The sequence below is a fragment of the Pinus tabuliformis genome, chromosome 2_1 (genome assembly GCF_031772625.1).
Source record: "Pinus tabuliformis cultivar Carrire ecotype Pingquan chromosome 2_1, CPIR1, whole genome shotgun sequence".
In the NCBI taxonomy this organism is placed as follows: Eukaryota; Viridiplantae; Streptophyta; class Pinopsida; order Pinales; family Pinaceae; genus Pinus; species Pinus tabuliformis.
In genome coordinates this window covers 150,209,253-150,281,341 of record NC_142299.1, presented here as the reverse complement: position 1 = coordinate 150,281,341, position 72,089 = coordinate 150,209,253, and positions in this window count along the sequence as shown.

Sequence of the window (72,089 nt, the reverse complement as noted above, 5' to 3'; positions counted from 1 at the left end):
CAAACAGGAATGAACCACTCCTTCTTAGGGTTCGAATCTAAACTAAGTTGGACTCATCCGAAGGATGAGCTTATAATCAAGAAAATGTTATCATCCGCAAGCTTGTCAAAAATAAAGAGGTACTTGCCAGAAATGGTGGGGGAAAAATGAGAAAAATGAGCCTGTTTGTCATACTTTGTAACCATTCTTGAACACGAAACTTTTATTCACCTGGGTTGGGAAATCCTTTGCCTAAATAGTTGATCAAACCACATTGAAAGTCTTCAGTCGGTTTCTGGGTATTAACTTGGGGTCAATTGTCACCAAACCATCTATTGTGTCGTTATGTGTTCAAGAGGTCACTACCAATAAAGCCATTCATCTGCAAAATATCTGTCATCCATCTTGACCATCCCTGAGCCAGTCCTTGCAACTAAATTTCTTCAACTTGATCTATGGTTTCGTGTTGTGGGCTTGCCTGCGACGGATCGCTTTCTATCGACTTCAGCTCATTATCTAGAAAGATGATATAGAGATCGTCAGTACCTTGGGATCTTCATGCCTCAATGGCAGGTTTCTCGCCTTCAACGATAGGTTGCATCATTGACCTTCGATCAAAGGATTCCATGATATGTTCAACATCAACACATCTATTCACATCTCATGGATTGTATTGGGTACTTTGAGAGCCATTGACATTAATGGTGGTTTCTCTCACACTTGTTAACAGTTTACATCATTGACTGGTAATCAAGTGGTTTCTACCATGTTCGACTTCAACACATTCATTCGCATGGATAGAATCATACTGTTTCGAGAAGTGGAAATGAAGACCCTGGATCTAGTTTCCGCCATCCAGGCTACGAGGAATTTTGTATTCATTATACTATGGACTATTCATAAACAGATGGTTGCATCCATACTGTGTCTACATGTGTCTATACTTGTGATGCATTACAAGATCATTCCTATATCAGAGCAGTAGATAGTTTTCTAGTTAGTTTTGATCTGAGTATGGGAATGCCTACCTTAGCGATGATATGATATCATATATATCTTGCATTGAATGTTTTTACAAGTTCCGACCGGGCTCTCCACAAGATGATCCTCGAAATGATAAAGCACTTCACTCTTCCTATATGATAAATGAAATCCTCATCTACTAAAGACTTCGCACTTTAGGGGGCAATCTGTTACACAAAATATCGTCACCATGATTATCTGTAGTCAGTATGGGTCTATCAACACTTATACTGTCCTCCTAAGCAAGTCTCAGACATCAGCTCTTCAAGCCAAGCTTTGAAAATGAGAGAAAGACATTAAAAATCAACAAAGATCTGGTTCCGCACTTTCTCTCACTGTTACCTGCGGTCCCGCACCCTTTGTTCGCGTTACCTGCGGACCTGCCCGCTCTGTCTCTAAAGGAGTGGGTGCGGACCCCTATGAAAGTCAGAAAGGCGCAAGTTTATTCTAAAAAACTCACTTTGGGTGAATTCTAGATGATTCTAGAAGGAATTTTTGACGTGGATTGAACGCTCCTAGGTGGTTCATGCATCCCAAAAGAGAAGGAGCTAATCCCTTGATGAGAGGAGCTATCCCTTTGAAGGAGGGCTTTATCCCTTTGAAGGAGGACCTAGTAACTTCCCCCCATTGCACTATAAATTAAGGGATTGGGCTGGTTGCTAGGGAGGTTAGAAGCTGAACATTTTTTAGGGTAAATGCTAGTGAAATTGAGACTTCCTAGTTAAGCTTGAGAGGAGAGATCACATACCTTTTTGGCTTCATTTGGAAGAGAGTGAAACTTGTCAAAGTAGAGGAGACTTCTTGTTGGACCCTGGGAGGAGCTTGTACAGCATCAAGGCACAGGTTGTAAAGTTCTTCTTCATTTGAATTAATACAATCAGATTCATTTTTCTCAACAATGTGTCTTATGTCATTTGTTTCATGAATTCCTTGATCTTCATGTTAAATATGCTTTATGATATTGGCTTTCCGGGTGCTATTTAATTTGTTTCCTTGTTTGTGTTTGCAGATTCACAACAAGGGAGCTCATTTGGATCAAAGGAGCGAGGCTTCCACAAACTTGCATTGGACCCAAGGTAGGCCTAAACACTTGATTGCCTTTGTTTATGAATGCATATTTAGAGAAAGATAGTTTTTGATTGGCTTGCTTGTCACTAGATATCATTAGATTCTAGGAGGGTCTATCTTGTCCACAAGATCGAATCATTCTGTGTGACATCTTCCACATTGAAAATGGAGTATCCTTCCCATGGAGACTCGAGACAATATGGTCTCGAACTCCCTCAAGGATGATCTGTCTCGCCTTTTCCACACACTTCTTCCACTCAGCCAACTCTTGTGCATTAGTTGAAGCTAGCTTTGGGATTTCTTGATCAATGAATTCCTTCAAGCCATTTTCTTCTAATACAGCCTCCATTCTATCTTTCCATGCTATGAAATTCGAGCTACCTTCCAAGGCATACACGAGTCTCAAGCCATAAAACGCCATTGCCTAACCTTGAAGTATGATATGAATTCGATTTGCACCTGCAACCCTAAACTTCAAACTTCGAATTCTCTTCTCACTATATTGTTCACAACTCTAATACCATGTAGAAAATATGTGATAGGTTAACCCGATAATGAAATATAAATCAAAGTAGAATACTATAACCTACTTCTACTATCAATTTGTTGAAGCTTAAAGATCGAGCTGAACAATATAACTAGAAGAAGAAGAACCAATGGCACAATACACATGAAAATACTTTAGGGAAAGCCTCAGATAAAAACCCCACACTATTGTATTATCATACATGATGGAAATACATAGGAATTATACAAAGCCTTAGCTCTCACAACTAGCCAGCTCTCAGTACAATCCTCACAAATGCTCACAGGCAATCTTGGCTTCTCTCCAGCCTTCCTCTATGCCCTCCAAGCTCCTATTTCCTTGCCTTGTTCCTTGTGGATGGTTAGCCTATTACCAAGTGAAGAAAAAAGCCTTCAAAACTGCGCAATCCTCAAGGATGAATCCTTGACTGCATGCATGAGTTTTCTCCATGAGAAAACACATGCAACTAATAGTACACTGTCTTTGAACATTAATATCAACTCGGTCTTTCTCATAATAGACATGCATGAGTTTCTGAAAGGGATTCTTCAGTTAACTAGAGTAGCACTAGTTGAGTTCATTAATGCATCAACTGACTGTTAACTCACTATTAGTTCCTCAAAAAGTTTGGAACTAATTTAACTGCAATTAACTCAGTAAACTGAGTTAACTAATTACAACTCAAATATAACTCAATCTTATCTCCTTAATTTAAGGGATAACTCTTGCATGACTTCAGAAAGACTTATAACCTGAATTTCTCCAACTAATTAATTTAAAATAAATTAATTAATTATTTCCAAGTAACTGTTAAGACTAAATTCGATTTTAATTCAAAATTTAATTCAAGGACAAATTAAATTGGAATATTCTTGTTTCCATATTTAAACATTTACCTTAAATGAGCGTAGCTTAATATTTCGATCATGTCATGCCTTTTCGCACTGCTTTTGGACCTATAGGTGAAATCCAGCTAAAAATCTCTCTTCCTCAAGTTCATCCAGTTGTTCGAGCATTTCCTCTAGGGCTCCGCGATCGTTATACCTATGAGCGCTGCTATGCATAGACTAGGCACGATGTATTTCATAGGCATTACTCCTTCAATGCCATAAACAAGGCGGAAGGTGTTTGCCCAGTAAACTTTTTGCATGTCGTTCGATAAACCCACAGTACTGCAGGTATGCATAGGTCCCAATCACTTCGTTGAGCATTGAAAACCTTGGTCAACACGTTTTCGAGCACTTTTTTGAATGATTCCACCGTCCCATTAGCCTACAGGTGATAAGGTGTGCTCTTTTAGTGGTATACCTAAAATTCCTTAGTCAGTGCACTGATCGTCTCATTCAGGAAGTGCATACCGAGATCACTCATCAAGATCTTTGTCAGCCAAAGTGTGTTAGGACATGCTGAAATAGGAACTTCACGACAGTCACGCCCAAGGAATCCTTCACAGGCTGTGCATCTGCCCAACGAGTCAAATACTCTGTCTCAGTGATAATGTACCTCGCTTCCGTCTTTCCTTGGGGCTGAATGGGGCCCACAAAGTCTATCGCCCATTTCTCAAAGGGTTGCAACGTCATCTGAGGATTCAAAGGCATCTCATCCCTCCACGATGGCTTGCTAATCCTTTGACAAACATCACACGCCTTGCAATACGCTTTTGAGTCCTGATGGAGGGTTGGCCACCACAACCCTACAAGTATAATCTTCTACGCGGTCACTGTCCTTGCAAAATGTCCTCCCGTGGTGCCCCCATGAGCATTCACGAGGATTCTGCTTCTTTCGAACCAAGGTACATACCATCGTAATATCTCATCAGTCCCCATCTTGTAGAAATGCCCAGCAATAACAGAGAAATCTGTCACATGCACCACTAATTCCTTTATCTACTGGACAATGTATCCTTTCAGTGCAGTACCTGTCATCAGGAAATGTATTATATCCTCAAAATGACCATCCGCGACGCGCACTACAAATAGTCGTGTGTCAGGAAATTCCTCCTCCAAATTAGTGGGCTCTTCCCCTGTTTCGATGCGCGACGGATGGTCTGGTCCTGCATTCAGTCATTTAGGCTTCACAATAACTTCAAAATCATACTCCTGGAGCAATAAGAGCCACCTGCAAATTCTCCCCCCCCAACACAGGCTTATTGACTAGGTACTTTAGCGCAGAGTGATCTGTATACATCTTAAAATGGCCTCTTGCCTAAACTTCTGGAGTGCATACACCATAGCTAACCCTTTGCGTTCGGTGGTGGAATGGTTCTTCTCCGTTTTGGATAATCTTCGCCTTGTGGGATGGTCCAAGCCTTCTCCGCTAGCCTGTCTCAGTACTACTCCGAGCATTATACATGACGCATTGACATGTACATGAAACTCCTTCTTCCAATCCGGGAAGACTAGAATCAACGCGGTGACCATATTTTCTTTTAATATATCCAAGCTCTTCTTACAGTCATTGTTCCAGCAGAATGTGACATCCTTCTTCAACAATTTCTCCATAGGCACAGTGATCTGGGCATAGCCTTTGATAAACTTTTTGTAATATCCCATATGTCCCAGGGTAGCGCACAACTGTTTCACACTCCTCGGCGCTTCCAAGTTCAGTATTACCACGATCTTCGCGGGTTCTACCATCAATCCTTATCTGCAAACCACATGCCCCAACAGGTTCCCAAAAGGAACACAAAATAGACACTTCTTGAGATTGAGAACAAACTGGTATCTTCGACAGGTATCCGGCATCAAGCGCAAGTGATGTAAGGTTACCCCTGCTTACACCCACAGTATGCATGTCGAATGCATAATCTTGTCTATCCCAGGAATTATAACTCTCTAAGGAGTCAAATCTTCAATCAAACGGTTAAGGCCCCTTTAATGGTCTTATGCGGGATGGTCTATAGACTAATCACAGTCTATACTAAACCCCTCTTTAACCCTTGGCTATTCTTGGATTTACCACATAACCTTTCTATCGGGACTTTATCACCCCTCTTAAACCTTCGATAACCTTTTATTAACCCAAATATATATATGCCCGCATATATAATTAAACCACCACACTTTCCTTTGGTAATGTTGGACTTACATACGAAATCCTCATATCCGCGCTATTTCTATTATAAACCTTTTATAATAGAAATCACATAAAACATACCTTTTCGTGTGTTTCCTCACCTCTGCACATTCTTCGAGATACACCTTTATCGCTAATCGCCATCGGTCCTCCGCAGTCTATTACACATGAACCCTTCCGTTTCCGACATGCGATCATATCCCAGATTTCAAATGCTACAAACTGTGCCATATAACTCTGTCGGGTCCGCCATACATCGCATGCCCCAATACTCCTCCGCCGATCAATACCGCTGCATGTTTGCGATGCGATCACTCTGATGATCGCATCGGCGATCGCTTGTCACCGAGGTTAGTTCGCATATCAATATAACATTGCGATGCGATATTTAAGAAAGCTCCTCCACCATTGATCTTATTTCTGAATCTGACGATCCACGCTACAATCGCATATCGCAATCGCTCAAGGCATGAGGTTGGGTTCACTCCTCTTGTTACTTCCTCCGATGCGATATTAGAACTCTACCCATTCTTTGCGATTTAACCCTGGTCGTTGATCTTCCAGATCCAACGGCTGTGGTGCAACAATACTTCACCTCTCCGCTCTCGTTATTCATTTGGATTTCACGCCATTGTTTTAGTTTTCTGTGGTTTTGGGTTTTTCCAAAGGTTTCACCTTACGCTCTTCTATTGCTCAATTCATTCCCGCTTGAGCTTAACTCTGTGATTTTTGTATCACAATCATTCCACATCATCACTTGGTTCTCCAATTGGGTTCTACGGCCCTTTACGATCCTCTGTATCGTTTCCTCCTCTGTGTATTCCCCTCAACCTTGCCTTCATATATTTATATTATGAAAATCTCTGATAACACATAATTCATCATCTAACACATGAAATACACATTTATGCAGATTCGAATCAATCTCTGTATATATAAACAGAAACAACAATTACATATTGAGACTTTGTCTCTCTGGCCTGATTCTTCTTTGCAATGGCCTATGTTTCCTAATATGCCCATAGGCTTATAGACACACTCCAAATGTCTAACTTTCTACTCTGTTTAACTTTCTAACCCCTGTCTTTTCCTTTTAGGCTTACATTTATACAAAGGGATTCTAAAACCAATTCCTGGTTTAAATCCATAGATTCCTCAACAAAATCCTAAAATATCTTCCTCATCCCTAAGGATCCTCTGTAATCCATAAAATCATGAACTAACTCCTAATCTAAGTTTTACAATTAATTCTCAAATCCTCTCATCTCTCAATTATCCTAAATCCATCATGTTCTCCTACATTCGAGAACATTTACAAATATGCCTCATCATATTCAATTAAATCCCTATTCTAGCTTCTCTCATTAAAACCATTCAAAACATTAATAATTACATTTAATTCACTCTTAGGAACCCAACTTCCTTGAAAACAAAATACCCCTATGTTTACTAAAATACAATGATTTTTCTTGGGTTGAATGCTCGTGCATCAGACTCCCAAATTAGAAAATTTTCATGATCTCCTGATCATGTGTCTTCATAAGTTGATAGAAAACCTCCAGGGTCCCAAACTTTAGTTTGTAGCTGCCCAAATGCCTTGCACCTTTGTTGCTGTTGTAATTCTATTGTCTTCTGTTTCATCTTCCTCTCCTTGTCAATCAGGTTCATACTCTGATTAATCATGATTCTTGTTGCTATCATTTTCCTCCATATGGACTGCTTCATCATTAACTGCCACATTTCTTCAATCTCTGTGTCCAGCATATTCTTGGTATGGTCCATACTCTTCCTCTTACTTCTTCCTCTTTCTTTTTCCTTCAGGTTGTTGCTGTTGTCCACCAACTCTTCGAACTGTTGTAGGTTACTTTCACTTTGTAGTTGCTAGTTTACTTTTTCTTCTACTTTTGCTCTTGCTCTAACTTTTGATTTGACTCCTACGCTTACTGCCTCCCTTTCATCCTTACCCTCTTTCATGATTATCTCTTTCTGCATTGAATCATGACTGTCCATCATTCTCTCCAGCAATTGAACATCTCTGTTCCATGGATTAAATTCTTCCATAGAATCCTCTTCTTTCATCTTTGTTTGGCTGCTTATCTGTGCCAAATTTCCTCCAGCATCTGCAACTCACAAAACACTTATTAAAATAAAAACCATAAGACTTTTGCGCCTTTTCCTCCTTTGGCAACATTTCAGTTTGCTGTTATGTTTTCTCCTCCTCTATCAGCACATCAGTATGTTGATTTGAATTCTCAAAAGAATTCATGAGACTGTTAACTAGTCTCTCGTCCATACCATATGTTCTAATGATGTCTTTCTATCCCTGTCCACTGTAGTGAACTTCTTCATTCTCGTTCAATTCTGATTTTACAACCTGAACACTTACTTTTTGGTCTTCTAGCCTTTTTTCCAAAAGACTTAACTCATGCCACAAATTTTCCATCTCGCTTGGAATTTCTCCCAAAAATTTTGTACAATCCTCACTATCTTCTTCTTTGTCACAAGCATAATTTATTGACACTATTTCTTCATTCTAGATTAGAATAAAATTCTAATCCTCCATATATTTGATATTTTTAGTTTTTTGTCCATCACTCTCCCTTTGATCATTTAAGAAAATCAATTCCTCATTATTCTCTTCAATAGAAAATTTCTTATCATAGGACATAACTGTCTCATCCCCACTGAATATATTTCCTCCATTAAGCATGGAATTTATGAACTCCTTTTGCTGTAATAACTCAACTTGATCTTCATTTGAAAGGTAGCCATCATCATACTTTACCTGGCAATTTTCAACTTCATTGAAGACATTTCCATAAAATGGTTTATCCTCTACAATACCTACATTCATGCACAACCTGTCAGTTTATGATTCAATCATCAATTCCTCCTGTTGTTCCAATTCCTTTACATGACTTAGAAATATTTCGATGGTCTTTTCCTCAATCTCATCAAGTCCTTTACTTTATTGCTTGATATCCTTCTCTACTTCCTCTTTTAAAATAGAATTTAGATTCTACCTGTCTTCTTCCCTCTTTATGACAAGATCAAAAAATTGTCCTTCTTTACATGTTTCACCTGTAAAGATACACAAATTATCAGATTTAAAATCGTCAAACCTTTTGGTCTCACTTGAAGTTTCAATCTTCACTCAGAACTTCACCCTGTTCTGCTTCACAAATGGACACTTCCATTTCCAACTCAACTTCTCTGAGTTTTTCCATCAACCACCTTACTTGCCTCTGTTGTAGCTTTCTCTGTAACTTATGCCACTTCATTGGCTTCTTCTTTAATACCCAACCTTTTCTTTGACTTTCCTCTAGCAACATTATCAATATAACGAGTTGTTCTTTCATCTCAGCAATCTCTCTGTCAATTTCCTCTTGACTCATCCTCTTGCCATTTTCCTTGGCATTTTCTTTCTTCATCTTTCTTCTGTTGTGGTCTTCCTCAAAACCTCTACTATGACTATCAGTAGCCATCTTCTTCTCCATCTTCATGAGTTCCTCACTCATTCACTATGAGCTGCACTAAAGCCTCTGCAACAGCAAGTCCTCCCTGCTACCACTTACCTCACCAAGCTTTCCTCTGTACTTGGTCTTTTGGCAAGCAATTGGTTCTCTATCTCTGGAACCTCCTTTGAGCACTCTTTTCTGCTCCTTCTAGGCTTCATCTCATTTGCACCTTCTCAAGAACACAACTGTCCTCTTGTATTTCAATCACCCTGAAATACTTGGTTCTGACCACTTCTTCCTTCACTTAGAAAGTCTTACCAGCTTCCTTCATTACTTACCAATTCTACCCACATCCTTTGCAGAATTGCTTTTGTGATCTGCAACAATACCTCTGTAGTAACAAGTCTCCTTCTTGCTACATATGCCTCACTAAGCTTCTATCCTCTAGGCTCAGTATTTTAGCATCACTCTGGTTCTTTCCTTTGGAACCAATTGAGCACTCCTTGCTCTAGGCTTGTGGCAATCTTCTCACCTCCTTATGTTGTCACCTGCATATCAATGTTACTCAAGCCAAAGATCATTCCCAAGCTTTCAAAAACTTGATTCTCAGTTTCTTTTTGAGAATACTCTTATCCTGTTTGTCCAACCTTCAATTGGATTCTTCAGCTTCACATTTGAGTGAATCTCTACTTCCCTCAAGGAACAACATCACAGTGTTTTCCATATGTTGCTACCTGTGCATCAATATAAAAGCCACATATTCTCTAATCTTCAAATCAAATAAAAAAAAACATGTCATCTCACCTTCAAGATCTGTGCATGATCTTGTTCCACCATTTACCTGTACTTTGAATGGATTTTCCTCTTTTTCTTGCATCTGTAAGTTCTGCTACACTTTATCTCTGTATGCCTACTATTTATCAGATTAAAATATGATCTCCCTTGCCTGCATACACATCTTAAAACACATCTTTGTTCTAATTCCTTTTCGACAGAATTCCCTTATTCTGTTCTAATATCAATTGTTCCAATAACAATTATGCTCTGATACCAAATGATGCAGGGTTACCCCTTCTTACACCCACAGTATGCATGTCGAATGCATAATCCTGTCTATCACAGGAATTATAACTCTCTAAGGAGTTAAATCTTCAATTAAACGGTTAAGGCCCCTTTAATGGTCTTATGCGGGATGATCTATAAACTAATCACAGTCTATACTAAACCCCTCTTTAACCCTTGGCTATTCTTGGATTTACCACATAACCTTTATATCGGGACTTTATCACCCCTCTTAAACCTTTGATAACCTTTTATTAACCCAAATATATATATGCTTGCGTATATAATTAAACCAACACACTTTCCTTTGGTAATGTTGGGCTTACATATGAAATCCTCATATTTGCGCTATTTCTATTATAAACCTTTTATAATAGAAATCACATAAAACATACATTTTCGCATATTTCCTCACCTCTGCACATTCTTTGAGATACACCTTTATCGCTAATCGCCATTGATCCTTCGCAGTCTATTACACATGAACCCTTTCATTTCCGATATGCAATCATATCCTGGATTTCAAATACTACAAACAACGCCATATAACTTTGTCAGGTTCACCATACATCGCATCCCCCAATACTCCTCCGCCGATCAATACCGCTGCATGTTTGCGATGTGATCACTCTGGTGATCACATCAACAATCGCTTGTCGTCGAGGTTAGTTCACATATCAATATAACATTACGATGCAATATTTAAGAAAGCTCCTCCACTATTGATCTTATTTCGGATCCGACGGTCCACGCTACAATCGCATATCGCAATTGCTCAAGGCATGAGGCTAGGTTCACTGTGCTTGTTACTTCCTCCGATGTGATATTAGAACTCTGCCCATTCTTTCCGATTTAATCCTAGGTGTTGATCTTCTAGATCCAACGGTTGCGGTGCAACAATACTTCACCTCTCTGCTCTCCTTCTTCACTTTGATTTCACGCCATTATTTTAGTTTTCTGTGGTTTTGGGTTTTTCCAAAGGTTTCACCTTACGCTCTTCTGTTGCTCAATTCATTCCCGCTTGAGCTTAACTCTGTGATTTTTGTATCACAATCATTCCACAGCATCACTTGGTTCTCCAATTGGGTTCTACATCCCTTTATGATCCTCTATATCGTTTCCTCCTCTGTGTATTCGCCTCAACCCTGCCTTCATATATTTATATTATGCAAATCTCTGATAACACATAATTCATCATCTAACACATGAAATACACATTTATACAGATTCGGATCAATCTCTGTATCTATAAAAAGAAACAGTGATTACATATTGAGACTCTGTCTCTCTGGCCTGATTCTTCTTTGTAGTGGCCTATGTTTCCTAATCTACCTATAGGCTTACAGACACACTCCAAATGTCTAACTTTCTACTCTGTCTAACTTTCTAACCCCTGTCTTTGCTTTTTAGGCTTACATTTATACAAAGGGATTCTAAAAGCAATTCCTGGTTTAGATCCATAGATTCCTCAACAAAATCCTAAAATCTCTTCCTAATCCCTAAGGATCCTCTCTAATCCATAAAATCATGAATTAACTCCTAATCTAAGTTTTCCAATTAATTCTCAAATCCTCTCATCTCTCAATTATCCTAAATCCCTCATGTTCTCCTACATTCGATAACATTTACAAATATGACTCACCATATTCAATTAAATCCCTATTCTAGCTTCTCTCATTAAAATCACTCAAAAATTTAATAATTACATTTAATTCACTCTTAGGAACCCAACTTCCTTGAAAACACAATACCCCTATGTTTACTAAAATACAATGATTTTTCTTGGGTTGAATGCTCCTGCATCAACAAGCTTTCTACATGGCATTTAACTAGCCCAAACATGGTCCAGTCATCAAAATATACTTCCAGGAACTTATGAATAAATTCCTTGAACGTAGCCACAACTATGCGCGAGAAGATCACAGGCGCATTCTTCAATCCAAACGGCATTACAATGTACTGAAAACAACCCCACTCAGTCGCGAAGTTTGTCTTACTCCTGTCCTCTTGTGCGATTTTGATCTAGTGGTACCCAGAGAACCCATCAATGAAGAATATGCTTCCTAGCCACCTATGTTGTCCAACACTTCATCAGTGAATGGAGTCGGGAAAGGATCATGTACACAAGCGTCATTCAGCTTTCTGAGATCCACGCATATCCTTATTTCATCCTTCTACTTCTTTTCCTATACCACCATTGGACTTACCCAGTCAGATTCTTCCATAGGCTCAATGATGCCTACTGCGAGCATCTTGTCTAGCTCTAAGCGGACCTTCTCCTTATATTTCAGATTGAGACAGTAAGGTCTTTGCTTAACTAGCTTCATGTCGGGCTTTAATGTGATCTTCATCATACCTAGGTCCCCGATTATCCCCTTCAAATCTGTGAACTTGGTAGGGAATAAATCCTGGTATTCACGGAGCAATTCAGCAACCTTATCCATCGTCGCGTCATCCCAGTAGTCTCCAATATTCGCAAATTTGGGTTCTGCCTCTGTACCAATGTTTACTTGTTTTGTTTTCAACGACGCGGTTATATCAAGGTTCTCAATCTACGGTCCTTCAACCTCGCGGTGACCCTCTGTTTCTGGAATGTTAATCTTCCGTGGATCCTTGTCCTCTTCTTTAGCAGTTACATTATAACATTCTAGTGCATGACTCAAATGAGTAGCCCATTCAGGCTCAATCAGGTCTAAAGGATCTTGCGGTATCCTAAAGATTGTTGCTTTCAACTCTTGTAGCGCTTCATCAATACTGTCAAACTCGTCCTCAAAACTGAATGTCATTATGAATCCATTGCATAGGATATCCCATTCGCTTGTCCCATGGCAAAGCTCAGTTTCTACATACCAGTTCATCAGGACAATATCCAGGGTGTGACAGAACAAGTGCTCTCTTTCAGGTTGGGGCTTTTCTCCATAAGTCTGGGTCCATTTGGCCAAATGCGCGTGTGGATCATCCAGCCCATCATAGTTGTCTTTCATTCGCATCTTAGGCTTCCTGAATTGTGTTCTCATCATCCTACTACATCTGCGACAATCATCAAAACTCCCCTTATGTGTACCCCAACATCTTGTGGGCATAGCGCGCACTGCCCAGTCCAATGCCTAGAAGCGCTGCTTTTCTGGTACCTCCCTTTCAAATGCATCCAAAAAGATATCTACCTCATTCAGACCATCATAAGTAGGCAGATTTCTTACCTCTGAGGACACATAGCGCAGCGATCGGGTCATCATGTTGTAGTTCAACATAGTCACTTCATGTAACCAGTTCTGCCAGCGCTCTAACTCTTCATCGGAGTCCGAAGTGCAGGAACTCTCATGATCCCATGTAATTCGTCCATCTGTGGTGGGATTAACCTAATCTTGGTCTCGCACTGTTATCTTATAGATACATTCCAAATCGTCATCACTATCATAAACGCAGACTGGTTCAGTATAGCGCAATCCCTCAGCAGGATCTAGAGGTAGATTGATTACCCCGTTCATATCAGTGGCCCAATCAATTCCTAGGAGTGTAGGATAAGTATTGTTGTCATCCACTATCTCTATTACTTCAAAATCAACTAGTGCACTCGCTCCCTCAATATCCATAGTCACCCCCTACAGTTTCCCCATTGGGATTATCTTTTGCTGATTGGCCATATTTCGCTGAATTGGAGACCATTGCAGTGCAGGTCTCCCTATCCGTTCCCAAGTCTTCTTCGGTAGGACATTCACATCTAACCCCAGGTCCAAAATAAATTGATCCATTTCACTCTCCTATCTACGCGGTCAGTCTCATCTCTCGTCCCATTCTTGTTTTATGCTTGCCAATTTTTCGTACTATGCGCGACTCACCCAGTGCAGTTCCAACGCATCTATTGATGAGCTCTTGTAACCCTTTCATAGCCTTACTATCACACAGTAACTTCATATAGGTCTCTAGGAAATTTGTGAGCATAGAGGGGTCCATCTCCTGCTTAGGCTTATCCTTGCTTCCTGATGTGGAGGCCTCAACAAAGCTCTTCTTAGCTTCCATGAAGGTTCACATGCGTGCTCCAAATTGAACTCAACCTCCTTTGTCAGAGCTTTGAGAACCCATGTACTATCTTTTGGTTGTTTTCCCTTGTCATCTCCTATTGCGATTCCACTTCTTAGCACTATATTTACATTTGGATCCTCTTTGCACAGCTCAGACCTCATCATCTGCAAGTTCTGAGTCAATGGAGGTGGTAGTGCCCCTTTATCACGTATCTTAGCTATCACCATATGACAGTCTTTCATTTCATGATCAAACAATGTTCAATACTTGCACAACGGACTTGTTGGGTTAGTTCAATCATGGGAATAGTGTCTTGGTCCTCCGCAATCGTATCAAATCAACTGTCCTCGACCTCTGCCAGGTCCTCCTCCACCTTGGCCTCGTCCACGTCCCTGAAATCCTATCCGTGCCATCCCTACACTCTGGTCAGGGGGGCACATTTCTGCATGAACCCTATAGGCGGGAGTTCTATCCATCATCAATTCATAACTCCTACAATTACGTTCATCATGCCCTACCGACCTACAAAATTTGCAGAACAGTTGTTGCGGTGTCTGTACAAACTTCTGTAGCAAATGATAGTTATCCATGGCATGTTTTCCTGCTACTTGACATATAGCGCACTATAATGCAGGCCCTGCACTAGGTCATGCTTGAGTTTTTGGCCTTAAAGGCATCGGTCCTTGTTGTGCAATATAGTTCTCAGTGATCGGGCAATGGTCCTTGTCATGCCCCTGGCTCTTGCATTTCAAGCACCATACCTCCTCACGCACCTCTGGTCGAACCGTCATGTCCTACTTCAAACATTGCATCTCAAGGCATAGATTCTTCAGCTACGCATGGATCTGCTAAACACCCGGGTTTGTATCTTGAATCAGAGTTTCATGTAGTCTCATGGCAATCTCCAAGGCCTCTGCCTGAGTGTTTATCTTCTGCTATGACAGTGCGACCCTTAAGTGTGGTAGTAGCAAAGCCAAAAACCACTCACGATTTTGTCTGTCTGTCAAATTCATGCTGGATTCGCGGATTGTACACTTGAACCTCTGATCTAGTTCCCAAGGTGTCTCGCCTGATTGCATCGCGATTTCATTGGATTCCATAATCGACTGCACCTTAGATTTAGGCCTACTGAATTCTCTATTCAGTGTTGTCTGGATGTCTACCACTCCAGCATTCAGGTTATCATTAGAGTACTTAATATACCAGGTTAGTGTGCGATCTTGCGGAGCACTAACTAGTGTCACCTTCTTTATATGATCATTTGTAACACCTTGAGCTTCCGATACAGCCCTCACAACGAACAAGAATTGGTCTGTCCTCATTTCCCAAGCCTTTGAACAAAGGCAGCTTCACTGTATTTTCCATACTGAATTATGGTGGAGGTGGAGGTGGTATAGGTGAAGTTGGAGGCGATGGTGGTGAGGTCGGAGGTGGTGTTGGTGGAGGTGGTATTCGCAGGAATCCTTGTCTTATTAACTAAATAGCACTTCGTGAAGAAACCTTCGTTATCTCTTCCTCGTCACCTCGCGGAGTTGAAACCAATGGACTATACTCCGAACCCTTTTTTCCTTCATTCCTGTAAGTTTTTCTGCTTCGCGTAGTTCCGAACATCAAGGTAGTTGCATAACTCGTTTTCCGCACAATAGCATTTTAATCTAGGTATTCAAATATTTTACGTACTTACCTCGTGGTCCTTTGAAAAAGTGTCGCTCCACCTCGTTGTAGCTGACTGAGGTGTTGACCGTGAATTTAGTCACAAATCCTCCTATGACGTGATTAAGCCAATGATCGATTGGCACAGGCGACCTTTTCCTCATATGCTTCCAATTTTTGTACTAGCTCCGAGGTCCAAAAAATAGGACCGTCAAGTTTCCACCTTCCTTTGCTGTCTGCTAGCTTCGCGATCCACTCATATAGCTCAATTGGGAAGGATTAGAAAAAGATCTCGTGGATCTTGGTATACAGGTATCTGTCCAACCACTGTTCGTTTGTTAGTCGCGGGTTTTTGTTCTCTTGTGCTGCGAATTTGTGGATCTTCCTATCCAACCATTCTTTGATCTCATTCTTAGTTGGATTCTAGCAATACGACATCACACATCTCTTATGCAAATTCTTGTCCCAGCAATGGAACCATTTGTTGGCTTAAGGGGGCCTGACCTAGGTTTAGTGTTAATTAGCCAAACAAATCCCTACACTACTGGCCCTTTCGGCATCGACCTGCGGAGTGCAGACTGAAGCCTCACCTGAATCAGTATGGGGGGATGCTGGAACCAAGTTTCCGCACCCTGAGATGGTTGTGGTGTTGTTTTATTTCCTCTATCCCTACCTTTGCGCAGGTCACTTCGCTCTAATGCTTGCAAGACGAGCCCTGTATTCTGTCCTTCAATAACTCCGTGAGAGGGTATGATTGACCTTCGTGTGGCCCTAGCCTGCTACTTAGATACTTTCACGCTGCTATGGCAGCATGCCATGCATATTCCCCAATTAATCTTAGTGACTTGCTTATCTTATCAAATAATTATAGTTAACACCACGTAAATAGCTAGTCGTAATTGCGTTCAATTATTCAACGTAATTGCATTCATTCACACATCACATAAGCATAATAAAGGAAGTTCATACATAACATATCAAGATGCATTAATAGAAAAAAGACACAGGAATTGTTGAATATTTCTCTTTATTGATATCTTCCAAGTGCTTACAAACTCTGTTCGCCCTGCGCACATAGCTGCAAGGGTTCGCACACTCAACTGTGGACTTCTACCTAGGCCTCTGCGCACTCAGCTGCAGAGCCTCTACTTACGCTACAACCCAAGACTTAGACTTCTTACTTTCAAGCTACGGCTCTCTTACATTGTAACTCCCCAAAACTACTTAAATATTATCTCTTTTTATACAATCCCATGGTCCGCGGACCATGGGTATATCTCTTACACCCGACTTTACTTTACAAATCTAAGGGTGGACTACCCTTTATGACACATGACACCTTCGTGCTCCGCGACCACAAAACGTGAAGATTTTACAATTTTATTACAAAATTTGACTCAAACATGGGCTTTTAGCCCCAAAATTTCCCTTGGGGGATCCCACTCCCAACAATATGTTTTTACTGTAGATCTCAAATTTTGTTCTTGGGGTAGAACTTCTACTGCTGGGGAGGTGAAGTTTTAAACTGAAGCTGCTATTGGGGAGTTGTCACTTGGAGTATTTTGTGAAGATAATTTGTTGTAGGGAAAGGATGACTTGGTGGTTGGAAGAGATCTTTGTATAGGTCTAAGAAATTTGGAAGTGTCTTATATTGAATTGAATCTATTGAACGAAGAGTTCTTAACTAGGTTTTCCCCTTATAGGGGTTTTCCTTGGTTGTGTGCCTACATCTTGTGTCTCTTGTTCTCTTGATATTCATATACATATAATCTGGTAATTTCTTGATGAAAGATAAACTAATTAAGAAATAAAAAATGCCAACATAATTGACAAGTGATGAGCCTCATCATTGGGTAATTATATGGGCCTTAATTCACCTCCTAGCTTAGTCAAACCAACTATTCTCACAACTTATTGCATACTTTTGATTATATTTTGTTTATGAGATGAGCTAGAGTTGGATATTTTTCTTTGTGGTCTAATGTGCATTTAATACAGGATTAAAGGATAAAAGAAAGGAATTTTGGCAAAGACCTTGGTCAAAAATCGAATGGGACAAAGGAGAGGAATTATAGGATGTAAATCCTCCTCATTTACTACCCCTCCATTCAAATATTCCTCCATCAGCTCGGAGTGAAAACAGCCAAATCATGAGGACTAGAAGGCAACTGAGCAAGTGAAAGACAAAGCACTAGTTTATCTCGAGTTTGGGAGCCGAGCCTCCCTAATTTTAAGGAAGTCATTGGAGACTTCAGATGTATGAGTAGAGAGGCCTAGGACCTCAGTAAGATTCAGATTTTTTATTGTAAAACTCTACTCTATTTTCGAGTTGCAAGACTTGTGACATTTTTTTATGTAATCCATTGTATTGATAATAAGAATGAGTTTTATTTTGAGCCAACATGGAGTTAGCTCAGAGGGCTGAAGCTCTTCGATTAGGGCCCAATCCTAGCAGCCAAGGATCCTCTTTATTGTACATGTATGTTAGCATAGATTCATAGTTTGATTGTTCATTTGCTTAAATAGATGCATTTCCATTACAACATTGTAGATTAGATTGGTTGTATGTTAGTTTTCTTCCATTTGTGCCTTCTTTCAGTTAACAAGTTAGCAAGAAGAAAAAGGATCAGCACAAGGTTGTCAGCAGGTGCCTCAGCCTCACTTCCTCCCTCTGGGACTATGAATTGAGGAAGAGACCCTTCAGCAGCCCAAAAAAACACAGATTTCTAGTTCTTGCATGAGCTTTGGAGTTTGCTGTCTTGATTCAACATTTGTTTCATTTCATTGTCATATTTTCCATTACTTTATTTTTACAATAAGATCTCACTCATGTTCTCATTTCCTTCAGAACTTTCTTCATGCATAATATGGGAAAATGATTCATGCTTTTCTAGTTTATGAAGATGTATCTCGTTGCCTAGTTCTTGGAAGACACACATGTTTTAAGCACTACAGGTACTTCAGGAGGATTTCTAGACTTCATCATCAGCATCCATCTTCCACCTCATCAGCCTTAACCATCTCTTGTTCCACCATCACCCTCACTAGTTTTTTTGTCCTTTTTATTGAAATTCCCCTAGACACATTGAGTGAATCTAGCCATCTCTTCTCTTAGATATTGACCCCTAAGTATTCCTAGACCTTCTAACACCCTATCCCACTCATCACACCTCTTTTCCCAACTTTCCAACACCTCACATTTAGCTCTCAGCTAGATCCTGTAGGTTTCCTGTAACTCCTACAGGATCATCTTGTAGGTTTCTAGTACATCCTGTAGGTTTTCCTGAAACGACTTGTTTTGAGGCCGAATTCATGGGGAACCTCTAGGAAGTCACAAAACGCCTCCTAGGACCCTTCCACCCCACCCAATCACTCCATAAGCCTTTTAACCATCCTAAAACACCTTCCATCCACCTGTCACATCCATAAGAACAATTAAATTACATGCTTGATTCTACCAAAAAAAACCCAAAAAAGTGAAAACAGATTTAGTTTATTTTTCTTGCTCACACATTAGTATGGTTTGATGCTCTTTACTTCTGTAACTTAGATAGCAGCATTAGGTTAGTTTTGATTTAGCAATTCTTCTTAGCACAGTTGTTTAAATGGTTAATTAGGATAGGGTGTGATTTAGCATTACATGTTGTTTTCCTCATCACTGCAGTAGAGTAGCTCTCTTAGAATATATTTACTCTTCTTCCATCAAAGAATCAATCTTCTTCTGACTCTATAGAAGTCTGGATTGGAACCCCTGGGATCTCTCGTCGGATGAACAGTGACAATAGGCGGGACCTTCACTTTTACTTGTGCATATAGCACTATCACCTCCAAGTTTGTACGAACCCCGAGTTGATAAGTAAAGTTGGTAGCCCAGGAGTTGCAGCATCCTTGCTGCAATACTAGTGCTCATCACTTTTTGGCGTCGTTGTCGGGGAGGTGTCTGAGTAGAATGTGATTACTGCTTTCTTTTCTTCTACTTCTTGTCTTCAATTTTCTGCCATTAGTTTATTTCTGCAAAAGTAATCTAGTAGCTTCCTTTCTTTCATCTTTCATTATCTGCTTTCCTTTCCATTCTGCAAGTAGAATTTCAATTCAGCAAGTAGCTTCTTCATTATGTCAGTGATTTTTCATTCAATCAGAAATTTCATTTCTGCAAAGTACTTTCCAACTTAAAAAATCTTACAAAAGCCAACCCAAAAACATTTCCTTTCATGCCTCGTAGGAATAGGGACAATTTAGGGAAATTCTTGCCAAATACCCCCACTGCATCCAACAGCCAACCTTCTCTCTTCTTCGGTGGTTGTGAACTGGAGGAACCTTTAGGTGAGCAACCTGACATATTTGAAGAACCTACAGGGGAAGAAGAAGAAGAAGAACCCATTCCTACTAAACCAATGGCTGAAAACCGAAATGACAGAGGGAATAGAGAGAGAGTTGAGGGTGCCTTCCCCATCAGGGAAACCAACGGGGACACTAAGATGAAGAATATAAGCCCCTCTGCCCTACCTCATTTCCATGGCCTGACCACAGAGGACCCCGACACTTTCCTATTTGAGTTTGTTGTTATATGTCGAACCTATGACTATACAGATGATGAGAAAAAATTAAAATTGTTTCCATCTACCCTCAAGGATGCAGCATTGCACTGGTTCATGGGTTTACTTGGAGATAGCATCACAACTTGGGCTCAGATGCAGCAGGATTTTAACAACAAATATCGGGACTACTGTAGGTCAAAGGATACTAAAGAAGAAATTTTCAGGATGACCATGGGCCAGGATGAATCCTTAGAAGACTACGAAGAAAGATTCCAGCTCAGTTACAAAAGGGCCAGCTGCACAATTGACCCTAAGTCACTAAAGTTGGTCCTTCTTAGAGGAGTAAGGGAAGATCTTCTAGATACCTTACATTTGTTAGAAGTGTTGGGTGTGGAGCCTGATTATCTTCTGTATTCAAAGGTATCGTTGCATTGGACCCCAATTCGAAATGGGGCGGCAACGCCGCCCACAAAATATTCGCTGAGGGGGGGTCCAGGGGGGGGAATCAGTATTATCAAATCAATAAATTTTTCATTTTGTGAAAGTGCATGTGTACGTTATACGCACCTTTTGTTCTGGTAACCCACGTGTATATGCTCCTTTGTCAAGGTGAACCTGCGTATACCTCTTTTTCTTCATTCTTTGTTGTCTAGTCATTAATTTTTTGCAATTGACCTGCTACACTGTGGACCGTCATCTAAGTGAGTTTCCATCAAGGACAACACCTGTATCATAATGCCAATAGATTTGTGTCGATTACAAGGAGTTTAATAAAGCCACAAAGAAGGATCATTTTCCCATACCCTTCATCGACCAAGTGCTAGACGACCCAGTAGGGAAAAAGTTTTTTTCTTTCCTAGATGGATTCAGTGGGTACAACCAAATCCAACTCTGCCCAGAATACCAGGTTAAGACCACATTCACCTGTCCTTCGGGTACGTTTTCCTATAGGGTCCTTCCTTTGGCCTATGCAATGCTCTTCCCACTTTCGAGAGAGCAAGCTTGAGTATTTTCACCGAATTAGTACATGATGCGGTGGAAATTTATATGGATGATTTTACAGCTTATGGCTGTGATTTTCAAGAAGCCTTGACTAACCTAGGCAAAGTATTGCTCAAATTCATTGAAATGAACCTGTCTCTTAGTCCGGAAAAATGCGAATTCTTAATGACTGAAGGGACTGTGCTAGGTCATTCAATATCTCAGCAATGACTGCAGGTTGACCCAAACAAAATAGCAATCATCCAAAGGGTCCCACCTCCATAAAAGTAGAGAGATGTTAGGAGTTTCTTGGGGTTAGCTGGATACTACCGAAGGTTCATAAAGGACTTCAGCAAGTTGGCCTCTCCTTTATTTGGGTTGTTGGCCAAAGATTCTGAGTTTATATGGTCAAAAAGTTGTCAAGAGGCCTTAGACATTCTAAAGGGTAAGTTAACCACTGCACCAATTCTCTGAGGCCCAAACTGGGCCCTCCCTTTTCATATTCATGTTGATGCCTCACACAAAGCCATAGGAGCAGCCTTAGGTCAGGTAGAGGAGAAACTGCCCTATGCCATCTATTTTATCAATAAGAACTTGTCAAAGGCTAAGCTAAATTATACAGTGACCGAAAAGGAACTCTTGGTTGTTGTGCATTCATTAAACAAATTTAGGCATTACATTACAGTCTATCAAACATTTGTGCATACTGACCATGCTGCAATCAAATATTTAATGAAAAAACCATATGTGAATGATCGAAATATAAGGTGGTTGCTTTTATTACAGCAATTTGATCTAACCATTATTGATAAGCCTGGTAAAGAAAATGTTGTTGCAGACTTTTTATCTAGGGTGAATCTGCCTGCAGGTGAAGAAGGAATGGTGGATGATTAGTTACCAAATGAGCACTTGTTTTCTATTTTAGTTCTCTCCCCATGGTTTGCTGATATAGCAAACTATTTGGTATCAACACAGTTCCCACCAAACTTGCCCTCCAAAGAAAAGAGAAAGATAGTCAAGAAAAGCGCCCCCTTCACCTGGATTGGGGGCAATCTTTTCAAACTTGGCCCAGATCAAATCTTGAGAAGGTGTGTAAGGGAAGAGGAAGTTTTTGACATCCTTCTGACCTGTCATGATGGGCCTTGTGGAGGTCACTTTGTAGCAAAGAGGACAAAATTCAAAGTGTTACAAGCAGGCTATTATTGGCCCACTCTTCATCAAGATGTGAAAAAGTACACTAGTCAGTGTGATCGGTGCCAGAGGATGGGAAAGCCTACTCCAAGAGATGAAATGCCCCTATAGCATCAAGTGACTTTCGAGCCATTTAACAAGTGAGGCCTGGACTTCATTGGGCCTATCAACCCTCCATCAAAGCAAAAACAGTACATTATTGTGTGCACTGATTATTTGACTAAGTGGGCTGAAACCAAAGAAATTAAGGCAGCAATAGAATTGAAGGTGGCTGAGTTCCTAAGGGAGCATGTATTCTCAAAATTTGGGTAACCTAGAGAGCTAGTCACAGACCAAGGCAGCCAATTTACCTCCAACATGATTGAAGAACTGCTCAGCCATCACAAAATCAAGCATAGGACCTCCAATCCCTATCATCCACATGCTAATGGGCAAGTGGAGGTGACCAATAGGGAACTGGAGGGCATCTTAACCAAGGTAGTGAGCAGCAGTAGGAAGTATTGGGCAGAGAGACTAGTTCAGGCCACCTGGGCCTATAATACCACATGGAAGACCACCACTGGATTACACCCTATGAGCTAGTCTATGGGAAAAAGGCTTTTTTGTCCATTGAGTTTGAATATAACACATTGAGGATGGTAGCCCAACTAGATTTGGATCATAGTCATGCACAGAAAGAAAGATTGTTCCAATTGAATGGCTTGGATGAATTCAGAATGCAGACCCTCCTACATACAGAGATAGTTCAGCTTCAGAGGAAGATCTGGCATGATAAACATATTAAGGAGAAGAAATTTCAAGAGGGCGATTGGGAATTTTTATATTTTTCTATATATAAAGACTTCAAGGGCAAGCTAAGGACAAGATGGCTCAGACCTTATGTGGTGGATAGATGCCATGATAATGGTTCAATGCAAATCAGAACTATAGGTGAAGAAGCCATTCCATTGCTTGTCAATGGACACCGATTGAAAATGTAGAAGAGGCCTTTATCAAAGCAAGAGTTCATTGACAATATCAATAAATAGTGATGATGGTAGAGCAAGTTCCAGCTCCTCCCTCATCAGGTCACTAAAAAAGAAAAAATAATAAGGACTCAGGTGAGAACCTCCATGAGGCGCCTGAGTCCCATTGTTGATTTGAAAACCTTGTGAGGTAGCCCAATGATGAAAATAAAAAAAGAATAAGAAGATCCCTGGTTGAAAACCTTCCTTGAGGCAGTCAGGGCAAACATCTAGGGTGAAAACCTCTCTGAGGCAGCCTAGGTGTTTTTCAAAAAAAAAAAAAAATAGAGAAAAAGATATAATTGTTATTTGTAGGTGGGTGAGAAAGACAGCCAATGAGAAAAAAGAGGATCCAAAGGGAACCCTACCTCACACAGATCCATCTCCTCCACTCCTTGCCATGCATCCCTCCATCATTTTTATCATTTTTCCACTCCATTTCTTCAATTTATGCGAACACTGTGTTTTCTACAAGATCCCTTGTATTCCTACAAAATCCCCTAAAAACCTACAGGATGATCTTGTTGGAATTACAGTGGCACGGAAAACCTACAAGAAGCAATCCGAGGGAACATGGTAGGTTTTTTAGGTCCCTAAAGTTCATCCTAGACATTATATAACACCTCACCTCATCCATTATCATCATCCCTGCACTCACCATTCAAAACAAAAAGAGATCAGTTTCTTCCAATTATGAAAAAAAAACAGAGGAGAGTAAGAGCATTACCTGATGTCCCTCGCTCCACACACACTCCTACTCCCTCTATCCATTCATTGCACCATCCTCACAGCCACATCCAGCGACATGATTAAGGAAATCTGAGGGAAAAGTAGCTACAGGACATCCTGTAGGAAATCCTGTAGCAGCCTATCCCACAGAATGTCAATCATCAACTATAGGTCTTCACTAGGATGATCCAGGAGCTCCACAGCAGCAGCAGCATTAGATCTTCAGTCACAGATACCTGAAAAAGCCAAGAAACCATCAGCAGACAACAAGAGGAGGAAGAAGAATAACCATGCAGCAAATAAACAATGCAACACCTCTGATCTTCGATAACTGCAGCATGGCATCAAAACCACAGGTAAGTATCCCGCTCACTCACTCATATGCATCATTTAATCAAAAGTTGTAAAGGTTATGAGATAGTTGGTTTATAAGTGAAAAGGTGGCCAGTTAACTTGGCCACCTTCGTTCAGTCATCACATGCAAAACTGGGTGTCCTCTCACATGTGGCTGCAGTCAACTCAAAGACATAGGAGTAGGACAAGAAGTGGTTAACTACGGATCTATGAGGTGGGAGCTGATTACGAGGAGTGGGAAATGATGAGGTGGTAGTGGGGACCAATGGTCCAAAAATGGCAATGTACCTCTGCTGCCAGCACACCACCTCACCCCAAAACACCATAAAGGGAAATAAAACATCGTTTGCATGCATTCATGCATTTCACCTCCTCGAAACTCCCTCACTCAAGTCGCTCTCATAACTCTGGCCACCCACTGGAACCAAGGATCCATTGTTCTGCAAGATAATTTCTACAAGAGCATGCACAGGAAAACCTACAGGAAGATTCTACAGGATATAGTCTACGGGATCAGTCTACAGGATACACAGAGGCAGTCTACAGGATAGGCAGAGAAGATTTCAAGAGGGGATGTCAAGGGAATTTTCCACTGCCACCATTCTAAAGAGGTAGGCTATAAAAATCCATCCCCATTTACAGGCAGATGAACTAAAAATGCTCTAAAATCTAGTGAATTTAGCAATTGTGGGAGGTGAATTACATACACAGTAAGCTCTTTTTTCCTCCTAAATTTAAAAATTTTGTGTCAACCCTCTCATTTTCTCCTCAAGCCTCACAAGAAATATGATAGGAGGGTTTAATAAGAGAGAACCCACAAACACTATGAGGATACAACAACACCCCCAAGTGCTTGAAATCTTTACAAGACACAACTGGATGGGGTTTTTCGAAAAATTCACAAGGTATGATGATGAGGTGGCTCAAGAATTTGCTCATTCCCTCACTCCACACAGTAGAATCCATGCCACTGTTTTAGTTAGAGGCCTCACTATAGATCTCACCCCAAAGCTCATCAGTAGGGTCACCACACTTCCCCTAGGAATTCCATGGAGAAAAGAAGACAAAGGAGACAGTCAGGTGGCAAAAAGGAAATTATTTTTAGAAGGTGAAGAACCCACAGAGGACAAAAATGGAGTAAGGAGGGACAGTCTGCCATACCCATGGAGTGAGGTAGGCTACCAACTCATCAAATATATCTCATGTGAGGGTAGATATAGTGTTGTTTATGGCTACCATTTTAGGATCCTTGAAGAATTAATATTTGGGGTAGAAACACCAGTTCACCAAAGACTCAACATACCCTATTTCTTGATGCAATCACTCATAGAATCCAGCAACAAAGTAAAGGAAGGGAATTCCCAACAATTGGCTCACCATGGGTTGATCAGGATCCTCATTGAGAATTCCCTCCAAAACCTCAGAATCCCTATAACATGGTCAGTCTTCAGAGACTTTCCAGTAGAGGATGACATCAAAACCCTCACTTATGATGTTAGTCCCTCTGTCAGTGAGGAGGAGGCAAAACAGGAAGAAGAAGATACATATCTAGATAAGGATGAGATGAATGAATAAGAATTTGATACAGAGGAACACAATGAAACAAAAGAAGAAGGAGAAGATAAGGAGGATGATGATGGAACAGAGGAGGAAACTAAGGAAGAAACTAATGGAGATGAGGAATAACAGCAAGAGGAAGAAGACAAGAAAAATAGAGAGGAAGAAGGCATTGAAACAGAAAGGAAAGAAAACAAATAGGAGTCACCTAGGGTGTCTCCAGAGGCTACTGAGAGGGAGGCAGCAGCTGCCCTCACTGCTCTCAGCACCCCAGTCAAGAAAAAAGGGAAAAGAAGGAGGCAAGCCCCACTATATTTCAGAACAAGAAAGAGCACAAGAATCAAATAAGGGAAGCCACAAATATCAACAAAATTTCCTATTGAGATTGAATATTCTCCTACACCAAGAGACAAAATTCCTTCCCCTAAGTCACCAATCACCTATGTAAGGAGGCCTAGTACCAGATCAACTTCCTTAAAGGGTAAGGCCATCCTACAAGATCCACAACAAAACCTACAGGAAGCAAAAACAGTCCTACATGATACTCTGCAAAAACTACAGGAAGCACAAAAATTGGAAGGCAAGGTAGGGGAGCAGCAAGAAACAAAAGAAGAAGACCCTGAAACAAAGGAACCAAGCCCCCAACCTAACCTAGACTCCTACTACTGGTTTATTGAAGGAGGCAGGGTGATACCTCAAAAATTTCCATCCCATTGTTTTTCGAACTTGAGAAGGAGAGGGCCAGAACCCACCGATGGATGCAAATTGCCAAGTCAAAAGGGGTGGAAGACATCAGGCATGTTGGATTGTTGGGGCCTAACCTAGGTTCGGAGTTAATTAGCCAAACAAATCCCTGTACTACTGGCCCTTTCGGCAACAGTCCATGGACTGTTGCAAGGTCGACAACGCACTGAGCGGCTACCTGCTGAATCTCCTGTACTCGTTGTTCTGAGACCGCGGTGTCAGAACTTCTCCCCTACATCTATTCCTGTGTCCCCTGCATGTGCTTATAGTCCTGCACCTTCTTCTAGCTACCTGGAGCACAAAGACTGTGCTTTTGTCGGCTAGTCAGATAGTCGGGCCACTCGTGTATGGCTTCAATCGACTTCCATTCACTTTGCCTGGGAAAGGTTCTCCATTTAGCTTTACCAGCTGCACCACGCCTCTGTCTGTGACCTCCTTAACAACATACGGTCCCAGCCAATGCATTCTGAACTTTCTCGGGAATTTATCAAACTTACTGTCATATAGTAACACCAGATCATTTACCTTGAAGGTGCGCAACTTAATATGTCGATCGTGCCAGGCCTTTTCACACTTCTTTTGTACCTGCTGATGGAATCCAGCCAAAAATCATTCCTCTTCGAGTTCCTCCAACTGTGTGAGCCTCTCCTCCAGGGCTCTGCAGTCCATCATACCCGTGAGTGCTACTATGCGTAGACTAGTCACAATATACTCCATTAGCATTACGGCTTCCACTCCATAGACCAACCGGAAAGGTGTCTGGCCCATTAGTTTCTTGCAGGTTGTCTTATAAGCCCATAATATTGTAGGTACGCGTAGGTCCCAATCACTTCGTTGTGCATTTCATAATTTAGTCAGCGCAGTCTCCAATGTTTTGTTAAATGCTTCTATTGTCCCATTGGCTTTTGGGTGATACGGTGTGCTCTTCTGATGATACACCTGAAACTCTTTCGTTAGCGCGCTGATTGTTTCGTTCAGGAAATGTGTACTGCGATCACTCATCAATATCTTCGGACATCCAAATTGTGTCAATACGTGTTCAAACAAAAACTGTGTGGCCGTGGCGGCTGTGCAATATTTTACCGGCTACGCTTTTGCCCAACGAGTCAGGTACTCTGTCATAGTGATGATGTATCTCGCGCCCGTCTTTCCCTAAGGTTTGATGTGTCCAACAAAGTCGATCGCCCACTTTTCAAAGGTTTGCAGCGTCATTTGCGGATTCAAAGGCATCTCGTCCCTCCGTGATGGTTTACCTTTTCTTTGACATACATCACAGGCCTTGAAATGTGATTTTGAATCCTGATGAAGGGTTGGCCACCACAACCCTACATGGAGAATCTTTTACGTAGTCGCTCACCCTGTATAGTGTCCTCCTGCAGCGCCCCCATGTGTGTCCGCGAGGATATGGCTTCATTCAAATTCAGGTACATACCTTCACAGTATCTCATCATTGCCCATCTTATATAGGTGCCCCGCGATGACAGAAAAATCTGTCGCGTGCACCACCAGTTCCTTCTTTTGCTGGACAGAGTACTCTTTTGGCATAGTTCCAGTTGTGAGAAAGTGGATTATGTCTTCAAAATTTCCATCCACTACACTCACAACAAAGAGTTATGCATCAGGTAATCCTTCCTCCAGACTAGTAGGTTCCTCTCCAGTCTCAATGCGTGACAGGTGATCTGGTCCCGCGTTCAGGCGTCCAGGCTTCACAACTACCTCAAAATCATATTCTTGGAACAATAAAAGCCACTTGCATATGCACAGCTCTCCCTAGCCCGTAGTTTTGCAGTAATCCCATCCTGCAGAACATAGAGCGTCTCTCGCGGGAGCGAAACTGTGTTGATCCGTACACCTTTCAATGTACTGACCGTAGGCCTGTCGACCTCATTTGTTGTAACTAGTGCCCCTTCTGGCAGCACTATTGTGTTGGTTGTACGAGCGCACAGCATTTCCTCGGTTGCAGTTGTCCCTACTGCGACGCTAGTCGAGAAAGTACCAGTCTGAGGAGTGCACACCTGCAACTCTTGAATCTATGCTTGGAGGGCCCCCAACACAATTTTATTCTCCTCCACAAAGTTCTGGAGGGCCTCTGTGGTGACGTCGCCCACCCTCTACCCTATATCATGCAAATCCCCCTCAGTAAGGGTGATCAGCTCGATAGGAAACTTCAACATTTTTACCTTCTTGCATGACCCCATGTGTTCGCTTGGGCGCTGGCGCTTTAATAGTTATTAGTGTCGACGTTGTCTATGGGTCTGCACCGCCCTATTCTACCTCTATTTCCATTTCCTCCTCCTGCTCATGTAAAGACGACTTCCGGCCCTCGTGCTCCTTCTCTGTTGCCTTCTGTGTTGCTGCTGCGGACTCTTTCTATTCTGCTGTTGTCTATACAGCGTCCTGTGCCTCCTGTGCTTTTGTTGTTGCTGCTTCTTTCTGTCTCTTTTCTGCCAACTGCGCCATGCGTAGTTTTGCCTCCTCCTTCTTTTTCTGTGCAGCAGACTTTTCCAGCGCAGAGATGTCTGGAGCGCACCACTCCAGTAGCCACGTCTCCAGTACGTCGAAGATCACATCATCTGTGGCCATATATGGTAGCTCGTTCCACTTCTTCGCAGGGTCCTTGCGCGCCCTGAGGTAGATGTGATGAAAGTACGCTTTAAACTCTGCGAAACTTTGTAGGCTATTGTAGACAGTGGGTGATAACCGCGGCTTGCAGTTAATCCCCATTCTGATGTTCATCTCCATGAACACCCAAAATATTTTACTGTCGTGGATCCAGTTCGCGTCCTTAGTGGCCCACAGTGAAGCGTACTTCACAGCCTTTGGGAGATCCCTTGCAATCGTGGGGAACTAGCTATCCTCCGGAAATTCCTTAGCCACCATCATTATGGACAGCAGAAGCCATGCATAGTGGAAAGTTTATCCTTGTTCCTATGCCTCATGGCAATTCTCAAGGAACTCCTTGCACAAGAATTTGGACCAGTTAAACTGGACCCCTTCTGTGCACTGTTCAGCAAGTGCCACCACTGGTGTGGGCACGTCATCCGCGCAACACTTCTGCATGAGCTTACTTTCCAGTATCTATGTCACAACTCTAACCTCTTTTTTGTTGATGCTAGAGATTGTGTAGTCCATATTTTTCTTCTCCAGCTTGTATTTCTTTTTCATGGCTTCCGCGATGGCCAAATCACTTCTCTTACCCTCTGAAATTTCTACGAGGTCCTATCCTTTACACGGGAGTCGGGTAACTCGATGGATTAGGTGGTCTGTGATGGGGATGGACTCCGCCAGCCACAAACACCCACCATTCACTAGGTAGAGAAGCTTCCTGATGACAAAGATAGTCATTGGGGCACGATGGTAATGCGGCACCCAGAGCACGTTCAACAACCCTACCTTTTTGACTCTGCGAAATCACTTGCACAGCGCCAATTCTATAACTCTCGCCACGGTGTTCTGCTTTAGCTTCATGAGTTACGTGGTCTCCAAAGGAGGGAATTTCTTGTGGTCGATGAGATCCCAATCTTCGAACTTAAAATTTGGCACCCGACCCAAGTGCGTGCCTTCAAAAATGATATCGTCCAGGAGGAGCAGAGTCTGCAGAGAGCTCTTGCTCTCATCAAGGTCCTTGGGCACCTTTGCCTTCCCTTTCCATGGGGGGACATACACGGGCAGCTTTGTTGGAGGGTGCGCAACCTTAGTTTCTTCCTCTATGCCCTCATCCTCATCTTCTTCAATTATGAGATCCTCAAGGTCTTCTTCCTCCTCATTGGTTTCCAGGTTAACCGCTTTCCCTTTTCCTCCATTGTTAATTTGGTTCGCAGTGCGTTTTGAGGGGACACATGCACCGGAATCATTGGCTGTTTATATTTCTTCGGTCTCAGCGTGTGTAGGGATTTAGGGATTTTTGCAACAATCCCGGCGCTCTCAAGGGCATCTTCTATGGTCATGGCCTGCGTGGCTTCTTCGGCGGTCATCTTTGCGATTTCCCTGGCTTCCTCAGACGTTGTCATCTTGTTCGTCCAGAAATCTCTTAACCGTTCACTCAGGTGCTCAACCATTGCTCTCCACAAGACAAACAGGTCTCGGTTCGGAATACGTGGGGTGCATGATAGCTCAATTCGCAAATGACCAAGTGTTGTTTGTCAGGTAGCCCTTTGTATTTTATAGTGCCTTTTGAATTTGAATTCGACCGTTCCTCCCAAATCTGGTCCATTAATGCTCCCTTGGTGGCATATTTTCCCAAACATTGCCCATAAATCTCATCTTAAATGCCTTCCACCCACTCCATTTGGTCTCAAGTAAAGCATCACATCATGAATAGTGACTAGAACGGTCACTTTAGAGCCAACTCGCGCGGCAGCACAACCCCCCCTTGCGCGGTCGCGGACCTTGTGACACTTTGCTTCTGCGTGCACCCCCAACATTGCCCAGTTCTCGGGCAGAGTACTTTATAGTCCCGCGCCTCCTTTCAACTACTGAGAGCACTAAGACTATACTTTCCATGGCTAGTCAAGTGGACACGCCACCTGTATAGGGTTACAACCGGTCATTCGTCACTTTTCCTGGAGATAATACGCCTTTTATTTTTACTGTCTGTGTTCCGTACTTTACCATCGACATCACGCCACCATGTAAGATCCCTTTAGTAATATGAGATCCAATCCAAGGCATCAGGCTGATCAACTCTTGATGGTAGTCCCCAAATTCATCAACGTAATCATGCGGACCCTGTTTTATCACTCGGTTTTCTTATCAAGAAAATCCTTCTTTATTTCTTCCTCAAGCTTCTTAACCTCTGCTTCCACCATAGTGCTTTTCTCCCTTAACCGCACCCTTTTCTTCATGAGTTCTTGGAGCCTAAGATCACCTTGTCGAATTTCATCCTCAGGTCCCAAGTGTTCGTCTTCATTCAGCTGCGTTATTCCTTCTTCCAAGGCTTCGCGAACCGTCATATCCACCAGCGCTGTTATGCACAGACTAGGCATAATGTACTCAATTGGAACTACAAAGTTTGATCCATAGACCAACCTAGAATGCATCTGCCCTGTCAGTTTCTTGCACGTTTCCCTATAAGCCCATAGAACTGCTGGTACGCGTAGGTCCCAATCACTTCGTTGCGCATTATATACCCTGTTCAGTGTTTCGCACACTTCGTTAAAGGCTTCTGTGTGGGTAGCCTTCTACGCACTCGTTTCTTCCACACTTTGTCGTCCCAATTGGAGGAACAATTCACGTAATTGCCTCACTAACACCTGCTTATTGACCATGTGCATCCGCACAGGTTGTTTAGCATATGCATGTACCCATCTGGATAGATGCACGCGCAAATCATTCCATATGTCATACTTGTCTTTTAGATGCATCTAAGGCTTCCCAAAATGCATGCGCATCATTCTCCTACATTCACGCCAGTCCCCAAAGCTTTCTTGGTGTGTTCCCCACCACCTCATGGCCGTAGCACAGTACCCATTTCAAAGCCTCGAAACATTGTTGTTACGACACCTCTCTTTCAAATATGTTCAAGAAAGTATCTACCTCACTTATCCCATCATAAGTAGGCAGATCCCTTACTTCCATTGATACGTGGTGTGGCGATCTTGTCATCATGTTGCAGTTTAGCATGGTTACCTCGTGTAACCAGTTCTGCCATCTCTCTATCTCTTCATTTGAATTCGACGTACAAGAGCTTTTGTGCTCCCATGAGATTTGTCCATCCGCGGTGGGATTTACCCAGTCTTGCTCTCACACTGTTATCTTGTAGATGCAGTCTAAGTCGTCGTCTCTTTCATAGTCGTGCGTCAACTCTGTGCAGCATGATCCTTCTGCAAGGTCCAAAGGTACAACTACGTGCAGAGACTTTTTATCAAAAATCATCTTGCGCTTCTTCATATTTATCACCCTGTTCATGTCAATGGCCCAATCTATTCCTAATAGCGCGGGGTATGGATTGTTGTCATCAACAATCTCTATCACTTCAAAGTCTGCTAGCGTGCTTTCTCCTTTAATATCCATGGTGATTCCCTGCAATCTCCCCATAGGTATGATCTTTTGTTGGTTCTCTATTCACAGCTAGATAGGAGACCATTTTAGCGTAGGCCTTCCCATGCGCTCCCATGTCTGCTTCGGTAGAATGTTCGCATCCAATCCTAAATCCAGAATCGATCAATCTCATTCCTCTTCCCGTCCTTATCACATGCTTTCCAATCTTCCAGACTATGCGGGGTTCTCTTGGCATGGTCCCAACGCATCTATTTATGATTTCCTAGAATCCCTTTACAGCCATGTTGTCACGCAGTAGCTTCATGCATGCTTCTAGGAATGTTGTGGGCATTAATGGGTCCATTTCTAGCTCTGTTCTATCTTTGCTTCCTAAAGTGGAGGCATCAGCGAAGCCCTTCCTAGCTTCCATGAAGGTTTCCTTAGCACACTCCAAATCAAACTCTGGTTCTTTCATTGGAGCCTTGCAAACCCAAGTACTATCTTCAGGCTGCTTGCCTTTATCATCCCCTATTGTAATTCCACTTCAGAGCACAATGTTCACGTTAGGGTCTTTCTCACACTGCTCGGACCTCATCATTTGTAGGTTTTGAGTCAGGGGAGGTTGGAGTGCTCCCTTGGCGTGCAACCTTGCTATCAGTGTGGGACAATCCTCCATCTCATGATTAAACAAGGTACAATACAGACATGATGGATGTGTTGGGTTCATGCAATCATGGGCATAATGTCTTGGCCCCTCGTAATTGTAACATATCAGTTTTCCATGACCTCTTCCAGGTCCTCCTCCACCTCGGCCTTGTCCGCGCCCCTGAAACCCGGTTCACGCCGCTCATGCGTTCTGGTCAAGGGGTCGTGTTTCAGCCTAAACTCTATAGGTAGGAGTCCTATCCATCATCAGCTCATAGCTTCTACAGGTGCACTCATCGTGTCCCACCGATCTACAGAAATTACAAAACAATTGTTGTGAATTCCGCATGTACTTCTGCAACAAATGGCAGTTGTATGTAGCATGCTTTCCTCCTATTTAACAAATCGCACACCATAATGCAGGCACCGCACTAGGTCCTGCTTGGGCCTCCAGTCTTAACGGCATCGGTCCTCCTCCCGTGAGATAATTCGTGAACACTAGGAAGAGGTCCTTTTCATGACCCTGACCCTTACACTTAACACACCATACCTCGTCGCGCACTTTCGGGCGAGTTGTCCTGTCCTGTTTTAGACTCTTCATCTCAAGGCACAAGTTTTTCAACTGCGCGTGGATCTGCTAAACTCCCTGGTTAGGATCCTATATCAGGGTCTCATGCAGCCTCATCGCGATCTCCAAGGCCTCTGCCTAAGTTGTTAACCTTTGTTGTGATAACATGTTCCTCAAATGCAGCGTTAGCGATGCTACAAACCATTTGCGGCACTATCCATCCGTCAAAGTCATGTTAGCTTCGTGAATCGTGCACTTCAGTCTCTAATATAATTCCCAGGGGGTATCGCCTATTAGCATCATGATCTCCTTGAACCCAATGATCGACTGCACCTCTGACTTTGACCTACTAAATTCTCTGTTCAGCACAGTTTGGATGCCTGCGACCCCCACATTCGGATTTTCATTAGAATGCTTAATATACCAGGTCAGCGTGCAATCATTGTTGAAAAATGTGCAACAAGAAATGTAAAAATAGAACTTGCTAAAAATAGCAGTTTGGCCAGTGAGTTCATTGGCCACCTTGGGTGAGAGGTGAAACTGCTAAAAATAGCATCTTCTAAAAATAGCATTTTTGGGTCCCTTCCTATTTTTAGCAGTCCCTGGTCTAACTATAGGAAGTAAAAACGAATTTGGTCTTACTAGAAGTTTAAAATATTAATTAATTAATCTCCATGAGTTAATTAGTTATGGAAAATTAAACTTGAAGTCTTTGTGAGATCATGCAATTATTTTCTCTCTTGATTTAGGAATTTATCGCTTGATTAAAGGAGATAAGGTTCAGTTCTATATTGAGAGGATCAGTTGACTTAGTTTAACTTAGTCAAGTCCAGTTATATTAATTTAACAAGTTGTTAAATTAATGAGATATAGTTTGTTGATGCTTGCATGCATGTGAAAACTATTATTTTCAGATAACTCGGTATTCTCTCATGAATAACTAATGCATGGCAGTTCAGACAAAGACCCAGTTGAGATTAGATGAGGGACAGTGTACTATCAAATGCTAGTATATTTCTAGTAAGTATTCCTTGCATGAGGAAGGAATCTATTTTCTTCTATGACTATGTAGTTGGACCTAAGGTGACAGCAAGTATGATTAGGCCAATTTACAACCTATATATTGAGGCCTAGATAGTCCATGATTTTCATCTTCTAATTACAGGGAGAGCAAGATAGCTATTGAGCTGATTCTTTTTGTATGTTGCTAAGGATCTCCACTTGATTGATAATACAATGATGGGGGTTTTATGCTGGTGCTTTCCCCAGTGATATATTCTATGTTATGTGTGATTGATTCCTTCTTATCAGTTATATGTGTTCATTATTGATGTTGCTCATGTTCAATTAAGCTTCTGCGAATTTTATGGTAGATGTAGATCTAGTATTATGCTTTAGTACATTGCATATATCAGTTTGATCTGCAGGTGAAATTTCTACATGATATCAGTGAGCTAGCTGATTTGTAGAGAAAATTCTACAATCCTGTAGAGCACTGACCAACGTCGCTTTCTTTATGTTGTCCTCCATAACTCCCTACACTTCCCATACAACTTGTATCACGAACCAAAATTGGTCCGGATCTTCATTTCCTACTCCCTTGAACATCGACAACTTTATCGCGCTTGCCATATTGACTCGTGGTGGTGGCGGAGGTGGTACGAGCGAAGATGGGGGCGAAGGCGATGAAACTGGTGGTGGTGTGGGTGGGGGTGGTATGTGTGGAATCCTCTCCCTTATCACATTGATCGCACTTGTTGGTGAGACCTTCGTGAGATCTTCCTCGTCCCCTCGTGGAGGTGAAATCAAAGGGCTAGTTTCTAGTTCTGCACTACCTTCGTTTCTGTAAATTCTCCCACTTTGCGTAGCCCCGAACATCAATCTATTCGCATAATCCGCTTTTCACATAGTGGAATTTTAATCCAAGTGTTCAGAGACTTAACGTACTTACCTCGCAGTCCTTTGAGGAAGCGTCATTCTACCTCGCTATAACTGACTGAAGTATGTACTGCGAACTCAATAATGAATCCTCCTATAATTTGATCGAGCCAGTGATCAACAAGGCACGTGACCTTATCCTCTAATGCTTCCAATCTGCACACCAATTTTGGAGTCCACGCGATAGGACTATCGAGCTTACACCTTCCCTGGCTATCTGCTAACTTCACGATCCACTTGTACAGCTCAGTAGGGAAAGACGTGAAGAAAATTTCGTGGATTTATGTGTACAAGTAGCAGTCTAACCACTCTTCTTTTTATAGTCACGGATTCTTGTTCTCCTGCACTGTGAACTCATGAATTCTCCGGTCCAAACAACCTTCAATTTCTTTCTTAGTTGGATTCCAATGATACAACATCATACATCTCTATGCAGATTTTTTTCACAGCAACGGAACCATTTGCTGGCTTATTAGGGCCTGACCCAGGTTCAGAGTTAATTAGCCAAACAAATCCTTGTACTACTGGCCCTTTCGGCAATAGTCCATGGAGCGCAGACTGAGGTCTCACCCGAAGCAGTATGGGGGGATGCTGGAACTAGGTTTCCGCACCCTTGAGATGTCTGGGGGTTGATTTAGTCCAACTATTAATTCCTTCGTGCAGGTTACTTCGCATACTTCCCTGACTTGCGAGGCCTTCACGCCCTATTATATTCACCTTCCCGCAGCCCTAATCCAAGGGCTATGGGGCTTTCACACTGCAGGAGCAGCAATCTGCGCTATTTCCCCAAGTCACGCCGCAGATCTTACTTATCTTCTTATAACAATTAGTTATCTTCGCGTAAACAGATACCTTATATTTTATTTAGTGATTCAGCAAATTCATATAAGTTCGCGCAGTAAATAAACAGTAGACTTGCAATTCATACCAAATATACTTCAATGCATAAAACAGGTAAAGATACACAGAAATATGGTAAAACTTCTCTTTATTAATGTTTCCAATGGTTACAGACTCGACCTGCCCTGCGCACTCAGCTGCAGGGGTCCATGCTCTCAGCTGCGAACTACTAGGCCTCTATGCACTCAACTGCATGGCCTTCTCCTACTCTACGACCCAAAGACAAAACTCTACACTTCGACTCACTGCTTCATCAATTTCTTACATGCCGTTTTTTTACGCTTAGAGCCTTGCTCTATTTATACAATCCCATGGACCGTGGACCATGGGTAAATCTCTCAAATCGAAATTAAATTACAAAAATGAGGGTGGACAACCCTCTAACTCATTGACCATCTTCGCGCTCCGCACCCATAAATCGCATAGTCTTTACAATAGACTTAGTCAAACTTGAGCTTTAAGCCCCAAAACTTTCCATGGGGGGATCCCATGCCCAACAGGGCACATGGAAGAGAAGCTCAAAGAAATGGGCAACGAGTTAAGTGGCTTAAGGGACAAAAAAGCAATAATGAGAGATCAACTTGAGAGGGAAAATGCATGGCTAAGGGGACAGTCGCAGGAAAGGGAGAATAAACTATGATGTATGGCCAGCCTCTCCTTGGAGGCCATCCAGTGTAGGATGCCAACTAAATCCTATGCTCTTTACCTCAAAGAATAGTGGTTTCAATTTCAGATTAAAACACTAGCATAAAGGGGCACCATGCCATTTCAGAACTACAAGAATTTTATTGATCTTTGTGATCAAAGTACACTAGAGGATAGGACCAACATGGCTAAGTTTTATTTGCACAACATGGCACTCACAGACATGAATGTTTGGGATCCTAATGCCAAGCTAGGAGATCTACAATTAATGGCTTTGGCATCATGGATGAACCATGAGGAGTCAAGGGCTGTAGAGATGAAAAGAATATTGGCCAGAGAGAAAAATGAACCTCTTTTCATCAAAGATGAACAATCAAATCACATGGCCCTAATCAGCACCCATAATCTGATTGCAAATGACCCTTAGCTAGCACCTAGATATCTTGCTTCCCAAGAGAAATAAATTTCACATTTTGAGGATATGTTTAGGCTGCTAGGAGATGATAGTATACATGCCTGCCTGAGAAGATGGAACACACTGTCACACAGCGTGAAGATCAGAGAATATCACTCCCCTCAAAGGTTGAGAGAGGCACTCAACAGGACACCTACGTATAAGCAATCAATGAAAAGGTTGATGGTCAATTGGATAGGCCTAAAACTCAGTCACCACTACTCCTAGGGATGATAGAAGGGAGAAAAGAAGAAGAAGAAAAGAAGTAGTGGGAAGAGGTAGAAAAGAAAGCAGGCTTCTATGAACAAGAAGAAGAAACCACAACAGAGGCATGGGATGTCAGAGAGGCTACTAGAGGCATGAAGGACATGGACATTGACTAAGTTGCTCAGAGGATGAGAAACACTTTCAGTAGGGGGGTGATGATGAGCCTCATCATTGGGTAATTATATGGGCCTTAATTCACCTCCTAGCTTAGTTAAACCAACTATTCTCACAACTTATTGCATACTTTTGATTATATTTTGTTTATGAGATGAGTTAGAGTTGGATATTTTGCTTTGTGGTCTAATGTGCATTTAATTCAGGATTAAAGGATAAAAGCAAGGAATTTTGGAAAATACCTTGGTCAAACTCGAATAGGACAAGGGAGAGGAATTATAGGAGGTAAATCCTCCTCAGTTTACCCCTCCATTCGAATATTCCTCCATCAGCTTGTAGTGCAAACAACCAAATCATGAGGACTAGAAGGCAGCCGAGCAAGTGAAATACAAAGCACCAGTTTATCTCAAGTTTGGGAGCCGAGCCTCCCTAATTTTAAGGAAGTCGTTGGATACTTCAGATGTATAAGTAGAGAGGCCTAGGACCTCAGTAGGATTCAAATTTTTTATTGTAAAACTCTACTCTATTTTCGAGCTGCAAGACTTGTGACAGTTTTTTATGTAATCCATTGTTTTGATAATAAGAATGAGTTTTGTTTTGAGCCAGCACTGAGTTAGCTCAGAGGGCTTAAGCTCTTCGTTTAGTGCCCAACCGTAGCAGCCAAGGCTCCTCTTTATTGTACATGTATGTTAGCATAGATTCATAGTTTGATTGTTCATTTGCTTAAGTAGCTGCATTTCCATTACAACAGTGTAGATTAGATTGGTTGTATGTTAGTTTGCTTCCATTTGTGCCTTCTTTCAATTATCAGGTTAGCAAGGAGAAAAAGGATCACCATAAGGTTGTCAACAGGTGCCTTGGCCTCACTTCCTCCCTCTGGAACCATGACCTAAGGAAGAGACCCTTCAACGGCCCCAAAAACATAGATTTCTAGTTCTTGCATGAGCTTTGGAGTTTGTTGTCTTGATTCAGCATTTGGTTCATTTCATTGTCATCTTTTTCCATTACTCTATTTTTGCAATAAGATCTCACTCATGTTCTCATTTCCTTCAGCACTTTCTTCATGCATAATATGGGCAATTGATTCATGCTTTTCTAGTTTATGAAGATGTATCTTGTTGCCTAGTTCTTGGAAGACACACATGTTTTAAGCACTGAAGGTACCTTAAGAGGATGTCTAGATTTCATCACTAGCATCCATCTTCCACCTCATCAACCTTAACCATCTCTTGTTCCACCATCACCCTCACTAGTTTTTTTGTCCTTTTTCATTGAAATTCCCCTAGATACATTGAGTGAATCTAGCCATCTCTTCTCTTGGATATTGACTCTTGAGTGTTCCTAGACCTTATAACACCCTATCCCACTCATCACACATCTTTTCCCAACGTTCCAACACCTCACAATTAGCTCTCAGTTGTATCCTGTAGGTTTCATGTAATTCCTATAAGATCATCTTGTAGGTTTCTAGTACATCCTGTAGGTTTTCCTGAAACGGCCTGTTTTGAGGCTGAATTGATGGGGAACCTCTAGGAAGTCACAAAACGCTTCCTAGGACCCTTCCACCCAATCCAATCACTCCATAACCCTTGTAGCCATCCTCAACCACCTTCCATCCACCTTTCACATCCACAAGAACAATTAAATTGCATGCTTGATTTTACCAAAAAAAACCCAAAAAAGTGAAAACAGATTTAGTTTAGTTTTATTGCTCACACATTAGTATGGTTTGATTCTCTTTACTTCTGTAACTTAGATAGAAGCATTAGGTTAGTGTTGATTTAGCAATTTTTCTTAGCATAGCTATTTAAATGGTTAATTAGGATAGGGTGTGATTTAGCATTACATGTTGTTTTCCTCCTTACTGCAATAGAGTAGCTCTCTTAGAATAGATTTACTCTTCTTTCATCAAAGGATCACGCTTCTTCTAACTCTATAGAAGTCTGGCTTGGAACCCCTGGGGTCTCTTGCCGAATGAACAGTGACAACAGGTAGGACCTTCACTTTTACTTTTACATATAGCACTGTCACCTCCAAGTTTGTTTGAACCCCGGGTTGATAAGTAAATTTGGTAGCCCAGGAGTTGCAGCATCCTTGTTGCAACACTGGTGCTCAGCAACAAGTAATTATCAATAAAGATGGATCAAACCCTAAACCCTACTAGTATTGATTTCTCAACAATGGGGGGAGTAACATGTGCCATTAGATTTAGTGTTGTCACAGATCAATCACTATCCAACATTCTGAATTTGTGTACCCAAAAATCCTCAAGTGTCATGTCTTTGTCCCTTATGGTCCTAGTTGTTGAGAAATCTAGGACATATCAATTAGGTGATTTCTCTTCTAATGATAACTTCTTGTGAATTATTTTTACTTCTTTTAGATTAAGATCTTCTCTTTACTTAAATTATTATAATGTTATTCTTCATCCAAAAACTACCAATGCATAAACAATAAAGAGACAAGAGACAAAATTTAGGCAATCATCTAGGGCCAAAACCTCTCCAACTTGAGAGGAAAACCCAAATGAATTCTTCTTCTTATAGAGACTTCAATTGATGAATACCAAGACCATTACCAAGACCCTTGACCTATTAACCTCTCCAAGACCAAGTCACAAGACCTCTTAGTTTAACCTCTTCTTCCTTGAGTCAACGATGGTTGAATTGTTGATTCTCTTCCTTATCGACTATCTTTCAGATCTTGGCTCCTTGGATCAAACCTGCAACCCTCAGTCTGTTCAAAAACCCTAGTTGCATCACATGTGATGGATGTTGACCAAATTTCACACCTTGTTTCCCTTCACTTGGATGGAGAGACTTCCTTCTGCAATTCGGCTTGAGAACTTGCTTATCTTTCTCCTTGATTCGGCTTCTAGGATAGCAGTGATACCTTTGACCCTTTTCTGTAGCAGATGATCCTCCTTTCCTTCGCATGAGTGGAGATATTTAGCCCTAAACATATCCAAAGATAACTCAACTTTCTTTCCTTCTTTCTTCATTTGATGAGATGGCTCTTCTTGTGATCTTCGCACCTATTTCTTGCTTCATATTTCTTGATCTAAATCTACTCTTCAATTGGAGGCCGAGTTGCCCTATATATAGTGATATCCCATCAATTAATCCAAATTCTCATAGTGATAAGGCCGATATGCCTTTCTAGAGATATCTTTAGGCATCCTTGAAGGAGGTGCTTGAGATTGGTCTTGGAGACTCTTTTAATGACTCATATACATATGAAACATGCCCAATAAGGGTCTTCTGTACTTGACATTGACTCAATTGAATTTTATGACATGATGACTAATCCTAAAGTCTCACAAAGGAAGCCTTAACTATAAAATGCATTTCTCATGAAACCCATGAGACAATCATTACAATATATATGTGTGTGTGTGTGTGTGTGTGTGTGTGTGTGTGTGTGTTTTCTACTATCAATTACATAAAATCATAATTACACATGTGATCATGAAGATCAAACCTAGTTTCATTGTTCAACACTCCCTCTTAACTAGGGATGTATTCATAATCCATATAAGGTACCTGGATATTCTCAATCTGAAGAATTCTCATAAGAAGAGTCAGATTGCTAACCCATTTGTATAGCATCATATCAACCAACATTGTCACATAGCAAGGCTTTGATTAACAACTCTATATCTCCACAATATTAGAGCACAATGCTAGCGAGACCTATTATGTATATACACCCTCATCATTGTTTCTCTCGGAACATACCCCATGGGTTCTCTCAAAGTATGTTCCACTAGGACTATTCTTATCTCAGATTCCCATTCCTCAAAGAATATCATTCCTCTATGACTACTCTTCTCTTGGATTCCCTAACTCATCCTCAAAGAGCATAGGATGCCATATGTTTATCCAATCCTCCATTCTATCTTCCCAAGTGAAGACAAGAATTTTGTGTCTATCTCTCCCTCTCAACTTATGGAGGACATACACATTCCATTGAAGGAATGTACCCAAGCTCCCTCTTAAATCATGACCTAACCAATCTCCCTCTTGACCAGGGACTTGCTTCCAACAACTCTCTAGGTGGATGTCATGGGACAACCAGCTGCTTGTTGAACTCCTTCCTTTGATGTCACGAATTTATCTTCTTTATCAAGGAGTCTACATTTTATGGGACTTCTTCATAGGGCACAAACCATCCATCACTTCCATCCATGAGTCATGTCATCATTCCTTTCATTGGAAAGTGATCCATTAGTCCATATGTGGTCCATATATGGTCCGCTTTCATGCTTTGCTACCTTTTTCATGCCATGTTTACTTAAATATCTTATATCCATATACATCGTCATTAGTGGTGGAAGACATCCATAGTTCTTCCCTTAGAAGCCCTGCATAAGCCCATCATGATATTATTTAAAAATAAGAAACGAGCATTAAATCAAAGTTACCTTTGTGATGGTCTTTCACCATGACATCTTCTAATTTGCATTAGCATACTACATACACATTGACACATCTCCAAAATATATATGATGCCAAGGATTTCTTTCCTTTTCAAACTTCATCAAAGTCTTCGTATATTTCATGGAGATATCCTAGTCAAATCTTCTAGTTCTAGGATGTTGATTTCCTTCTTCATGGTTACATATTCCACGATCTCTTTCCTTATTTCTTCATACATTTCTATTCCCATGAACTTTTAATTAGATTTCCTCCAATCACTGCCAACCATCTCATATTTCATATGAGGACATATTATGTTGATTTCATCTAGTTAATTTGTGACCCATGCCTTGTTGCATCCTTTAAAGAGGAGATTCCTTCCTTTGATAATGCTCTTGAGATAGAGCATTTATCTATGTTACCTCCAACCATATGACATGACTCTAAAATATAGAATACAAGCATACATACCTCAATTTTCATTTAGGTCATATATACTTCCTTCAACAACTTCCTTGATTGAAAGAACTTCAATTCCTTGATCTGCTTCACCTCTCTTGTCATCATATCCCACAAGATGGAATTATTGATGAAACCCTTTCTTCCTTTTCATTGGTGAAACTTTTGATGAAGATTCCAATAGAGGATATTGAATATTCTCATCTAGCAAATGTTCCCTTTTGATTGACGTATGATGATATTTTTGCTAGATGACCTTTTCTTCTTTCATAAGTGCCACTTATGCTTCTAATGAGGTTACCAAGAGATATATCCTTCTATAGGTGACTGACATAGACTTCTATTTAAGCTATTTTTCTCTATGATCATGAACTCTTGCTTTCAATTCATTTATGATGCCATGATGCATCCTATCATTTTCCTTAGTGATTCATGATAGCCATATCTTACAATAGAAAACTTGAAAACGGGAACTTGAAAAGAACTAGGTGAGGAAGATTATCTCAATCATAGTATATATAGTTTACTTCCTCTTTCTTGGACTTCTTCTTTTCAGCTTCCTCCACTTCTTCGGTGATATGGGCTTCTTCTCAACCTATTTTATTATTGTCATTCTTGAGCTTAGGAAAATATCTTTTGTAATGTCCATATTCTTGACATCCATAGCCATGTTCTATTTTCTTTTTTTTGAGGACCAAATTTCCCAGACTTTCCTCTTCTCTTTTCAATAGCAACAGATGCTTGATTTTTTTCACTTGATCCCACGTCAGTCTTTGCCTTCAATCTAGTTTCATCAATTTGCATAGAGACCATAGATATTGGAATGGAGTAACTTATTTCTTCCCATTAATACTTGAAGTAAAGTCGCCCCACTTCTCTGGTAGTGTATTTAGTACTACAGTGGTCATCTCCTTGTCAGACATTATTTCACCCTTACCTTGAAGTTGATCCCTTATTTTAGATATACCCATAAAGTTTAAGGCTATTCCTTATTTTTTTTTATATCCGTAGCTTGTAGAGTTGTTTCCTTAGAGAGAGATAACTTCTCCTTCAGTTCTTACAGAAAAAAAACTCTACCAATTTGTCATATATTTCTTTTGAGGTGTTGAGTTTAAATACATATGGAATGAGGGGATCCTTGATGGATTCTATGAGAATCCTTTGATCCCTCACTTCCCCTTTCATAAACTTTGAATTTGATTGAGCATATTATTTTTATGGTTTGGTGATAGATCCTTTGACATTATCCATCACCTCATTTTCAATGAGATTCAAACCTATCCTCTTCTTCCATGCAAGATAGTGTTAGCTACCTATACCAATAGGTTTCATATTTCATGATTGACTATGAAAGGACCAAATATGCTCTGCTTTGATGACTCAAAGATCACATATTCCCAAGAGAATCCAATCTGTGCTTATAGCTTGGTATGGACTTAAAATTTTGATGGATGGTCCAACAGTCTAATCTGGATCATTCCATGGTTTATATAGAATAGAGAAAGGAGTCTGTCCAAACTGTTTAATCTTGGCAGACAAGTAGTTTAGGTAGAGAAAAAAGGCTCCCAAGAGCTTAATCTGGGACCTTGGAAGAAATAAGGGTAGAAGTAGATAGAAAAACAAAAGAAAAGCCAAAGAAAAGAAAAGGCAAGTAAGGGTCTGCAAGTCCAAGTGCATCCTCCAAGAAGAAATAAAAAAATGCTAGGCAAGTAGCTGGGTAAGTAGTTGGGGTTGCAGAAAGGTTATCTTTACCATTGCAGATGTGTTAACTATGTTTACCAAAGCAAAGTCAATCAATTGACAAGGTGTTCTTCTTCATCAAGTTGCAGCAGGAAGCATGACTAACGTCCCTCCTTCCCCTTTCCATTTTCATTACTAACATTCCCTCATCAGCTGAGATTCATGGAAGAAGATTATGGTTTCATGGTGGTTCTTGTTCATTCAAAAGCCACATTTCTTGTGTAAAAATCTTTTCATTTTGATCTACTCTTTAAGCCAAGTGTTTCACAAATAAACTTAGTGTTTTCTCCCTTCATTCACCCCCCATCCATATTAACTCTAACTGTACTATATAAATCCCCTATATCACCTTTCCCCTACTAATATTAACACCATGGTGTATAAACCCCAAATTTTGTATAAATACCCCTCCCCTTGGCATTATAGCCATATGTTCTCTAAAAAGGGAATCAAAGTGGCATCTGGTCACTTGGATGAACCTATACCTCATCTCTCCCCCTTGCTCCAAGTCATTCCACTCATTAAACCATCATTTGCAAAGGAAAACCCTATACAAGCCCCTTTTTTACCCATAACCCCTTTGAAATCATGAAAAATCCAAAAAAAACCCACTTCCGCCGCTTAAACCAAAGTCTCGGCACATATATTTGTTTTTTCGAAATACATTGAAAACCTTACTAAAACATTATACCCCGATGATCCTCCGCCTAAGCGCGCATCCCAACAATAAATATTAAATAATGCCGCGCCTTTGCCATATCCACTGTGCATGTCATCAACCCGACAGCCGTCCGATCAGAGCTTTAACATCCAACGGCTCTTATCGCATCGGAGCGGCTCCGACGTCCGCCGTTTACCCACCATATCTGCCGATCACATCACTGCCCTGACAGCCGTTGGATCGGGCCCTCCAGATCCGACGGTCATCGTTGATATCCCTCACATTGAAAAATATGCAAACCAAAACAAATGGAGGAGAGGGACCTTAGAAGAGCCCATGTCACAAGAAGAGCTAAACCAGAGGGCACTAAGGAATCTAAGGAAGATGGCTGACCTTGAACTTTGTTCACAGGTATTCACACTTCCAAGCACACAAGCAGGAGCAGCTGCATCCTCCTCAACTGTCAAACAGCAAACTACTAAGGCCACTGAAAATATATCCAGCAAAGGCAAAGAAAAGGAAATGGAGACAGAGCAACCACATCAAGAGAAGGAGCAGTCACCTCCAGTGACTCAAGAGCAGGCAGATAAAGAAAGGCAGCAGCAGGCAGAGCAACAACAGCAACAAGGATTGCAGCAAGAAGAAGGGCAACATGATAGACAGCAGCCCTTACAGCAGGAAAGAGTAATTGATACTCCAACTTCCACTGAGCAACAGGCTCAGAACATAGTGCCTCCTAGGCCAGAAGTCACCACTGATGCCTCGGTCCTCCAAACTCCACAGAAGGAGGACTTAAGCAGAAAAAGGGATAGAGAAACTCCTCTGACTTCATCTATCAACCAGGGAGAGAAAAGACAAAGATTGAATGACTTTTCGGAGGATGACATAGCAATAAGACAAGCATTGGGCATGGGCCCACCCAGCAGAGAAGCTTCAGCAAGTTCCTTCCAGTAGGAACAAGAGAGAACAATGGGAGGAGAAGTCAGCTCCTCCGGCCAGCAGAAAGAAGGTGGACTCAGTATCAAACAGTAATTTATAGACATCAAAAGGAGGAGTGATCCTATCAAGATTCAGTTGTACAATCATCTGTTAAACATGGCTCCCACCAATCAACAAAGGCTCATGTCTGCCTTTGATGTAAGTGAAGGCAAAATGATCATGAGTCATTTTATGCCCACAGCACTGGATCCCCAATCTGCCTCAGATTACCTTAGGACCAACCTGGAGGTCCTGGCCAAAGACATACACCCAATGGATAAAATTGAACTGCACAAACAGACTGGTGAGATGGTGTATGCCTCCTTGGCAGACAAAACATTAGAAAATTACAAGCTAGAGAGCAGCCTTAATGCCACAGCCTCTTAGCTGGAATTGGAGAGGGCATCATCCCAGGCAAAGGACAACAGAATAAGGTCCTTGGACGACATAATCATTGAAATTGGGCATGATCCCAAAGATATTTCAGGAATACAGGAAATCTTGAAGTTGAGGGATGCTGACATGGCTGCCTTGAGGAAGAAAATCAAACTCCCAGCTACCATTCACCCTCAGACAGATGAGGTAGCCCAACAAAGGTATGAGCAGGATACCACAGCCTTGCTAATTTCCATTTATAAGCAGCTTATGCAAGCACAAGAAAAATTGGGAGAATCTGAGGCTACACAAGCGGCCCTGCAAGCAGCAATGAAACAAAGAGAAGAGGGTCAGACCTCTCAGCCTCCTCCTCAGATCATCAATCTCGAAGAAACTGCTCCGATCACTGCTCCTCCTCCTCAACAAACTGAACAGACAGCAACATCTACTTCAGCAGCGCCAACAACTACAGAGCAGGCCCAAAGCCTGGATATGCAAAAGCTGAAGAATGAAATCCAAATCCTGGAAGCTCAAATGACAGAGTTAAAAGAGACCAGGGAAAAGTTAGCCAAAGTCAATGATAGGTATGATAAATCCAAACAAACTGTGGCAGAGAAGGACAGGGAAGTGAAATCCCTCAAAAACAGAATAAAAGAGCTAGAGAATGAGCTCAAGTTAGATAAGGTGGTGGCTGAGCTTAAAATAGTGCTATGGGCTAACATTGGTCAATCTATCAATGAGCAATGGAAATATATTGAGACAATCCATGAGCAATTAGAGCTCATCCCAAAGGCACAGAAGGAGGTTCATAGATCAAGAGCTTTATTGAGCAATATGCCTGAAGTGGCCACCAGAATGATCAACGTACTTAACCATAAAACAAGTTCTCAGTTAGCTACAATGGGAATTACAAACAGAACTGAGACTATCCAAATGGTCAAAAGGGTTCTCACATTGAGAAACTTAGTGCAGACATTGGAAAGAAGAACCCAGGATATGCAGACTGAGGTGAACAGGTTTTTGGAAAAGTTTCAGGTGTTAGAAAACAGAGGGCTCCCTAGCTTACTGAACAGCGCAGGGAGATTGTTCACACATGACCAGTATGCCAAAAGGGTCAACACATTTGCCACTAGTCAGATCAATGAGAAGCCCAGCACCTCAGAGGAAACAGGGCCAGCCACAGGACAGACTCTCTATAACAGAGTAGAGAATCTATTTTTTATAATGAATGAGATCAATCACCTGTTTGGGGTGGCTCCCAATTTCTACAAGTATACAGAGGCAGAGGAGACTATAGATGCAATCCTCAGGCATCAACTCCCTACGCAAGACTGGTGGACAAATGCAATACAGAAGATTTTGTAGACAGGGAGCCACTCACCAATTTTTGTTTTAAAAAAAAATATATATATATCAGTTGTCATGCAGAGCACAGTTTAGCAAAAATCAGCATGCATTGTGGATTAAAGCTGAGCCAACTCAGCAGATGTATCGGCCAACAAAGCAGAAATAGAAAACTACAGGTGGCAGGGCCGAGAAAATACAGCACAGCAAGAAATAAAGACACATTTATCAGCATTAAAGCAAAGCGTTGCAACCGACTCAGTGACCTCCAAAGGTCAAAATATCTTCTGACAGACTTAAAGAGCATTTATGTTGCATTCAAAGCTGTAATAACTTCTTTTCTACTTTCTGAACGAAGTAATGAAGATATTTCTCTCTCAGATGACTCAATGCCTGAGATATTTTGTATAAGCATTCCTATAAAGTCCCCTTCGCATGAGATTGCAAGGGTTGTTGTTGATTTCTCCTGAAGAAGTTCTTATGCTGTAATCCTTTCAGAAGTTAATAAAGAAAGTGATGGAATTTCTCGGAGTTCTGAAGTGTTGAATGCGTCCTGGTGTCTGTTGGAAACTGCTGGATTCCTGTGTATTACACCATGCAATAAGTCTCTGTAACCCTCTCTGTTATGTATTTTGTTTGTTAAAATCCATATGTTATCTAACTTTAAATATTTAGCAACAAGGAAAAAGAATAACTTTCAGGATTTATTCAATGAATACCCTGAGTTCAATCTGCGTTGTTAATGAATGTTTTCTTCAGATGCAATCTTGATAAGTGTAATTCTTAACTGCTGCACTTTCAGAATACATCTTTCACAGTGGCCTTTGTCACAAGAATTCAAGTTTGCTCCTGTGCAGCGTGTTTCACTTTCACCTCACCAGCTTAATAGAAATTTCTTAATTGCTTTCTGTTGGTTGACATACATCACCATTTAAGCTAAATTTGTTTGTCTGAAATACAATATTGGCCCTGCAGTTTGAGCACCACCAATCCTGCACTTCACAACTCCAGACTCCATTGCCCAATGATCTTTTACTCTCTAAACACTATATCATAAGACCTGAAAGAAATCCTTCAACCAAAACATAAACCAAAACCTGAGCATAATAGCTAGCCTAAAACACCATCATAACAGAGACAAATCACAAAGAGAGAGCCCTCTCTGATTATAGTTTGGCTAGAAACTATGATCCAAAGATTGGTTAGTGGTTACCCCGGCCGTATTCCCTTGGGAGTCATAGGGAACAACCTGGGTGCTAACATAATTGGCGACTCCACTGGGGACCTGCTTGAGATTTTCAATTACTATATATCTTCCATAGCTACTATCAAGCCTGAAATCAGTCAAGAGGCCTTTAATCTGTTTCTGTATAACATTAACAGTTTTAGGGAAGAGCTTTTTTGGGAATCTTCATCTTGGTTCTGAAATATATATAGCCATTCCAGAATCTTCATCCAGTCCTTTCAAATATAAAAATTTCCTACAAAAATCCTAAAAAACAGTTAGAAGCTGGCTCCCAAGAAAAATCCACGGCACACTAGGGCAAATCCTGACCCTAATCCACCCATCATTGTTGATAATCCAAATACCATCCCTAGAAACATTAGGAGGCAGCAAAGGCAGGAGCAACCTGCTGATTTAACTTCAGAGTCAGGTCATCCCAGCCTCATCCCTACTCCATGCAAGGTCCTTTTCCGGTCTACCCCTAGTTCCCCTAGTTCACCATCCACATCTCAAACTCCTCCTCTCATATCCTCATCCACTGTTCATATCCCCTTGACCAACATTCTAGGTTCACCCTTACTTGTCACCCCTGTGATACCCACTGTTCCTATTATCCCAGCTGCCCCTGTCAATCCTCTAAATCCTGTAAATATGGCTAACAGGTATGCACCTCTGCAGATACCAGCTAATGCTGCAGCTTTACCCCAAGACTACCAAACCAAAATCTCATATTTTGATTCCAATGGCCCTCTGACAGCTGTTCAGCATGCTAAGAAGATGCAAGACCACTTTGAGACCTATGAAATAGATGATGATAGTGTCAGAATGAGGATGTTTGTTCAAAGCCTAACTGGGGATGTAAGAACTTGGTTTAGATCCCTGAATGCAAACTCCATTACAACTCCTGATGAACTGTATCAAGCCTTTACTAGTAGATGGGAAAAGAAGAAAGATCCTCTGCACATACTAGGGGAATATGACACTATCAAAAGAGGTCCCCAAGAGACTGTTTTGGAGTATTGTGCAAGATTTAACAATGTATATAACGCAATTCCACAAAATCTAAGACCTCCTCCTGACCTAGCTTTGTACAAATTCCCTGATGGTTTTGACCCTGACATGGCCTATCAGTTGAAAGAAAGAGATCCTCAATCCCTTGCAGAGGCCCAAAGGGTTGCAGTCACAGTGGAAGCCAACCTGATTGCCAAAAGAAACAGGGCAAGGTTGGAAAAGAGGACTGCCTTCAAAGAAGAACCCACTGCCTTTGATCAGAAGCTGGATGCAATACTCAATGGCATGAAAAGATTGGGTGATAGAGTGGAATCGGTTGAAAGAAAATCATCATGGGAACCACCACAAAACAACCCTCCTAGGAATCCAAATTTTAGGAGAACTCAAAACCCAGGCATGGGAAAAACCAGTGCTGATCAGGACATAAGACCCCCTTTCCAAGAAAATTATGCAGAAACTTCCACATCAGCAGAACCCAATGAGGATCCTGAGATTAACTTGATGGGTCTAGATGGTGAGAGTCAAGTGTTCTTAACACAAGAAGATCATGAGGATGATGAAATCAAATTGTTCCAAACTAAATCAGGTGAATCCTTTGACTTTAAGCAAGGCTATGACACTGTTGTTTATGAGGTCCATAAACAATACAAGCTAAGGAGCAGAACTGTGAATGTAAACCAGCCTGAAAAAGTTATAGTCACAGCGCCTAATGACAAAACAAAGTTACCTGCAGAAGAAGTAATTGTGGAGGAGATCACTGAACCACCCTCCTCAAAACAGCAGCCTATGGTCACTCCCCCCTCTCATCCTTATCCAACCATTTCTCCTCAAGAGATGAGTAAAAAGGGTAAGTCCCAAAGTCAAGATAAAAGTCAAGAAGAAGATTTAATGAACAAGGAAAGGACAGTTATCTATAACCCCAAGACCCAATCTGAAAGATCCTTTGACCTAGAGACTGAAATGGGTAAATTAAAGATAGCTGTTCCTCTCTTAGAACTAGCCAAGCATGACATCTATAAGCTACAGATCAAGAAATCCCTTCAACTCACTAACAACAAAGATGATGTCAATGTGTTGGATGACACTCTAGAATTATTGTTTGGCCCAGAAGTGGATGGAAAAACAATAGTCACAGGGGTACTACCTTTTTATGTCAGCTTACATATTCATGACAAAATACTACACAATGCAATGTTTGACTCAGGTGCTTCTCACAACCTCATGCCAAAAGCAGTCATGGAAAGATTGAATTTGGACATAACAAGACCATACAAAGACCTGTTTTCTTTTGACTCCAGCCAAGTCAAGTGTCTAGGTCTCATAAAAGACTTATGTGTGTCCCTGGTTCAATACCCAAACAAGACAATCCTAATGGATGTGGTAGTTGTTGATATCCCACCTAAGTATGGGATGTTGTTATCAAGATCATGGGGAGCTAAACTCCAAGGGTCCCTGCAATTAGACATGTCATATGCCACCATCTCTGTCTTTGGGCAACCAAAAAGACTGTACAGAGAAACACTAATGAAATACATGGTCAGCAGTGAAGAAAAGCCTCAAAACTTTCCCATATATGCTGTCCATTCAGACATAGACTCATACATTCTCTTCAATGACACCACAATGCCCTCAAAGGATGAGGATGAAACCAAGATATTCATACAAGAGAAAGACTCAAGGGAAAGTTTCACCACCCATGAAACAACAGTCAAACAAACACTAGATACTACTACGGTCCTAAATCTCAAGCATGCCCAATCAAACGATGAGACTGTCCTAGAAGACAAGCTAGAGAAAAAACCACAACTTCTACTCACATTGCCAGCCCATGAACAGATCATAAAGTCTCCTTCCCAACAGGATATTCTATGGTTCCTTGAATTTGATGGCTCAGTCAACAAGTTAGGGGCAGGAGCTGGAGTTTGGATACACAATAAAGAAAATGGTCATGCAGAGGGCAGAGCTTATAGATTGAATTTCAGATGTACTAACAACATGGCAGAATATGAAGCTCTTTTACTAGGCCTCAAGTTAGTAAAATTCTTACAAGCTGCCAGGGTTTCAATCATGGGTGATTCAGATTTAGTTATTCAACAAGTGAAAGGAAACTTTGTCACCAATGACAAAAGACTAAGGACTTATAGGTCTGCTGTTGCTGAGGTACTAAACTCTTTCTCTGAATTCCAAATCACTAAGATTCCTAGAACGCACAATCTGCATGCTCACAGTTTAGCCACCTTTGCAAGTACCTTCAAGCTGCCTTTTGAGCCCCATCACTGTTTTACAGCTGAGGTGAAACACAGACCCTCCATTCCAAACAATGTTAATGATTGGCAAGTATTTGAGGATGACAAGCAAATAAACCACTTTCTAACTCTGCAACAAGAATTTGCAGGATTAAATATTGACATTGAGACAGCAAGTCAATCACAAATACTTGAGACAGCAAGTCAATCACAAATACTCGATGGAGCAAGTCCATCACAAATACAGTTTCAACAGACTACTCAGCCAATATCACCTAGAACTGCAAAACAAATGCTGAATCCAACCATTTTCAATGTAGAAAACATCCAGCAAATTCAACAAGTTAACTGTGAAGAGGAAGTGTCCAATGCTGAAACTGAAATCATTGAGCTGAAAGACAATTTTTTACCAATAGGCCTAACCCCACTAGAGGACGTCTTTGATTCAAATGATATTCCCAGAAAACCAAAAATGCAGCCCTTAAATGCAGCCATTGAAGAGTGCAACATAGGTACAAATGAGAAGCCCAAGATAATTAAATTATCTGCTTCCTTACCTCCTGACCAAAAGCCCAAATACATTGACCTCTTTAAAGAGTTCCAGGATGTGTTTGCATGGAGCTATGAGGACCTAAAGTCCTATGACACCTCTGTAATCCAACACACTATCCCTCTCAAACCTGATCAAAAGCCCTTTAAACAAAAACTGAGGAGAATCAATCCTATGCTTCTCCCAGCAATGGAACAAGAGGTACAAAAAATGTTCAAGGCAGGCATCATAGCACCAATCAGATTCTCTGAATGGATCTCCAACCTAGTCCCTACAAGAAAGAAGACAGGTGAAATTAGGCTGTGTGTGGACTTAAGGAATCTGAACCAAGTATCCTTAAAAGACAACTACCCCTTACCCAAGATGGATCACATTCTTCAAAGGGTGGTAGGGGCCTCAAGGATCTCATTACTGGACGGATTTTCAGGCATCAATCAAATCCTAGTTCACCCTGATGATCAGGACAAAACAGCATTTACAACCCCATGGGGAACTTTCAAATATGTAAAGATGCCTTTTGGATTGAAAAATGCAGGGGCAACATTTCAAAGAGCAATGGACATTGCTTTTGCAAAGGAGATCCATGACGTTTTAGTCATTTACCTAGATGACCTTACACCTTTCTCAAAATCAGACCAAGAACATATAAAACATCTGAGACAGATATTCCTAAAGTGCAGAAAGTATGGAATCTCCTTGAATCCTAAGAAGTCCCTCTTTGGTTTGGAAGAAGGCAAGCTATTGGGCCACATCATTTCTAAAGATGGCATTAGAATTGACCCAGATAGGATACAAGCTATCCTACAAATGCCTCACCCAAGAAATGTCAAAGAGTTGCAAGGATTCTTGGGAAAAATCAATTTCTTAAGAAGGTTTATCCCAAACTTAGTAGAACTAACCAGATTATTAAATAACATGCTAAAGAAAGATTCAAAGGTAAAATGGACTGTTGAAGCCAATCAAGCATTTGAAAGTATAAAATTGGCCCTTACCCAAACCCCAGTGTTGACCAACCCTCAGTTTGACAGAGAATTTATTATTTTCTCCTTTGCCTCCCCGCATACTATTGCTGTTGTTTTATTGCAAAAAGATGACCAAGGGAATGAGAAGCCAATTGCTTTCTTTAGCAAAGCTCTTAGAAATGCACCTTTAAAGTATCAAATCATGGAAAAACAAGCTTATGCTTTGGTCAAAGCCATTAAAGACTTTAGGATTTATATCCTTTACTCCCATGTTATAGCATATGTGCCAAGTCCTATTGTCAAAGACATCCTCACCCAAGAAAATTTAGAGGGCAGAAGAGGAAAATGGATTGCCAGCATCTTGGAATTTGACATTGAGATAAAACCTACAAAACTAATAAAAGGGCAAGGCTTGGCCAAATTAATGACAGATACTAATTTTCAAGCTTTAGACATCAATCAGCTGGACAGTGAACCGGAGCTGGCGACTCCAAAGATCAATGTAGCCTTTGAACAATCCCCCTGGTATTCTGATATCTGTTATGTGTTACAAAACCTGTGTGCTCCCCCAGGACTGTCCAGAACTAAGTGTAGGTTCTTAAAAATGAAAACATCAAGATTTTGTGTGATGGATGGCAATTTGCTTTGGAAGAACCATGAAGGTATATTGCTGCACTGTTTAATTGAAAATGAAATTAACAATATCATAAAAGAATTTCATGCAGGTGACTGTGGTGGACACTTGTACTGGAAGTCCACTGTGGATAAAATACTAAGGGCTGGATACTACTGGCCCACCATGTTCTCTGATGTCAATAAATTCATCACATCATGTCATAAATGCCATGTGTTTGAGGGAAAGAGACAATTGCTTCCACTTCCTTTAAGGCCTATTACAACAGAGAGACCTTTTCAACAATGGGGATTGGACTTCATTGGGGAAATTCATCCCTCATCTTCAGGCCAACATAGATGGATCTTAACAGCCACAGACTACTTCACTAAGTGGATTGAAGCTGCCCCATGTAGACAAGCAAATGATTCAATAATCATTCAGTTCTTGGAGAACAACATACTGGCTAGATTTGGCTGCCCTGATAAGATAATTACAGACAATGCTGCTGCTTTCAGATCTAAAAAGATGGTGAATTTCTGCCACAAATTTCACATTACCCTGGGTCATTCTACTGCATACTATCCCCAAGGAAATGGCCTTGCTGAATCATCAAACAAAAGCCTTGTAAACATTATAAAGAAAGTACTGGAAGAAAACAAAAAGAATTGGCATAAGAAGCTTGTGAATGCCCTATGGGCAGATAAACTAACAACCAAAAGATCAATTAGGACCAGCCCATATGAGTTGGTTTATGGAGTAGAAGCCAAATTCCCCTCATCCTTAGGAGTGCCTGTTATGAAGCTTCTTCAAGAAAGCCAAGCTGAACCAAATGATATGCAAAGAAGGATAAATCAAATCATATGTCTGCAGCAAACCAGAGATCAAGTTTTCAGCAGAGTTCAAGTTCTACAAGAGAAATTAAAGAAGGCCTTTGACAGAAGAACCAAAGCAGAAGATTTTAATGTTGGTGACAAAGTCCTAAAGTGGGATGCAAGAAGAGAAGACAAAGGAAAACATGGAAAATTTGATTCCTTATGGAGAGGACCATTTGCTGTCCAAGCAGTGCAAGGTAACAACACTTACTTCCTAAAAAGTCTCAATGAAACTGACTTGGATGAAGGTCCTGTGAATGGCAGGATGCTGAAGCACTATTTTGAATACCGCCCATAAGTACAGCATGAGCTTCCATTGTACATACCCAAATGTATATATTACTTTCTGTTAGATTGTAAAATGCAGTTTCTCAAGTGTAATTAATTATCAGCAAAAGGTGAAAAGAATCAGAGGCCTACCAAGAAGAAAAGCACACAATTTGGGCACTTCAAAGCAACAAACTACAAGATGGACAAGAGCAAACAAGGAGCAAGGCAATCTGACCTGCTGTTCTTGGTCTTTCAAATGAAACACCATCCCCATGTGGAGCCACTGTTAGCTACCTATACCAATAGGTTTCATATTTCATGATTGACTATGAAAGGACCAAATATGCTCTGCTTTGATGACTCAAAGATCACATATTCCCAAGAGAATCCAATCTGTGCTTATAGCTTGGTATGGACTTAAAATTTTGATGGATGGTCCAACAGTCTAATCTGGATCATTCCATGGTTTAAATTTTTCAGTTATAGAATAGAGAAAGGAGTCTGTCCAAACTGTTTAATCTTGGTAGACAAGTAGTTTAGGTAGAGAAAAAAGGCTCCCAACAGCTTAATCTAGGACCTTGGAAGAAATAAGGGTAGAAGTAGATAGAAAAACAAAATAAAAGCCAAAGAAAAGAAAAGGCAAGTAAGGGTCTGCAAGTCCAAGTGCACCCTCCAAGAAGAAATAAAAAAATGCTAGGCAAGTAGCTGGGTAAGTAGTTGGGGTTGCAGAAAGGTTATCTTTACCATTGCAGATGTGTTAACTATGTTTACCAAAGCAAAGTCAATAATTTGACAAGGTGTTCTTCTTCATCAAGTTGCAACAGGAAGCATGACTAACCTCCCTCCTTCCCCTTTCCATTTTCATTACTAACATTCCCTCATCAGCTGAGATTCATGGAAGAAGATTATGGTTTCATGGTGGTTCTTGTTCATTCAAAATCTTTAAGCACATTTCTTGTGTAAAAATCTTTTCATTTTGATCTACTCTTTAAGCCAAGTGTTTCACAAATAAACTTAGTGTTTTCTCCCTTCACTCACCCCCCATCCATATTAACTCTAACTGTACTATATAAATCCCCTATATCACCTTTCCCCTACTAATATTAACACCATGGTGTATAAACCCCAAATTTTGTATAAATACCCCTCCCCTTGGCATTATAGCCATATGTTCTCTAAAAAAGGAATCAAAGTGGCATCTGGTCACTTGGATGAACCTATACCTCATCTCTCCCCCTTGCTCCAAGTCATTCCACTCATTAAACCATCATTTGCAAAGGAAAACCCTATACAAGCCCCTTTTTTACCCATAACCCCTTTGAAATCATGAAAAATCCAAAAAAAACCCACTTCCGCCGCTTAAACCAAAGTCTCGGCGCATATATTTGTTTTTTCGAAATACATTGAAAACCTTACTAAAACACTATACCCCGATGATCCTCCGCCTAAGCGCGCATCCCGACAATAAATATTAAATAATGCCGCGCCTTTGCCATATCCACTGTGCATGTCATCAACCCGACAGCCGTCCGATCGGAGCTTGAACATCCAACGGCTCTTATCGCATCGGAGCGGCTCCGACGTCCGCCGTTTACCCGCCATATCTACCGATCACATCACTGCCCCGACAGCCGTTGGATCGGGCCCTCCAGATCCGACGGTCATCATTGATATCGGAGCGGGTCTCACATCCGACGGATATCGTCCGATGTCCGTAAAAAGGTTACGTCACTCGGCAGCCACGCGTCCCCGCCACAGCCCGTCGGAGGTACGTCTGACAGATTCCCCCCCGTACCATGAGTGGTGCGATATGAAACCGCTGGCTGTTTCCGGTTTCGGCTATTCCGCCTATACTACGTCACCTCCACATCATCCCACGTCACTGCCACCATGCCGTCACGTCAGCCGTTGCGCCCGACCGTATGCCGATCTGTCCTGCCACTTCACCATCCCCGTGGACCAATCAGAGCCCGCCACCTCACCTATGACGTCAGCCGGCCCTGACCCCACCTATGACATCATGCTGATGTTAGCAGAAAAATGCGCCAATGTCCAAAAAACCAATATTATGGTGAAATTTCGTGTTTTTTCCCATTTTCTCACAATAGACTTTGTTGCGCCTGCATGCGATTTTCACGTCCAAAGTCCGCCAACCTGCAGAATCTGACCAGAAGACCGGCGGTGCGCCATTCCACATTCATCCGTGACCATTGCTTACTCCTCACCAGGTATTTTCCGCTATAAATCCTTCACGTACCTGCTTTGTCTGTTATTTCCCTCAAAAGAGCTTATAATAGAAAAAACTCTTGAAATTCACCAGCAAAAATCCTTGCACCTGCCCCTTTGACAGTTGTGAACTCGAACAATACCAGCCGAGCCTTGTTTGTCTGCATTTTCATTGAAAAACCAAGCTCTGTTCGCGCAATCGCGGGAGACTCATTCAAACCGAATTTAACTACTGAGAGAGACAGAGTGAGGCCAAACATTTGTCCTATTTTGCACTGCAAATAGTATTTCAATTGCTATTTACTAAGAACTACTCTCTGTTCCAGATAAATTCACCTCCCTGGAAAAAGACATTCCTCTGTACTGTCCTGCTAAATTAAAACCACTTTGCACTCAATTCAAAATCCTCTTTTGCAATGGAGACACCTGTAGTACTAAATGTTCAGCCTCTGAATGCCCCTCAAAGGAACTTGAAATGGCAAGCCTTGGCAGATATGGATTACCAAATTACAGAAGAAATGTTTATGAGTAACAAATTCCACATTCATCTGTTGAATGAGTTGAAAGCCAAGCATGAAAATGGGACAGATATATTGGGCATATGGGACTCTTTCCTCCCTATTTTCAAGCTCCCTCAGGTCAACCAGTTCCCTGAACTAATCCACCTGTGTGCTGAACATTATGATGTTTCTCAGAGGGCTGTTGTTGACCCATCTGGTTCAGTACTTTTCTATGTTACCCCTCAAACTATCAGAGACATGCTTTGCTTCAACCCTCAGAAGAAGTTGGCCCCTTTGTCACTATTAAACCTGATAAAACAAGGGGATAAACTGACAGATGCTCAAATTATCAAACTTAATCAATTATACATTAACTCTGACATTGTGATGTACCCTCCAATTAGTCATGTATATCTCAATGAGCTGGGCAGAGACCTTGCAGATATGATTTGTCCCATCTTGGGATATAGTTCAATTGAGCATATTGATGCAACTGTGTTGGTAATGATGCTTATGTTTACTCCTGGCAAGTCACCAATCAGCTATGACTATGCCACCTGCATATCAGACAAGATTCATGAGCAATTGATGAATTTGAGGAGAGATAGGATGTTCAAATACACCTCCTACATTTACCATTTGATCTTGTACCATCAACATGAGAAATTTCATTTTTCAATCAAAAGAGTGGATGCCCAAGGCAATCCCAGATCAGTGGTCTATTGGTCTTCTGTCTTCCACACTACACCTGAGTCTCCATACACTTACTGTGAATTCATGGACCTGTTCATCCATCCAGCTCTGGCAATGCTGATGAGCTCACCTCCTCCGAGACTCACTGATGAAATGCAGAGAATTCTTCAACTGTCCAAATCATACAGCATTGGGGATTGGTACTTCTACCAAAACCACACTGTCATCAGGATATATGGGTGTGATCTACCTCCATTCAGATTACCTAAGTATGTGCCTATGAGGCTATTTGCCCTAGAGTACTTTAGGAAATTTGGCAGAGTTGATGTGCTTCACTTTTCAGGAAAAGGCAAAAAGGCACAGTTGAAGGTGAAAAGCCAACTTGGCCATTTTATCTATAACGAGAGGGAGCAAGGATGGAGGGAAGCAGAGAGAATGCTTGAGTCCCTTGGCCTGCAAACCAGTTTCCTATGGGCGCCCTATGACCCTAATCATTTTATAACTATGAGGAGGCTCAAATATAAGTTATCTGCCCATGATCACCATAGTATCCCTCACATTGAAAAATATGCAAACCAAGACAAATGGAGGAGAGGGACCTTAGAAGAGCCCATGTCACAAGAAGAGCTAAACCAGAGGGCACTAAGGAATCTAAGGAAGATGGCTGACCTTGAACTTTGTTCACAGGTATTCACACTTCCAAGCACACAAGCGGGAGCAGCTGCATCCTCCTCAACTATCAAACAACAAACTACTAAGGCCACTGAAAATATATCCAGCAAAGGCAAAGAAAAGGAAATGAAGACAGAGCAACCACATCAAGAGAAGGAGCAGTCACCTCCAGTGACTCAAGAGCAGGCAGATAAAGAAAGGCAGCAGCAGGCAGAGCAACAACAGCAACAAGGATTGCAGCAAGAAGAAGGGCAACAGGAAAGAGTAATTGATACTCCAACTTCCACTGAGCAACAGGCTCAGAACATAGTGCCTCCTAGGCCAGAAGTCACCACTGATGCCTCGGTCCTCCAAACTCCACAGAAGGAGGACTTAAGCAGAAAAAGGGATAGAGAAACTCCTCTGACTTCATCTATCAACCAGGGAGAGAAAAGACAAAGATTGAATGACTTTTCGGAGGATGACATAGCAATAAGACAAGCATTGGGCATGGGCCCACCCAGCAGAGAAGCTTCAGCAAGTTCCTTCCAGCAGGAACAAGAGAGAACAATGGGAGGAGAAGTCAGCTCCTCCGGCCAGCAGAAAGAAGGTGGACTCAGTATCAAACAACAATTTATAGACATCAAAAGGAGGAGTGATCCTATCAAGATTCAACTGTACAATCATCTGTTAAACATGGCTCCCACCAATCAGCAAAGACTCATGTCTGCCTTTGATGTAAGTGAAGGCAAAATGATCATGAGTCATTTTATTCCCACAGCACTGCATCCCCAATCTGCCTTAGATTACCTCAGGACCAACCTGGAGGTCCTGGCCAAAGACATACACCCAATGGATAAAATTGAACTGCACAAACAGACTGGTGAGATGGTGTATGCCTCCTTGGCAGACAAAACATTAGAAAATTGCAAGCTAGAGAGCAGCCTTAATGCCACAGCCTCTCAGCTGGAATTGGAGAGGGCATCATCCCAGGCGAAGGACAACAGAATAAGGTCCTTGGAAGACATAATCATTGAAATTGGGCATGATCCCAAAGATATTTCAGGAATACAGGAAATATTGAAGTTGAGGGATGCTGACATGGCTGCCTTGAGGAAGAAAATCAAACTCCCAGCTACCATTCACCCTCAGACAGATGAGGTAGCCCAACAAAGGCATGAGCAGGATACCACAGCCTTGCTAATTTCCATTTATAAGCAGCTTATGCAAGCACAAGAAAAATTGGGAGAATCTGAGGCTACACAAGCGGCCCTGCAAGCAGCATTGAAACAAAGAGAAGAGGGTCAGACCTCTCAGCCTCCTCCTCAGATCATCAATCTCGAAGAAACTGCTCCTATCACTGCTCCTCCTCCTCAACAAACTGAACAGACAGCAACATCTACTTCAGCAGCGCCAACAACTACAGAGCAGGCCCAAAGCCTGGATATGCAAAAGCTGAAGAATGAAATCCAAATCCTGGAAGCTCAAATGACAGAGTTAAAAGAGACCAGGGAAAAGTTAGCCAAAGTCAATGATAGGTATGATAAATCCAAACAAACTGTGGCAGAGAAGGACAGGGAGGTGAAAGCCCTCAAAAACAGAATAAAAGAGCTAGAGAATGAGCTCAAGTTAGATAAGGTGGTGGCTGAGCTTAAAATAGTGCTGTGGGCTAACATTGGTCAATCTATCAATGAGCAATGGCAATATATTGAGACAATCCATGAGCAATTAGAGCTCATCCCAAAGGCACAGAAGGAGGTTCACAGATCAAGAGCTTTATTGAGCAATATGCCTGAAGTGGCCACCAGAATGATCAACGTACTTAACCATAAAACAAGTTCTCAGTTAGCTACCATGGGAATTACAAACAGAACTGAGACTATCCAAATGGTCAAAAGGGTTCTCACACTGAGAAACTTAGTGCAGACATTGGAAAGAAGAACCCAGGATATGCAGACTGAGGTGAACAGGTTTTTGGAAAAGTTTCAGGTGTTAGAAAACAGAGGGCTCCCTAGCTTACTGAATAGTGCAGGGAGATTGTTCACACATGACCAGTATGCCAAAAGGGTCAACACATTTGCCACTAGTCAGATCAATGAGAAGCCCAGCACCTCAGAGGAAACAAGGCCAGCCACAGGACAGACTCTCTATAACAGAGTAGAGAATCTATTTTTTATAATGAATGAGATCAATCACCTGTTTGGGGTGGCTCCCAATTTCTACAAGTATACAGAGGCAGAGGAGACTATAGATGCAATCCTCAGGCATCAACTCCCTACGCAAGACTGGTGGACAAATGCAATACATAAGATTTTGTAGACAGGGAGCCACTCACCAATTTTTGTTTTTAAAAATATATATATATATCAGTTGTCATGTAGAGCACAGTTTAGCAAAAATCAGCATGCATTATGGATTAAAGCTGAGCCAACTCAGCAGATGTAACGGCCAACAAAGCAGAAATAGAAAACTACAGGTGGCAGGGCCGAGAAAATACAGCGCAGCAAGAAATAAAGACACATTTATCAGCATTAAAGCAAAGCGTTGCAACCGACTCAGTGACCTCCAAAGGTCAAAATATCTTCTGACAGACTTAAAGAGCATTTATGTTGCATTCAAAGCTGTAATAACTTCTTTTCTACTTTCTGAACGAAGTAATGAAGATATTTCTCTCTCAGATGACTCGATGCCTGAGATATTTTGTATAAGCATTCCTATAAAGTCCCCTTCGCATGAGATTGCAAGGGTTGTTGTTGATTTATCCTGAAGAAGTTCTTATGCTGTAATCCTTTCAGAAGTTAATAGAGAAAGTGATGGAATTTCTCGGAGTTCTGAAGTGTTGAATGCGTCCTGGTGTCTGTTGGAAACTGTTGGATTCCTGTGTATTACACCATGCAATAAGTCTCTGTAACCCTCTCTGTTAAGTATTTTGTTTGTTAAAATCCATATGTTATCTAACTTTAAATATTTAGCAACAAGGAAAAAGAATAACTTTCAGGATTTATTCAATGAATACCCTGAGTTCAATCTGCGTTGTTAATGAATGTTTTCTTCAGATGCAATCTTGATAAGTGTAATTCTTAACTGCTGCACTTTCAGAATACATCTTTCATAGTGGCCTTTGTCACAGGAATTCAAGTTTGCTCCTGTGCAGCGTGTTTCACTTTCACCTCACCAGCTTAATAGAAATTTCTTAATTGCTTTCTGTTGGTTGACATACATCACCATTTAAGCTAAATTTGTTTGTCTGAAATACAATATTGGCCCTACAGTTTGAGCACCACCAATCCTGCACTTCAAAGCACTTCACAACTCCAGACTCCATTGCCCAATGATCTTTTACTCTCTAAACACTATATCATAAGACCTGAAAGAAATCCTTCAACCAAAACATAAACCAAAACCTGAGCATAATAGCTAGCCTAAAACACCATCATAACAGAGACAAATCACAAAGAGACAGCCCTCTCTAATTACAGTTTGGCTAGAAACTGTGATCCAAAGATTGGTTAGTGGTTACCCCGGCCGTATTCCCTTGGGAGTCATAGGGAACAAACTGGGTGCTAACAGATAGTTTGAAGCCCCAACCAATTTGTTGCTTTCCTTGCAAAAATACATTTTGATAGATTCAGACATAAAAATACTTACTTGTGAATATCCTTCTTCCACTTCTTACCTCCTTGAATTTTGATGATAATATAGTTAATAAAGAGCTTCTCCTTTATGAAGATAGTTCTCTTTAAGACTGATCCTTGACCCTTGCTTCAACGTAAGGGATATTTCCAGAGAATATTTTGAATATGATGGCAATGCTCTTGATCTTGCTTCTCTAGGATGAATAGTATTCAAGAAAATTTGATTTGTTGATCCCTTCAATTTGAGTAGGGTCTTTGTGGTCTTTTGATGATCCCAAGACTTCTTCTGGTGTAGACTCCTTCGATCTAGGGTTTTGACACTTCTTTGTAGATCTTGGCTTCACTTTGATATCCTTTGAGATTTGATCCTTGAGTGTTTGTGTTTCCCTTGATGATATGCCCTTTCCTTGAGTTGACACCTTATCTATGATACCATGTTGAGAAATCTAAGGCATATCAATTAGGTGATTTCTGTTCTAATGATAATTGCTTGTGAATGCTTTTTACTTCTTTTAGATTAAGATATACTAAGACCCTTCACCTATTAACCTCTCCAAGACCAAGTCACGGGACCTCTTAGTTAAACCTCTTCTTCATTGAGTCAACGATGGTCAAACTACTTGCGTCTCTTCCTTCTTGGCTATCTTTCATATCTCAGCTTCTTGAAGAAGACCTGCAACCCTCGGCCTCTTCAGAAACCCTAGTTGCAACACATGTGATGGATGTTTACCAAATTTCACACCTTGTTTTCCTTCGCTTAGATGGAGATACTTCCTTCTGTAATTCAGATTGAGAACTTGGTTATATTTCTCTTTGATTAGGATTCTCGGACAGCAGTGATACCTTCAACCCTTTTCTGCAGGAAATGATCCTCCTTTCCTTCACACATGTGGAGATGTTTATCCCTCAACACAATCAAATATATAAGTTAGATTTATTTTCTTCTTTCTTCATTAGATGATATGGCTCTTCTTGTGATATTCGCACCTATTTATTTTGCTTGATTGAAATTTGCTCTTCAATTGGAGGCCGAGTTGCCCCAGATATAGTGATCTTTCTATCAATTAAGCCAACATCTCCTATTGACAAGGATTACATGACTTTCTAGAGATATCTTTAGGCCAACTTGAAGGAGGTGCTTGAGCTTGGTCTTGGAGGGTCTTTTAATGCCTCATATACATATGTAACATGCCCAATAAGGGTCTTCCATACATGACATTGACTTTTATGACATGATGACTAATCCTAAAGGTTCACAATGGGAGAATAAAATTCCTTGCTCATGAAACCCATGAGACAAGCATTACAAAAAGGAAAAATATTTGCTTCTTTTCATTAATGACATAAAATCATAATTACACATGTCATTAAGACAAAACCTAGTTACATTTTTCAACACTAGTGTCATAGGTCGGCTCCATAATTCATTTCACGTCTGAAGTTATTCAGCAAAAGTTTAAAATTGAAAAAAAATTAATCCATGACCTCAATTCCTCAAATCCCTAAGTATTTTTCCTCAATTCCACTCGCGAAATTTTTACAAACACCTGGCAGACATCCTCATACTAGCGTTTTCTCAAATATTTTGCCTACAAACTTCATACAACTATATTATTGCTTGACCTATACAAGCTCAGTGTTGCAACCATGACTCTAATAATTATTGTAATTTTCCCCAACTGACTGTTGACTTATTCTAGTTTCCTGTTGAGGCCCAATTTCATGCTAGCTACCCCTGGCAACAACCTTTATTTTGAATTTTTCCCTTTTCCAAGAAATTCCAATTTAGAGGAAATGCATGTCGAAACATGCTAAAATGCAATATATATGCACATGCATATTCTAACATGAATATGAATCTTAATTATGGTTCATAATACAATTCATAAATACATAAAACATTGCAGCAGGAAATAAATATAACAGACAAATAACTGTCTTTTAATTTGTGCCCGATTAGGTACAAGCCTTAAATGTTCCACCCATCCATATACCACATTGTTAATTTTATTGCAATAGTGGGTCACCCAAACTTTGTGGCTTCAATTCCATGGGGAAACAAATTTCCCAAATCCAAATGCATGTCCAGTCCCATCTTCCGGCCAAGGTACTATTGTGGCCACAACCAACACCCTATTAAAACCTGCTCTCATAGCATATTTGAATGGCCCCCCTAGAAGTTTGATCTTTTGTTTCTCATAATGATAACTCTCTGAATGCTCTGATTTTATCCCAGGGATTTTAACTCTCTGCCGAGTCAAATGTTCAATTCTTAATGGTTGAGGCCCTCTTAATAAATCTTTGCCGCATGATTCATTGGTAACCCAGTCTATCCCTTCATTCATATCTTTCATTGGGACTTTTTCAATCCTCATAAACCTTCACCAACCCCCCACTCTCTACTACGGTTGTTTTGGGATCCAACTCGCAAAACCTTCTATCGCATCTTTATTTCTATCTTAACGCTTTTGCAATATAAATACTCTGCAAGCATCCTTAGCTTACCTTTTCCGTGCTTTTTTAGTCTTTACACATTTCCCTATGCCTGCCTTTATCGCTATCACAATATCGCAATTTCCACGGTCACACTACACATTCCCCTCTTTCATCCGATATGTGATGACCTTCCGAACTCCAAATACAATTCATCGCATCCATATCCTATTGGGTCCGCCATTACATCGCTTATCGCAATCGCTTTCCAACCCATTGTATATCGTGATCACGCTTCAATGAAACCCAAGGTCCATTCACTCGTCATTGAAACATTTTGATGCGATATGGCGGACCCACCAGCATTATTAACCGTAGCACATATTTATTTCAGGTCCGGCCTATCGCAAATCGCAATCGGCGGAGCCCATGGCCTATACATAAAGCACGATGTGATGAACGGACCCGATAATGATTATACGTTCGGGTGTATAGTATTTGAAGTCCAGCCTTATGGTTGGCTGTGGGTTTTCCCGTGTATTCCCATGTGTTCCAATAAAATGTTGTGGTCCAGGCTTTCAAAGGAAAATCCCATATGGCAGACCCATCGGAACTATTAACTGCAGCACATATATTTTCGGGTCCGCCTCCCCAATCGTAAATCGCAATCGGCGGAGCCCGTGGCCTATACATAAAGCACAATATGATGAGCGGACCCGCCGAGACTATTAAGCGCAGCATATATATTTTTGGGTCCGGCCTATTGCATATCGTAATCGGCATAACCCGAGGCTTATACATAATGCGCAATGTGATGAGCAGACCCGATGATAATTATAGACCCGAGTGCATAGTATTTGAAGCCCGAACTTATGGCTTTGCTGCAAGTTTTCCCGTGTGTTCCCATGTGTCCCGATATAGTGTTGTGGTCCAGGTTTTTAAAGGAAAATCTGAGAAAATGAATGGTCCAAGTTCAGCGGCTTAATAATTACGATTTCTCTGCATTGTGAGATTAAATGGAAATTGTGATTGAAGGAAAAATTTATTTGTGGGCATGTCTGTCATAATTTTCATAATCATATCTAATATGAACTATTTTTTTAGGCGAGTTCGAGTGGACTCGATAGCGGATAAATGTGATTTATATCAAGATGACACCTCTGCACCACCGGTGTCGATATTGCAAATACATACTCTGCAAGAAAGGGATACAAACTGCCATAGTGCATAATGGAGGCACTCTCTATGTTCAGTGGAAGCCCTCATGACAACATTGATCCATCAAGATGTTATTACCTCCAGATACACCTTAAAGCAAGCTAGATGTAGGATGATCAGCAGAGTGTCTTCAGTTTCCTTCAGGAAATGATAGGGAATAACGTCTGCTCCATATAGGTATAGAGAGATGACATGCAGCTACGCTCTCTTAATCGACATCCTTTCATTTCCCCTAGAAAATAAAAAAACGCCCCAGCAAAAGTAGCCTCAAGGTGTCGGCAATTTGGCAGACCATTCTACATCCGTATATTTAATTTGTATTGAATAAGTCGGGAAGATGGAGGATCAGGGGGATACAGAGAGTTAGTTTCTCCCTGCATAAGTATTACCTCTGAAGATGGAGTGAGGGCTTTTTTTTGGAGGAGAAAAGCTTCTGATTTATTGTGTTAATAAAGAAGATTTTTTGGGCCAAGAAGGAGCCTTTTCCAAATTCATTTTCCTCTTCTTTAATGTGTTTGGAATCACGGTGTTGTTGCTGGCATAAATATAAATGTGTTTTTTTGGTGCATATTGATAACAATACAGCTAATGACTAGCCTTGGTTATTTGAATGTAATTCTTTATCATAGTTAACTCATGAGCAGTCCCTGATTTGAAACTATGTTAAACATCAGTTGGAAGTTTATTTGTAGTACAGGAATGTGCATTCCTGTGCGAGTAATCAGATTGCAATTAAGCTTTTAATACAGCCTTGTTCATCTGTGAACTTAGTAATTGATTCATTTGGACTTGGAATCTATGCATGATGTTTAATCTCTTTTGTTATGCTCCTGCCAGATAGATTAGAATAGTTAAGACTAGCATAAGTAGGTAAAAATTAGTATATATAGGATTTGATACATATAGGTTAGTTGTTTCCTTTTGTTGATTTAATTGAAGTCTTCTTCCTGGGAGCAATCTTTCAACACCTATAACAGTTTACGGGATCCTTTAAAACCTGTTGGAACTAGCCACCCCAAACGAAAGCAGATCTAATTGGGGTCTGTGATCGGGTTAGTTCCCCTTGTTAGTATAGTGAAAATTTGACTTGTCAACAGGTACCAAATCCGTCTACCTCCAACCAGTAGGGTCACATCCCCCATCAACTCCTATCTTGGCCGACTAGAGATATTCTAGAGTTGTGCGACTCCAAGACTTCCACTACCCTCATGGGTCTTCCAAATACCCTTCCAATCCCTCACACGGAAAAGGTACCAAACCTAACAAACTCATGTAATATCCCCCTTTTCATAGTGCCAACATGTTCCTTTTTATATGCATGCCCTTTTTCTGTGACTTGACATTCACCCAAGCACTTAATGGACCTTAGTTATATACATTGCTCCTTTTTTAATTATTAATAAATCATATGAGCCCATTTCATCACCCATGGAGTCCCATACCCACATACTCATTTTGTATTCTCGATCTACAACCATTCTATGCTTTTATTGACATGCATGGTAACATAATTAGATTTCCTGGTATTCCAGACTCATAACACATATACAATTAGCAACACGTGCACCTAGGCATACCAACCCTAAAACACAAACATACATGTACATGAGCACAATAGCCTTCAAAAGAAATCCTTGGCTCACTAACCTAAGTTTCACATATAGATGTTATTTACATTATAGGGGTCAAGTAGGGGTGATACATGGCATTAGAAAAAATATTATGTAAAAAATGGATCTCAAAACAAAAATTATTCTATCAACTTCAAATTTAAAAGAATTATAAGATTCAAGATGTTGATGTCAACCATAAGGGTAAATAGTTATTCTCAAAGATATATATATATATATATATATATATATATATATATATATATATATATATATATATATATATATATATATATAGATATATATATCTCCTTGTATGTTTACTCAAATTTTAGTTACAAGCACTCATTTGCCACAAAATTTAAGTTTGTATCCACTTAATGCTTATACCTGAAAATTAAGTAAACCTATAAGGATATAAGATGAAAAGATATGATAAAAAATAGTTTTATTTCTTTCCTTTTGAAAATTCATATCTCTTATTTTTTATTTAAATATTAATTTATTATTTTCTTTAGAAGGCCCATTTTAGGCATCAAAATTTCTGTAATGCTTCCTCATTATTTGCACCAAATGGGTTATTTGATATGTCAATTAGGGTAACAACCTCCTCCATAAGGGTGCCATGCGAGCACTCTAACTAAGGTTAAGCATCCACCCAAACAAAGGCATCCATATGTAGATGAAGCATTGTCAAGGGATTAGGAGACCTACTGCTCTATGGGCAAGGTGAAAACACTTTTGGAGTAACCCCAAAAGCTAGCTCTCCCTTTTTATGAGAAAAATGTTTTAGGTAACACCATCAACTCTATTTGAATCAGAAACTTGTAACTCTAGTGCCTCTAAAAAAATGAAATGATACTCCTCCATCTTAATAGAATATCATACTTAATTTGCAAAGGCCATACCCATAGGTACAAGTTTGCACACCTTAGCATCCAAGTAGCCATTGCTCACCAGGGTGTTCCCCTTTCCAAGCAATCAACCAAACAATATACAAATTTTTTATGGATTGTGAACATGCAAGGAGAATATAACAAAGCAACTTGGTTTACGTTACCAATTCAAGCTACTCCATCTTCTCTTTGCTAGGGGCTCCAAAAGAAAAATGACCTTTAATGAACTTGAAGGAACATAATGTTGGATCATTCCTTCTAGTTTATCTTTGTAATCAATTTAGAAAACAAAAGACATCAACAATAACCTTCCAAACTATGACATCCCTAAAGTCATGATCACAAGTCAAAAAACTTGTGGCACCATAATGTGGGTTGTTTCAGGGTATCCTGGAAAGATAATCACATCTCCAACAATATCAATTGAGTGGATTGGATCCATCCAAAATCGGGATAAAATTTATTATATTCATCTCTACACATTGATCTTGAAATATTGAATACACGTCGACAAATAAAAATTTATCATCACATTGTGAGCATGAGAATCTATATCATGCACTTCAAAACCTTTAGCAATTGAAATAACAAGCTCAAGGTCACTGCCCTCTCATTGAGAATCCAAAGGCAAGAGCGTCATCAAGGTCAACATCCTCAACTTGAAATAATTCAACAACCTTTCCATTTGTACTCATCACTACTAACATTAGTTTCCATCCTGGAATCAATCATTATTTTCACCACCACAAGTTTTGAACCTATCTCCAAGTATGCCTTTGACATCCTTCTTCAATGACAATGCTCTATGAAATTAGTGCAAATATGAAAATACAACATTGAAAATCCAAGGCTCCAAAATTAGGAACAAAATAATTTGCACAATATGACCTATCACCTATAGCATATAATCACACTAACTGCCATATCCATTATCAATCTCTCCAAACGTGTACAATATGTTTAACCAAGGGACAACGTTGAATGTTTACTCTATGTGCAATAATCATTCAAGTTTATCAAGGTCATCATCCTAGAAACCAATGAGTCACAACTTGACCAAAGTATATTAGTCAATAATCATCATGCTATTGTTTAAAAAGTTAATGAATCTTGGGCTCTGAATATCAACAAATAATCAAATGTTTAATCATGCATATCGCATGAATCATGGCACTCAAAACATTGGGATATTGTAGGACAAATCAACCACCTATCACAAGTCCTCCAAAGTATTGCACCCTTTGAAATATAGATCACATACCAACCATCAATGAGGTAGATCCATCATCTACCACAAGTTAAAACTATTTATTTTTCCAATACAATAGATATAAGTACTTATTTATGAAACTTGATAATCATTGGAAATTCCAAAGATATATATGATTATTTATCCCTTTCAATTTATCATTAAGTAATCACACATTCAGAAATTCAACCATAGAAACATAACAGAAATAGAGATCACAATGTACAAAGAGACAAGAAGATTTTACCCCTTGAAAACCCACAATGGGAGAAAAACCTAGACAACCTTTTCCTTAGAGAATCAAAGCAACAAGGGATACATCAAGGTCAACTAACCAGCAATATGACCATCCACCAAGAACCAAGTCAACCCTCCATAAGATCCAAGACAATTGTTCACAATTTTGTCCACAAAATATCTACAACAAGGTCTAGCTCAGGTCTACAAGAAGGGTGAAATTCGTCGTGCAACTCTACCTCAAAATTCGTACTATGCCACAAAACATGTGCCTCAAAATATCTTCCAAAATTCGGCTTGCTTTGGTTACTAGAGCGAGGGTATATAGAGCGAAGATCCTACTTCTAATTTTTGGCCTAATACTTCTTGTCTCCTTTGCATGGAACAAATATTTTTGATGATCCAAAGTGTGCTCTTGGAGGGATATGAATAGGATACTTATAGCCTTCCAATCATGTGAACAAGTGTCTCTCATGGGCAGGCTGGCATGTCTCATGGAGGGTCAACTTGGTCACTTGTGGAGGGAAATGCAAATTTCA